This window comes from Arvicola amphibius, chromosome 9 (genome assembly GCF_903992535.2).
Source record: "Arvicola amphibius chromosome 9, mArvAmp1.2, whole genome shotgun sequence".
NCBI classification, from domain to species: Eukaryota; Metazoa; Chordata; class Mammalia; order Rodentia; family Cricetidae; genus Arvicola; species Arvicola amphibius.
Genome location: NC_052055.2, coordinates 38,692,099 through 38,761,598, shown reverse-complemented (window position 1 = coordinate 38,761,598; position 69,500 = coordinate 38,692,099). Strand labels below are relative to the sequence as shown.

At 50.5% G+C, this 69,500-nt stretch overlaps 4 protein-coding genes across 4 annotated transcripts; 3 read left to right on the top strand and 1 right to left on the bottom strand.

The window, feature by feature from the left end:
* Window positions 1-27,089: 27,089 nt before the first annotated feature.
* On the top strand, window positions 27,090-29,029 carry LOC121677306 (histone H1.0). Its single transcript, XM_042055726.1, is given in 7 exon segments — window positions 27,090-27,164; window positions 28,405-28,585; window positions 28,588-28,652; window positions 28,654-28,710; window positions 28,712-28,802; window positions 28,805-28,907; window positions 28,909-29,029. Coding segments are annotated over 7 exon segments (693 nt in total).
* Window positions 29,030-30,557: 1,528 nt separating this feature from the next.
* Gcat (glycine C-acetyltransferase) lies at window positions 30,558-35,897 on the top strand. Its single transcript, XM_038342563.2, has 9 exons — window positions 30,558-30,802; window positions 32,475-32,605; window positions 33,120-33,221; window positions 33,447-33,593; window positions 33,999-34,153; window positions 34,242-34,324; window positions 34,473-34,644; window positions 34,963-35,084; window positions 35,576-35,897. The coding sequence occupies exons 1-9, from the start codon at window positions 30,616-30,618 to the stop codon at window positions 35,725-35,727; spliced, it is 1,251 nt and encodes a 416-aa protein (XP_038198491.1). The 5' UTR covers window positions 30,558-30,615; the 3' UTR covers window positions 35,728-35,897.
* A 4,994-nt stretch (window positions 35,898-40,891) lies between these two features.
* Galr3 (galanin receptor 3) lies at window positions 40,892-42,603 on the top strand. Its single transcript, XM_038342564.1, has 2 exons — window positions 40,892-41,250; window positions 41,856-42,603. Exons 1-2 carry the CDS (start codon window positions 40,892-40,894, stop codon window positions 42,601-42,603), a joined length of 1,107 nt encoding a protein of 368 aa, XP_038198492.1.
* Window positions 42,604-50,963: 8,360 nt separating this feature from the next.
* Window positions 50,964-63,444, bottom strand: Ankrd54 (ankyrin repeat domain 54). The gene is made up of 8 exons (XM_038343899.1): window positions 63,044-63,444; window positions 60,963-61,010; window positions 54,645-54,743; window positions 53,431-53,502; window positions 52,812-52,859; window positions 52,607-52,731; window positions 52,322-52,429; window positions 50,964-51,979 (listed from the first exon to the last, which is right to left on the bottom strand). Exons 1-8 carry the CDS (start codon window positions 63,366-63,368, stop codon window positions 51,905-51,907), a joined length of 900 nt encoding a protein of 299 aa, XP_038199827.1. The 5' UTR covers window positions 63,369-63,444; the 3' UTR covers window positions 50,964-51,904.
* Between the last annotated feature and the right edge of the window lie 6,056 nt (window positions 63,445-69,500).

The window sequence follows — 69,500 nt, the reverse complement described above, 5'->3', positions numbered from 1 at the left end:
ACCCTGGGCATCTTGCAAAGGCCCAAGCAGGGCCAGGGTGAGTTGCCCAGAGGGAAAAGGCCGGGAGCAGCCCTCTCTTCCTGCCCTACCTCCACTAACTACTTCTGCCCTGGCCAGGTCCACACCCTGGCCTCTGGACTGGGGAACCAGTGGACAGAGAGAGGAGCCTGTAGCTGTCTCCATAGCTCCACTCCTCTGAGGGGCGCTGGGTGTGGCCTACTAGCGCTACCCATGAAGACGTATCTCTCCTGTTCCATGAGTCACCCTAACTTAATAAAATCTTCCAGCAACTCTGGCTTTGTGGATGGCTGGGCAGGGTAGGAAGTAACAACCAGGTTCTGAATGGCTTCTGTATTCCACCTTACCTGAAGCAGGGGTCTGTGGGTTTCTGAGGATGGAGCTGAGTCCAGTTCATCCCCTGGGCCTTGGACATTTGAGTGGTTTGAGGGGCACTAAGCCAACAGCGGTAGGGGGACCAGTCTCTGCCCTGACAACAGAAACTGCTCTCTAACCCGGTTCGCTGATGGATCACCAACAGCTCATCTCAGGCTTACTTATCAGCTCATTGAGAAGCTGTGGAGCTGCAGAAAGAGAGCAGGTGCCGAGACTGTGCTGACCCACCCACCGTAACCTCCTCTCCCGAGGCTGTTTGCTGCTCCAGAAAATGGGTGTTTTCTATTATTCCCTGTACTGGGCTGGGAGTTCTACCCAGAGGTCCTCCAGCCCTGGACAGAGGTGGAGTGGGAACAGTGAATGTGACCCTCATGGTAGTCTATACCCACGGTCACTTTTCCAAGATCCGGAGGAACCACGTTGGGTTGAGTCCAGAGCCTGGGATCCCCATAGGAGACACTGGCTTGACCTGATACTGGCTCAAGAACAACTTCAGGATCAGTTTTCCCCAATGGAAAAATTCAAGAAGGATATTCCAAGCAGAACCATCAGCAGGAAGAATTGCTCTTTGAACATCCTGGTGTGTTTTGAAAAAGAAACAGCCCCCAGGGACTCTCATAGAGCGATAATTCTCAACCTGTGGGCCACAAACCCTTCTGGGTGGAGTTCGTCAAACAGCCCTCAACAGGGGTTGCACATTAGACATCCTGCATATCAAATATTTACTTATGATTCATAACAGCAGCAAAATTACAGTTACAAATAAAACAGTAGCAATAAAAATAACTTTGTGGTTGGGGTCACTACGTGAGGAGCTATAGTAAAGGGTCACCAGCATTAGAAAGATTGAGAACCATTGTCAAAGAGTATCTCTGTGTCTGTCTATATCCTTCCTTGTGATTTGGTTCAAGAAGAATCCACGGATGGCGGCAGATTCCACCGAGATGCAAGGGGGGGTCCTTGAGGTGTGATTTCTGCACGGGCTTCCTTTATTTCTATTCTCATTCTCTCTGCAGAGACCCTCGCTCCCATGTTTTCGTAGAGATGATGGCCGTCTGTGGCTGCAGAGCTCCAATCCACACACAGGGTTGAGAGCCCAAGCCCTTCTCTGCATCATCCTCACTGGCCTCCCTTGAAAGCCCTTGCTGCTGTGGTTAGGGGGGTTTTTTTTTCATAAGGTCACTAGCCTCCAACCATAGTCATGGCAAACAAAGTCTTTACTCCCCAGTCCCTAGGAATAGCTCAGAAGGACCCAACAGCACCAAGTGTTAGGTAGCCAAGACTGGGACACCAAGGATTGTCACGCTCTGCTAACAGGAGCATACTTGCACACCGTGGCAGCTTTGGGGCAGTTTATTCCGGGATAAACTCTCTTCTCCCCTCCAATTCAGTGCTTCCCTCCCTGTATAGGCACCTGGAACATCAAGGGCCAGCCCCCTGCACCACTAGACAGTGGTGTTCAAGGTCGTTCAAACCTCAGCTGCCCCTCCATGGTAGCGTTAAGTGGCTGGGAATGTGGCTTAGGTGGTAGAGTGCCATCCCAGCAAGGATGAAGCCCTGGGTTCAGTCCATAGCTCTGTGTAAGCCAGGGTGGTGGTGGTACACATCTATTAATACCGGCACTTGGGTTATGGAGGCAGGAAAATCAGAATTTCAAAGTCACCCTCAGCTATATCGCAAGCTCCAGGACAGCCTGGACTACATGTGACCCAATTTCCCATCCCCCCAAAAGAACAATTGTGGTCTATTTGTACATGATGATATAGTGTGGCAATAAACCATAACTGCTACATACAAAAATCATGGGTGAATCTTCCAGACTTAATGGTTAAGCAGAAGCCGTGAAGATCACATGCAACAAGAGTTCATTGGGGAAGAAGAGACACTGCCCAGCAGTAGGCACAGGGATCTGTGGGGTGGCAGGTGTGTTCTGACTCAGTCTGGGTAGTGTGTGACAGGATATATACCCACATAAGAGGTACCACATTGACACTTAGGTCTGTGATCTTACAATATACAAATTTTAGTAAGCTTTTAAAATATTTTTTAATTTACGTGTATGAGTGTTTTGTCTGCATGTATGTCTGTGCACCAAGTGGTGCCTGGTCCTCACAGAGGAGGGAATCGGATGCCCTGGAACTGGAGTAACAGACAGTGGATGCTGGCATTCAAACCTAGGGAGAGCAAGCTGATGCGCTGAGGCAATGTCTCCAGCCTAGTAAACTGGCTTTAAAGGAACAAACCATGGTTTTCCCAGCAGGTATCAGGTTAGCCAACATCACGTGGGAGAAGAGCTCAGCCCCCTCCGTCTTTGGACATTTGGCCTGAAGCACAGATGTCTGGCTGTTCGGATCTGGTTATGGGCCACTAAGCAGGCATCAAGTCCATTGCTATAGAACAACCTGGACCAGCCTCACTGACTCATACTGCTCCTGAAGTCATCTCAGCTTCTGGGCTTAGTTTCTTTCATCTGTTTAAATGGGGCAATATGCTCATCCCAGGAGGGTGTGGGTGTTTAAACTACTAACCTTCAGGTATCTGTGCTTTGTAACTTGACAGCTGAGAATGGCAATGTTCTGATCACTCTCCCAGCCTTTGGGCAGTCTCTTGTGCCCTTCCTCAGCTACATCAGGTGGTTAGAGTGCAGGCCACCCGAGGTTCCCCGTGGGTGGTCCATCACAGCCTCTCCCGTCATAGGTGCTCCACCTTAGCAGGATGCCTTGCTTTCACTGTGGCTCTCCCTCTACTTCCTGAATGCACAGTGGTCTCGGGACAGCGGACTACTCTGGGATGGCTGACTCCTTTAGAAAGGGGCTGTGGAATCCATGCTGCTTATGAGCAGCGTTTGGAAATGCTATGACATCACTTCTTGTCGGTCAAAAACAAATCAGGGCCAGCCACAGGCTCAAGCGTAGTAGCAGGGCCTGATCAGCAGACGGTGGCTCTTCAGGCCAGCTTCTCTTCCCAGCCTCCCTGTTCCTGAGATGGGATCCTCTATAGGGTCCTCTCGGGGTCTGCCCTCAGCTCCTCTGTTTGTGTTTGACCTTGGCCACTTGTCGTTGGCTTCTCAGCTACTGACCAGTCTCCAGCCCGTTTCCAGAAACTCAGATGGTGAACCTCCATCCCAAGGTTGACACGGAGTGGATCTTCCATCTAATCTGTGCCTTCTTAGCTCCTCCTTGTCCTGGGAACAGCTTCTGGATGAGGCCTGAGGAACCAGCCACTCATCCTGGGACTGCCTTGGCTATGTAAGGAGGTTGGAAGTTGGAGGCAGGCAGCACTTCCAAGAAGACACAATCAGCCAGACCCAGATGGGGAGATCAGGGGGAGCTTCCTGGAGGAAGAGGTGCTGGAGCTGAGCAGGCATTAGCCAGGCCAGGGGTTGGAAATGTGGTTGGGTCTGCCTCTGAGTCTAGAGAGATTCTCATTTCAGGAATTGCTGCTGCTATACAGCCTGAGCTCAGTCTGCAGAGGGGAGGGGCAGCAGACTGCAGCGGGGAGAGTGGGGCCCGTTGTCCTGAAGGGACTATAGGACTTGGGGGAGCTTCTGGGGTGCAAAACTTCCTTGCTCGGACAGAGCCGGAACACTGTTAAGCTACTTAAGATCCTAGCCAAGGAGGCGGGGGCAGAGAGAGGTGCCAGGTACAGTAGATCCCAGGGGCAGTCAAGGGCACAGGGAAGTGGGACACACGGGCGCCCCTGCCGTGGGGAACAGGTGGCCAGCAGTGCTGGGACCAAAGGCCACAGAGGATGCTGGACTTCCCAGGGGCCTGTGAGGTGGGGAAGGAGGGTTGTTGATAACTTAGTAGTACTACTCTGATCCCGCCTGTCCTCAGTGTCCCCCGGTTCCCCACACTCTCATTGATTCCTGGATGGTTCTTGCCAAGCCCCACCCCCTCCTTGTGTGGACACTTCCTATTACCAGAGGCTAGGCTTCCCTCTCCGTGTTTCACGGGAGCACTCCAGTCCTCTCCCCTACCAAGGAGACTCCGTGACCCCACTCTTGGCTCTGGGGACCTGCAGGGGAAGGAAGAATGTGCACTTGGGTTGGCAGAAATGAAGTGTGGTGTTTTGTTTTTTGTTTTTTGTTTTTTTTTGTTTTTTTTCAAGACAGAGTTTCTCTGTGTAATACCCTTAGCTGTCCTGGGAACTAGCTCTGTAGACAAAGCTGGCCTCAAAGTCACAAAATGAAGATGTTCTAAAGAGACGCTTGTGGCTCCTAATTTGACTCTCAGACTGTTGAAACCACAGACCCCAGAGAAATGGGGACTTCCCCAGGAATCTCATGCTAGGAGGAGGAAGGCACAACAGGGGGGATTTTCAACTCTAACGTCTTGCCAGAGCTGCTTACAGAAGGAAGGTCAGGACAGTTTATGGGTGGAGGGGACCACCCTAGAGCCCGCTTACAGAAGGGAGGGTAGACAGCTAGGGGGCAACCCCAAGAACTGCCTAAATATAAAATCCTTGGCCCTCTATATCAACTTATCTCACTTCAGTACCCAGAAAACTGGGTCTGCTCCTCTTTCCCATCAAGGCCACATTAAACAAATCTTTTTCTGTTTTCACTAATCATTAGCTCTTTTAATTGTCTTATGAAGATGGGTGTCTGATGAACCCAGCCTAGGGCACAGACTGTGACCGCCGCCAAAGTTCAGTAGCAATATTCCCTCAGGAGGCAGGTTCCCACTCCTCCGGGCATATTACTACCCTTCAGTCTCTCCCCTCACCCAGCACAGAGGCTGTGGGAGGTCTGAGAAACAAGTTGTTTCTCCATCTTGTTCCCAGCTCTGCAACCCTGGGCAAGTTATATACAGCTTCTCTGAACCTGTTTCCTCAACTGTACGATAGTGGCCATCTTGCTAAGTGTTGCGAAGGCGAAGACAGCTAATGACAGGCAGGACCTGCTGAGGAGGAGTGCCTGGTGCCTCATAAAACACAAGGCAAGCAATGAGTTGTTCTGACTGAGGTGGCTAGCTGGCTCATCACACCAGTAGTCAAGCCCCAGGTCAGCTTTAAAGCCAAGCCGCCTCGGAGACTCCAGACCCGCCCTTCCATCCGGGCAGATCCCCATGAATCACTCTTCAGGGATTCCTGGGGCTCCACTAACGTTGGTGCCAACCAATCTGCACGAAGGCACATTAGGCACAAAGCCAAATGGTCCCTAGTTGTGATGACTGAACTTGGGTGGCTTCGAGTTTACAGTGCTGACGTGGCTCACGCTCCAGTGGGTAAAAGCTGTGAATTCAGATCTCTGTCCGGGCAGGATGACTGTGACTGGCCTCTCTGCTAGGAAAGCACAATCCTCAGTCAGCCTCCGGTCATGAGGGCGCCCTGACAGGGAAGTGGGGCGAGTTTGTTTATGTACCGGCGGCGGCGCATACATGCCATTGTTGCGTGGCGTTGCGTGGTGTGCGTGTAGATTAGAGGACAAGTTTATGGGAGTTGGTTCTCTCCTCCTGCTGTGGGTTCCTGGAACTGTCAGGGCTTGTGTGGGCAAGGTGCTTCCCAGCACCACTGGATTTTCAAAGCAATGATTTCCGTGCTGTTTCTTCTCACAAAGCCCTGCCCTGCCCTCCATCATACTTTGGCTGACTCGTGGCACAGGAGCCCCTTGCCTGCCTTCACTCCCTGCCAGCCTGGACCCCAACAGGTAGACGCATGCAGCTCCTCAACTCACCGGGGCCCCAGCCAGTGCCCTGCCTGCCCCAACTGCTCTCCCCCCCCCCCCTTCCCTCTCCTCCCTACTCCATGCCTGTTCCAATGGTAGATCCTGTCCGTGCAACCTCTAGGCTCAAGCTCACTACCACCTGCCATCTATAGGAAGCCCCCCCCCCAAGCTAGAGGGGCCCAGAGTTAGACACCTGCCTGTGAAGTGGGAGTCCCACAGAAGAGGATCCCTTCCACCTTGACTAAAGGTCAGAGAGTTCAGGCCTATTGCTCCTTCAGGTCATTGACAAGAGGTTTTGACTTAAGGTGTGGCTACTAACAGGATATCTTGATCTAGGGTGTGGTTACTTAGTGTTTTGGTATTAAAAAGGTAATCACTTTATTGTTCTTTGTACTGTGGTTTAAAAAAAAAGCCTTTTGCAGCCAGGCGGTGGGTGGCGCGTGCCTTTAATCCCAGCACTTGGGAGGCAGAGGCAGGCAGATCTCTGTGAGTTTGAGGCTCGCCTGGTCTGCAAGAGCTAGTTCCAGGACAGGTACCAAAACTACACAGAAAGAAACCTGTTTCAAAAGACAAAAAAAAAGTCTTTTGCTTTCTTCCCTTCTTTTGGATTGGGGTATTTAAAGATCATAAGAAATAAGCTGGGGTGGTGGTGGCACGTGCCTTTAATCCCAGCACTCAGGAGGCAGAGGCAGGCGGATCTCTGTGAGTTCGAGGCCAGCCTGGTCTACGTAGAGCTATGTAGTTCCAGGAAAGGCTCCAAAGCTACAGGGAGACCCTGTCTCAAAAAACGAAAACAAAGAAAGAAAAAAAGAAAAAAAAAGAAAGAAAGAAAGAAAAGAAAAAAGAAAGAAAGAAAAAGAAAGAAAGAAAGAAAGAAGAAAGAAAGAAAGAAAGAAAGAAAGGCAGATTCAGTGTTCACTGACTTGCCCTCCCAATTCTATTCTGTGTCTTTTCCTTTCATATCTCTGTTTCTTCTGCCTGAAATTTCTAATCCACACGCGCCCTACCCTGGAACATGTGAACCGTCGAGGCTGGAACCCGACACTCCGGTCCCCACTGTCCCTCCGCGTGGCATGTTCCTTCCGTGTACTCCTCCCAGGCAGCCAGCTCCATTCACTTTGCTAATTAACCAGCACCTGAGGTCTCAGCTGGGCATTTGTTGATTGACTGACAGATCGACTGGAAATGAATGATCGAGCCAAGCACCCTGTAAGCAGATCACAGGCATAGCCTCAGCCTCATGCCAAGCAGCAGGAGACTGTTTCTCCCCATACCCCGACCCCAACCCCGGGAATCCCAGAAGCTAACCTGAAGGGCTGCAGGCTAATCGCAGTTTTCTGGACATAAAAGGGCCTAGCTGTAACTGTGACTCATTTCAGCTGTCCTGGCTTCCCATGTGGGCCTAACAAGGGCTGGTGAGTTCAGAGGGCCCTGGGAGGGAGGGGTTTCACTTTGATGGCATCCACCCCAAGCAAACTTCATAGGCAGCAATCTCTCCTAAACGCTCGCCATACGCCTTCCGTGCCTCAGCTTTCTCATTTTACAGAGGAGGAGCCGTGATCAGAGAACAGTCGTGACTCACCCGAGGACAATGAGGGGCATAGCAACTCCACACCTCAGCCGCCACGGCTCCCAGATCCTGTCCTGCTTGGACGATTCCTGGAGCTGGCCATGGACAGAAGCAGGCCCTGTAAGAAGCAATTCGCAGCCATCGGACACTCTGACCCCTAGCAAGCCTGTGAGTGAGGGGCACACTCGGCCCGTTTTGCAGGAGAGGGGCCAGGGCTCACCTGGTCACAGGGCCTGTCTGTCTCACAGTCCAGGTGATCTCCAGGACTGACAAGGGTTTTTCATTGGAAACCAGGACCCTCGGGTCCCCCCAACTTGGGAGGAGCGCATGGGGGGAGGTTTGGGGTACTTCTTGCTTCCCAAGGTGCATTTCCTCTCAAAGGGCTAGGAAGGTTGGGGTCCTCTAGAAGAGCATGAGGGGGCACCAGGTGCCACGTAACTGCTGGCCCTGGCAGGGTGGTGTCACCACATACATCATGGCAACACCAGCCATTATGTGCATGTGTGTGTGTGAGTGTGAGCGCACATTCACGTGCGCCTATCACATATTTCTCAGATTTTTAAATATTTATTTGTAAGAGAAGGGTGGGTTGTGGCATATAGGCCTGTTCTATGTCCCCCTTAAAGTTGCTCCAGCATAAGGATGGCACAGCTGTGAGACATGTCCTGTACCCTGCCCTCACCCCGCAGGGGTGAAAGGAGAGATGATAACAAGATAAAAACTGGAGAGCTGATGGTGGCACCCACTTACCCAGAAGAACCAGGGCAGGCTGCCTGGCAACAGTGACACCCAGTCTCTTCACAGACAAAACCAGAGATGAAGAGAGGGAGGTTGCCTACAAGAAGGGGTAACAAGACAAGTCACGAGTGAGGTGCTGGGAGACCCTTGCTGGACACACCCCTGCCCACATCCCAGGAACAGGGTGGTAGCGACATCCTGCTTATACCTGCCCCGTCCTATGCTCACCTGCTCATGTGTGACCATGACCATACCTCCAGGGGGACTTTGGCTGCCTCATGACCCCAGGTAAAAAGCCCCACCTCTCTGGGATTGGCTCTGCAGGGTACAGCATGCCATCTGTACAGGGGTGTGGCATACCTGAGACAGTACCTCTAAAGTACTGAGGGTGGCAGCATAGAGTCTGGCTGCCTGTCAGGTAAACACAGTCCCTGTCCAAGAGTCAGAAATGCCATCAGTGAAGACCATTAAAGAAAAAAAAAAGCTCCTCTTCTGTCTCAGGTCTCAGGTCATCCAGGATGTGCTGATCTGCCCATAAGCTCTAGACTCCTTATTGGATACATATTACCAACATATATATATATAATATATATAATATATATATATTATATATATAGTTTTGTTTTTTTCACGACAGGGTTCTCTCTGTGTTTCTTTGGCTGTCCTGGAACTCACTCTGTAGACCAGGCTGGTCTCGAACTCACAGAGCTCTGCCTGCCCCCTGCCTCCCGCGTGCTGGGATTAAAGGTGTGCACCACCACACCCGGTGTATATTTCTATTTTAAAACCCAAATACACTTAGACCTCATGAAAACTGTATCTATAAGGTACCATTAATATCCATAATGATTAATTCATAATAATTAATTATCCATAATAATTAATTAGCCAGCACAGAAAGCTGGCTACTAGTCTCCTAGCTCAAATATCGGGGCTGAGATTTGAATGGAAACGGCGTGACTTTGGCACAGGAAGTTCATTCCTACATTCAGACTATATACAGGAGAGCAGGTGGACCCAGAGAGATTGAGTCAACTGCCTCAGACCTCACAGCAAATACGGAGTGCCTTCCACAGCCCTGTGTTACATCCCCAGGTTCACTCTGATGCCTTCAAGGCCAGCAGGGAAAGTGCCCTGGATGCTCGCAAAGAAGCTCAAGCGAACTGTGTTCATCCCTCTCCTCCTGGGAGCAGCTCTGCTCTGCGCCTCACCCCCACATTCCCCACCCCCTCAACCAGCACCAAGTACCCATGGGTCAGTGACAGGGATGTGACACCAGCTGCATTGGGGGCACAAGTGGGCAAGGCTTTGGACAGCTAGCAGCCAGGCCCTCACCACTCCCGAGCTGTGGCACGATACTAATAGTTTATTATTTACTTTTTCGATTTATTTTTCTTTCTTTCTTATTTTTTTAAAATATTTATTACTTATTGTGTACACAACATTCTGTCTGCATATATGCCTGCAGGTCAGAAGAGGGCGCCAGAAGAGGGCACCAGACCTCATTACAGATGGTTGTGAGCTACCATGTGGTTGCTGGGAATTGAACTCAGGACCTTTGGAAGAGCAGGCAATGTTCTTAGCATGCTGAGCCATCTCTCCAGACCCTCTTTTTCTTTCAAGATTCATAGTTTCTCCCCTCTTTTTCTTTTCAAGATACATAGTTTCTCTGTGTAGTCCTGGCTGTCCAGAACTTACTCTGTAGACCAATCTTGCCTAGAACTCAGAGATCCGCCTGCCTCTGCCTCCTAGGTGCTGGGATTAAAGGTGTGTGCCACCACCATCCAGCTACGTTTTCAATTTTAAAAATTATTTGTGTGTGTGTGTGTGTGTGTGTGTGTGCGCGCGCGCGCATGCTCACACACCTGAATGTCTTTAAGCTCACCACCTGCATGCATTGCCTTTGGAGGCCTGAAGAGGGAATCAGATGTCCCAGAACTGAAGTTAACAGGCAGTTGTGAGCTGCATGAAGTGGGTGTTGGGGACCAAACTCCGGGTGGCAAGAGCAGCGAATGCTCCTAATTGCTGAGCCATGTCTCTGGCACCTAGATTTCAGAATTCTAACACAAATAGCCCAGAATCCTTCAAGTCCACTATTCTGTTCTTCTGAATTCTTTTACTCTGGCAGCCTCTGTTTCATTCCCAAAGCTGGGTCTAGGAAGACCATGGTTCCTCCCTAACAGCCAGAGGAGAGTAAAATGTTAGGGGGCGGGTGTCACAACACTGCTCTCAGACAGACGGGATCTGAGTGCTTTGGCTTTGGCAGCTTTTCCTGGAAGCTATGTTTTGCTTTGTGGTTTGCTGAGGTCTGGCTATCCCCTCTACCCCAGGAACCCCCTCCTCATCTCCCCCAATGGGCAGGCTGCTTTTGCTCACTCAAGGGCACCAAGGCAAGCTCAAAGAAAGTTAGTGCCCGTGCCAAATGTTACAGCTTTCTGAAAGGGGAAGAAAAGTCTTTGCAGCCCACAACCCAGCCCTGGGTACCTAGCAGGAAGGCCTGTAACCAATGGCAGATACAGGGCAAGAGCAGGAGCATCAGGGCTTCCAGGGCTCCTGTGGGTGCCTGAGCACCCAGAGCTGGAAAAGAGAGACATACAGAGAGCTCAGGAGGATGAAAGAGCCTGGAGCTGGGTAGGGGAACCTCAGGCAAAGTCACAGGCAGTACCATGGTCCTTGTCACAAGCTAGATTCATCCGGGAAGAGGATCTTCAGTTGAGAAATCTTGATTAACAGCTGATTCGGGAGAGCCCAGCCCACTGTTCATGCTGTCAGTTCATGGGCAGGTGGGTCTGGGTTATATAAGCAAGCAAGCTGGCAAGTCACGGAGAACAAAGCATAAGCAGGCTTCCTCTATGGCCTCTGCTTCAGCCTCTAGCTACAGGTTCCTGCTTTGAGTTTCTGTTTTGACTTCCCTGCTGTGGAGTATTAGTTGAGGATGTGTTATATTAATTTATGCTGTGGAGCATTTGTTAATGATGCACAGATTTGTTTAACTCTGTGAAGCTGTGTACTTTGACTGGCCTAAAACACCTGATTGGTCTAATAAAGAGCTGAACAACCAATAGTTAGGCAGGAGAGAGAGAGATAGGCGGGGCTATTTCTAAATTCCCTTTGCTGGCTGGCAGGCAGACAGAATAAATAAGAGAAGAGAGAGCGGCACAAGAGGAGAGAGGACACCAGGGGTTAGCCACTTACCTACATAGCGAGTCACAGAGTAAGAAGTAAAGAAAGACATATAGAATAAAGATAAAAGCCCACAGGCAGCCAGGCGGTGGTGGTGCACACCTTTAATCCCAGCACTCAAGAGGCAGAGGCAGGCAGATCTCTGAGATCGAGGCCAGCCTGGTCTACAAGAGCTGGTTCCAGGAAAGGCTCTAGAAACTACAGGGAAACCCTGTCTCGAAAAACCAAAAAGAAAAAGAAAAAAGAAAAAAGAAAAAGAAAAGCTGGCTAGAAACAAGCCAAACTAAGAAAGAATAAGTCTCAGTGTATTTATGTGGGAGCTGGATGGCAGACCCCCAAAGAGAAAAGAGTAAGATTAAAAACAACCACAACAAAACAACTACATTCCCTTCATGATGGAATATAAACTGTAAGCTGAAATAAACCTTTCCCTCCCCGAGCTGTGTTTTTTTCATGGTGTTTTATCACAGAAACAGAAACCAACATAGGACAGATGCCAACAGAACAAAACAAGCCAGGCAGTGGCGGTGCACGCCTCTAATCCCAGTATTTAGGAGACAGAAATAGGCATTGTAGGCCAGCCTGGACTACAGAGTGAGTTCCAGGATAGCCAGGGCTACACAGAGAAACATTGTTTCAAAAACAAACAAACAAAAAAAAAAGGCAAATGCTAGTTAATTGCCAATACCTTCCAGGGCCAGGGTGGATTGACTGCCTCTTCAAACCCAGGGCTGGATTAGGGCTAAACAGAAGAGGCTAATATGTTTGCCATAAGGATGGATAAAGAATTATGCTGGAGAGGATGTGGGGGAAAAGGGAACACTTCTGCATTGCTGGTGGGAGTGCAAGCTGGTACAGCCCCTTTGGATATCAGTATGGTGATTTCTCAGAAAATTCGGAAACAACCTTCCTCAAGACCTAGCAATAACACTTTTGGGGTACATATCCAAAGGATGTTCAATTGTGCCACAAGGACATGTGCTCAACTATGTTCATAGCAGCTTTGTTTGTCATAGCCAGAACCTCGGAACAACCTAAATGCCCCTCGACCAAAGAATGGATAAGGAAAACGTGGTACATTTATACCATGGAGTACTACACAGCAGAAAAAAATAATGACATCTTGAAATTAGCAGGCAAATGGAGGGAGCAGGGAAAAATGTAGAGCTCAATAAAAATCAATAAAAATAAATACTAAAAAAAGAGTGGATTAAGAACTCCAAGAGAATGGTCTGCAGAAGTTCCCAGTCCAGAGGTTCAGGAGGTGTTGCTCTCAGGATAGGGGAGAGCAGGAGCAGGGATAGTGGCATTTAGGGCTGGACTTGGGATAGCCTTTTTGAGCTGGTAAGGACCCAGTGGTCCTGTTGTGGGCTCGAGTGAGCCTGGCCATCAGATTTACTCTAGCATTGAACACTTTTCTCTAACTGACCCTGTAAAGTCTCAGAACTATGAAGAGCTGCATGAGTAGATGGCATAATATCTATCTGGCACCTGGATTCACCAGCCTCCAGAGTTCTGCCATCTACCCCTTTCTCTGTGTCTCTGTGGACACACCTATGTCTACATGTGCCACTGGCCCTCAGAATCCTTGGGGAACAGAACATCCCTCAAGGAATCACCATTCAAGAATGCGAACCCCCATACGCGATGGTTGTTGATTTGCACAATTAACTGTGCACAGCCTTCAGAACACCTTCAGTCATCTCTGTATGGACTCTAGCCATTCGCTGTGATTACCATGTAAATACTGTATGCGCAGCTGCTACACTGTCTCAGACCCAACCTGGAAAGGCCTGGGCTTGTCCAGCACAGGTAAAACCTGGGGATGGACCCCAGGACCTTGCTAATGCTGGGGGCTCCACCACTAAGCCACACCCCCAGCCCTTTCACTTTTTTTGTTTAACTATGTATTTATTGATGGTGTGTGTGTGTGTGTGTGTGTGTGTGTGTGTGTGTGTGTGTACGAGAATGCAGGCACAGATATTCCAGGGCATCAGTTGGAGGTCAGAAGGCAACTTTTAGGAGTTGGTTTTCTTTTCTTCCACCAAGGGTTCTGAGGATCAAAGACAGGCTGTAGATTTGCATATCAAGCATTTTCATCTCATCAACGACGCCCCCTCTTCCCCCCCCACAGTCTTTTTTCTGAAAGAATTTTTTTCTGAATATTTGAGTGGCAGGTGATCGAATCTATGTACTCAGCCATGGACATCTCTGAATTCATTATGCATGTCATATGCATGGTTGCAGACACCATGACTGTCTTAGATGCATCTATCTCTAATGCTGTGACAAAACATCCTGGCCAAGGCAATTTAAAAAAAATATTTATTTATTATGTATACAATATTCTGTCTGTGTGTATGCCTGCAGGCCAGAAGAGGGCACCAGGCCCCATTACAGATGGTTGTGAGCCACCATGTGGTTGCTGGGAATTGAACTCAGGACCTTTGGAAGAGCAGGCAATGCTCTTAACTGCTGAGCCATCTCTCCAGCCCCCCAAGGCAATTTTTTAAAAATTTATTTATTATTATGTATACAACATTCTGCCTCAATGTATGCCCGCACGCCAGAGGCCCACACGCCAGAGGAGGGCGCCAGATCTCAGTACAGATGGTTGTGAGCCACCATGTGGTTGGTGGGAATTGAACTCAGGACCTCCGGAAGAGCAGTCAGTGCTTTTAACCTCTGAGCCATCTCTCCAGCCCCCAAGGCAATTTTTAAAGAAACCGTTTGCCGGGAGGTGTGGCGCACACCTTTAATCCCAGCACTCAGGAGGCAGAGGTAGGTGAATCTCTGTGAGTTCGAGGCCAGCCTGGTCTACAGAGCTAGTTCCAGGACAGCTAGGGCTGTTAACACAGAGAAACCCTTGTCTTGAAAACACAATAAAAGAGAAAAAGAAAAAGAAACCAGTCCATTTGGAGTTCACAGTTCCAGAGGATTAGAGTCCTCAACCATCATGGCAGGGAGCTTGGCAACAAGTGGGCAGGCAGGATGCTCTGGAGCAGATTCACCTCGTGATTCACAAGCACGAGGCAGAGACATTGGAATGTGGCATGGGCTTTTGAAACCTCAAGCCCGCCCCCAGTGGCACACCCCTCCAATAAGGCCACACCTCTTTGTTTATTTATTCTATTTTTATTGTTTTGGTTTTACCTCTGCCTCCAGAGTTCTGGGATCAAAGTCGTGTACCACCATCACCCAGCTGCAATTTTTTGTTTTCTAAACCCAAGCGTCAATCTAGAGGCCCGTGTTACACTGGTTGTCTTTTATCTCTTTCAGTCTGGTCGCTCTGCCTGATCTCGCGTGGTCCTTCTTGACATCCAAGCAGATACAGGGTCCTTGCCTAGCATCCTGTGAAATGTGCTTCATATCCTGGTGTTCTGCTCATCATCAGTGCAGCTTGAACAAGGCCCCTCATTCCTAGCCGCAAACTGACATCTGAATGTGTAGACTGAGCATCTCCTGGTGGGATGAGGGGGGTGCTTGTCTCTTGGTCGCTGAGTCAGACTATGGCTTCTGAAAAGTTTAGTTGAGCCTGGCAGCCATGGCGCGCCTTTAATCCCAGCACTCGGGAGGCAGAGGCAGGCGGATCTATGTGAGTTTGAGGCCAGCCTGTTTCACATAGCTAGTTCCAGTCAGGGCTACAAAGTGGGACTATCTCAGAAAGAGAAAAGGGGAGGGAGGGACGGAGAGAGGGAGGTGCTAGAACATGGTCAGAAGAATGACCCATGGCAAACAATGCCTTGGGAGACTGTAGAGGGGCTCCAGGAAAAAAAGGCAGAGGGTCTTTTACCTCAGGTGCATTTGGTTCCCCGGATTTTTCTTGGGTGTGATTTTATGCCTCCTGTGTTAACCATTCACATTCAATTCATAAGACATGTTTGTTCTTGTTGGATGTCTATAGAACATAGCTATAGAACCCCGTCTGGTCAGTGGACCCTGAATCTGGATATGGCCTTCTGCCTTGCTTTCGTGCTTTCCCAGATATAATCTATAGTACGTGCCAGACAATTGTGTTTAAATTGGTTTGTCCTGAGAAAGTTCTGGGGAAGGGCAGCTTTGTTAATACTCAGCATGTGCTTCCTGACGTTTATTTACATGTTTTTCTGGCCATGTATTTCTGATCATGTTTTTCTGAACTCAAACAACCTTCCTTGGATCACTGCTTTCTTTGTTATATTTGTGTATAAAGTACCCTGAAACTGAGTGAGGCTGTCTACAGCATCAGGCTGTAGTGCCCCATTCTTTCAGGGCCTCAGATTTGGGTCCAGCAAGATCTGCATAGGTTGGCAGAAAGTTGGGCAGGAGGGTGAGAGGCAGAGAGAGGGGTGGGGAGAGAGAGAGAGAGAGAGAGGAGAGACGGGAGAGAGAGAGAGGAAGAGAGAGGAGAGAGAGAGAGAGAGAGAGAGAGAGAGAGAGATTGCTGCTCTTTCTTTGCTTTCTAAGATGAAACAAGCTACCGACACCAACCAGGCTAAGGCAGATCTGCTGATGTGTCTTTTCCTGCCGCGCTGGTTGGTTCCTGTCAGCTTCACACAAACCAGAGTCACCTGGGGGGAGGGAGCCTCCACTGAGAAAAATGCCTCCACCTGCTTGGCCTCTGGGCTTGTAGGGCTTGTAGGGCATGTCTGTGGGGCATTTTCTTGATTAATGATTGATGTGGGTGGCAATGCCACCCCTGGGCAGGTGGTCCTGGGTCATATAAAAGAAACCGGCTGAGCAAGCCAGGGGAAGCAGGCCAGCAAGCAGCATCCTCAATGGCCTCGCCATCAGCTCCTGTCTGGAGTTCCTACCTTAACTAGCTTCCCTCAGAAGTGGACCACAAGGAAATAAACCCTTTCCTCCCCAAGTCAGTTTTTGGCCATGGTGTTTTTATCACAGCAATGGAGGGACAGTCTGTACTGAGGAAATAACATTTTTTTAAACTGATATGTGTTTGTTCTCTGTCTCTCTCCACCTGTTTCTTTGTGTCAGGGTCTCTCCTTGAATCATGGAGCTTGCATTTTCTCTGCTAGGCTGGAAGCCAGCAAGCCCCAGCTATCTTCCTGTCTCCACCTCTGGCAGGGCTGAGATTACAGGGGTTGTGGAGCTCCCCGACTTGCTACATAGGGGCTGGGATCTAAAACCCAGTCTTCACGATAGTGGAACGAGCCCTTGCTGCTGAACCATCTCTCCAGCTACTAATATTTTTTTTAGGGGTTTCTTGCAGCCTTTGATATACTGTAGACAGCTGTCAACCGGACGGTGATGGCACACACCTTTAATCCCAGCACTCGGAAAGCAGCGGCAGGCGGATCTCTGTGAGTTTGATCTCTGTGAGTTTGAGGTCAGCCTGGTCTACAAGAGCTAGTTCCAGGACAGGCTTCAAAACTATAAAGAAACCCTGTCTAGAAAACACACGCACGCACACGCACACACACATACACACACAAAGACAGCTGTCACTCATCATACTTATTTCAGGATTATTATTTTTTCTAATTTTGCTTTTCGATCACATTCATGATTTGGATATTAAGGTTCTTCTCTTTGCTGGGTGCATGTGCAGGCATGCGCACACATACATGTGATGGCGGCAGTGGTTTAGGCTGGAACCCAGAAACTTGCCTTCCACTGGTTCACCTCACCAGCCTTTATTCTTTTCTCTCTCTCAAAAGTAGCCCAGGAGAGGAAGTGCTGGGAAATGCTGTCTTCTGGAGCTGACACGCCATTGCCCTCATGAACTCCCCACAGCTGTGGGCTTGGTAACAAGATGGGGGCTATCACATTCCGGCATAGCTAGGGGAGGGGTTCATGAGGCCCTGCCCTTAGGTGAGCAGCTCTTGGTAATTAATAGGCACTAGGGAGGGGAAGTCATTTTTCTTCAATGGTGTAGCCACTGGTAAGTTGCCGTATGCTCCAAAATAACCCCACCCAAGTGCATGTCAGCCACCCTGACTCAGTTTGATGGATCACACACAGGAGACATCATATACGTACGTGTATGGGGTTGACAAAGAATGAATTAAAATATACAATAAAGGGGGAAAGTAATACATGTTGGCTATTTATGATTACAACAATATGGAAGTATATGAAGTGAAAAATAAAAGCCAGTTATGAACCAGTCCCATTTCTCAGGAAATATCACTAATAACACAGAGTGCCCACACCTTCATGGCTCCAAAGCAGCATTCGGTGTGGCTACAGCCTTGGGGTTGGTGGGTTTCTTGTTTGTTTGCTTGCTTGTCTGTTTGGTTCAAATTTCTCAGACTTGCATGGAACTCACGGTACTCCCGCCCCAGGCCTCCCTATCCCACCTGTGTGCTCCTGCATTAGTAAAAAGACTAGCACCTGACTCTTGAGGTCTTTTACAGAAGAGTCTTGGAATCCTGCTGGTCCAAAGGAGGCAGGGTTACATCACGAGGACCAGGGGTCTCTGGTAGACCCCAGGGTCATAACCTTCCTACTTCCTACCTGGGCTACTGGAAAGGGAAATGAATGCAGTTTGTGGGTCCAGTGTGGCTCCTAGCCCAAGACACATTCGTCATCTGCATCATGCCCCAGTGACTGGCCTCAGGCTCTCAGGATATAGGTCACCATTTCACACCTTGCCCACAGAGTGATGCATCTCTCCTTTGAAGTCTAGGTGTCATCTCTGCCGGCTGACCTGGGAGAGGACTATCCTGATGAACCAGACAACAGCACTCCCTTACACAGGACAAGGGGCCTGGAACTCTTTCCTGCTGGGGCTCCTTAGTCATCTACAAATTTGTGCCCCTCCTCCCTGGTTATGGGAGGAGCAGTTCGGAGAGTTGGTGAAGCATGGGACTCTGTCTGCTACCTCGGTCCCCATCTGGCCATAGGAGAAATAATTGTAAAGGACTGGGAGTGCTGGGATATGGTGACTGCTCTATCAAACAGTGTGAACTATATCACTGTATGACTTTCTTACTGTAGAAAATTAGGTGTCTTAGCCTGTACCTGAGGCTGTATTCGCATCTGCATAGCAACCTCCTTTCCTTCCTGGGCAGAGCTTGGATCCTGGTGAGGAAGGCTTGGGAGATGGAAGGATGCTCCCTGAAGGGTCAGGCCTCAGCCTTTGTCTCGGTGATGCTTTCCAAGGCTACCCAAAGAAATGAATTCTGGCTTAGTCCAATTAGATCAGTTAAAACGGAGCCACAGAATTGTTGCCTGCATTGTCATGACTTTGAGAGTGTGTGTTTGTCTTTCTGGCCATTGGCTCTCCATCCACATGGAATGACAACTGATTTCCTAACTGGGGAGGAGAGGGTGAAGGATTAGTTTCCCCAGAGTGAGTGAGGCTAAAGAGGACAAGGGTCCAGAAATTGCCACCACCAGTGGGATTGGCACGGGAATGTTTGCCAAAGTAAGGGTCTGGAGTCAGACCCCCAACCATCACATCTCTAACCGACCTATCTTGACTCTTGCTCCTGAAAGCAGAGAGTCCTCCCCATTCCTTCCTCACCCTCCCACCACCTCAACCAGCCTGATTGTGGATTTGTCCTAAAAAAAAAAAAAATATGCCTCCCGGCTGCCTCACTCTAGAGCAATGCAGAAACGTAAGGTCATCTGTGGCTCCATAGAGATTTTGAGGCTAGTCTGGAGTACATACAACCCTATTTTTGTTGTTTTGTTTCAAGACAGGGTCTCTCTCTGTAGCCTGGCTGTCCTGGAACCCTGTAGACCAGGCTGGCCTTGAACTCACGGAGATTTGACCTCCTGCACACCATACCCAGCTTTTTTTTTCTCTCATAGGACCCTGTCTTAACCTCATGTACACATATATAAATGTATCACTCTCTACACCAGGATGTTAGCAGTCTGAAGTGGGCTAAGATTACTGGGCCAGTTGGGACCTGTCCCTTCTAGAGGTGCCAGGGGAGAAGCCTCTCTGCTTGTTACCTTGCTCAGCTCCCTCAGCTGCCTGCCTCCAATGCCCACGTATGCGAAGGGTCTTTCCTGAGATAAACCTCTCTCTGGTCTCTTGTTTGAGGATCCTGTGAGGACACTGAGCCTATCTGGGTGACACAGGGTTAAGGGGCTTGCCTTCATCTGTAACTTTGTTTCCCCCAAGGAAAGAAATAGGTACAGGGCATGTGTGGGGTCCAATCTACCATCAGTAGCATGAGAACAAATGTAGCCTTTTCATATGCCAGGCTAGCCAGCTTCTCCTGCCTCTGCTTCCAGTCTCATCATAGGCATGCTGGGGTTTCAGACTATTTCATTCAGCTTTATGTGGGTTTTGGGGATTCGAACTCAGGTCCTCATGCTTGCATGTAAGAGCTTGATGCACTAAGTCATTTACTGAGTCCTCTATTTTCTCTTTCTTTATCTCTTCCCTAATCTCTTCTTTCTTGATTGGGGGCTGGAGAGAATACTCACTCACTGCTCTTGCAAAGGACCCAAGCCTATAATTCCAGTTCAGCAAAGAAACAAGAGAACATTAATGAGCTGGGTGTGGTGGCACCTTTGGTCCCAGAAACTTGGGAGACAAAGGCAGGCGGATCTCTGAGTTCAAGGGACAGCCTGGTCTACAAAGTCAGTTCCAGGACAGCCAGAGCTACACAGAGGAAACCCTGTATCAAAACAAACAAACAAAACAAAACAAAACAAAAGAACATTAATGATAAGAACATTTGCCTAAAGAAGCTCCACTAAGAAATACACCAGGGGTCTGGAGAGATGGTTCAGCAATTAAGAACACTAACTACTGAACCCAGGCTCAATTCCCAGCACCCACACGGCAGCTCACAGCTGTCTGTAACTTCAGTTCCAGGGACCTGACACACTTACACAGACATACAGGCAAGCAAAGCACTAATGTGCACAAAATAAAAATAAATTATTTTTTAAAAGAAATACATCACAAAAAGAGGGTTTTGTGCTTGAAGTCCTGAGTTGAAGCCCTAGCACTGCATAAACCAGACATGAAAGTGCACACCTTGTAATCCCAGGATGCAGAGGTTGAGGGGCAGAAGGTCAAGGTCATCTTTGGCTACACTGAAAGCTCAAGGCTGGGGGCTCAGTGGTTAGGTGCACTGGCTGCTCTTCTAAAGGTCCTGAGTTCAATTCCCAAAACAAGGTGGCTCACAACCATCCGTAATGAGATCTAGTGCCCTCTTCTGGCCTGCGGAATACATGTAGGAGGAACACTGTATAAATAAATCTGAAAAGAAGAAAGAAAGAAAGAAAGAAAGAAAGAAAGAAAGGAAGGAAGGAAGGAAGGAAGGAAGGAAGGAAGGAAGGAAGGAAGGAAGGAAGTAGTTCAAGGCCAATTTGAGTCTCAAAATTCAAGAGTCCCCATCTCACCACGTATTGGTGGCACACACCTTTAATCTCAGCACACAGGAGGCAGAGGCAGGTGGATCTCTGTGAGTTCGAGGCCAGCCTGGGCTACAGAGGGAGTTCCAGGACAGACAGAAATACATAGTAAGACACTATTTATAATGAAGAAGAAGAAGAAGAAGAAGAAGATGATGATGATGATGATGATGATGATGATGATGATGATGATGATGATGAAAAAAGAGAAAAGGCTCCAGCACATGTGGCCCCCAGGTGAGCAGGGCTGCTGCAGCCTGGCTTTCCAGGCTCAGGCTAGGAGGTGTTATATGCGTCTGCTGGGTCTTGCTAAAAGCGCTCTGTGGCAGTGCTCAGAGCTAACAGAACAGGGCTATGGGAGAGTGTGACAGATGCCAGGGAAGGCTGTGTGGCTGGTTTGAGGACATAAAAAGAGGATGTGGGTGGAAAGGTGAGCTGGCCAGGGCATATGGGGCTTTAAGTCATGGTGAAGGGCTTGAATTTGTTCACGTGCAGTAAAAACAAGGTGCAGGGAGAATTTAAAATAGAATCGTTATCCTTCATAAAAAATACAATTATTTTAAGGTAAAAATATAAAATCATGGCATACAAAATTATGGCATACTCTGTCCCAGAGAAATAGATCACGTTTGTACAGTTCTAAAACTAACGTGAAGCTGGACAGCTGTGTTCTGTCCCTAGAGTTGACGTAAGAGACATGGCAGGGGGGAATATGAAAAAGAGAAAGAAGCATGCCTGACTCCTTGTTGCCCAGGATTGGGTGCAGGAAGATGAGAGCCCTTGCAGGGCTAGGCACGGTGGACCTCCTTTAATCCCTGCACTCGGGAGGCAAAAACAGTGGATTTCTGTGAGTTCGAGGCCGACTTGGTCCTACAACATCAAAGTCCGGGACCAGCCAAGGCTACATAGAGAGGACCCATCTTTCGACTGCATCCTCCAACCCCTGCCAAAAGTGCCTGCCAGGCAAACCCCAGGACCTGGTTTCAAGTCCCCAGAACTCATTGTGGGAGAAGAGAACCAACTCCAAAAAAATGCTTCTTACAGCTACCCTCTGACTTCTGCACACACCCGCCTTGGCACAAAAGACCTCCATACTGAAACATTAGCAGGGCCTCTCCATCAATGCTTTCCTGCCTGTAGCTCACCACCAGGGATGTAAATAGCTTTTGTTGTTTTTCCCTTCTGGTTTAACCATGTGCCATGAACTAATTCCTATGCAATATTACTTTTACTTCCTTACTTTTGGGTCAAACAAGAAAAAATCTGACCACAGCTTTCTTTTCTGGTGTTTGTTTTGTTTGTTTGTTTGTTATGGATTTCTAAGATAGGGTTTTCATCCGTGTTACAGATGGTAGTGGAACCAATTAAGTGGGGTGCTGGGAGTCAAACCCAGATTCTCTGGAAGAATAGCTAGTGCTCTTTTATTATTTTTCTTTTTCTTTTCTTTTTCTTGGTTTTTTCGAGAGAACAGGGGTTTTATTTAATGTAGCTCTGACGTCCTGGAGCTCACTCTATAGACCCAGGCTGGCCTCGAACTCACCAGATAGATCCACTTGCCTCTGCCACCTGAGTGCTGGTATTAAAGGGTGGCACACCACCACCGCCCCCATCACAGTGTTGGTGCTCTTAAACCCCTTGAGCCATCTCTCCAGATCCTGTGGGCATCATTTTAAACAGATCTGTCTTTAGGAAGAAAAGCTTCTACATTTTCTTCCTTGTGGTGATATAGATTCTGCCCACTAGAAGACACACAAATCCATGTGTTTATTGGAGAAAATTTGATGAGTGATCTCTTACTTCAGAACAATGGTGATTGTTTAATAACTTAGATTTGCAATAGGAGCAAGGATACCAGCACCGATGTCCAGGACCTCCCTGAGTGTTACATCTGCCACTTCCTTCTGCACTTGTTCTTAATCAGGAGGCAGATGGGCAAGACAGATAAACAGATGCCTTGCCAGCCTGGCCTGGGAGTCCAGCTGTGTGACTCTGAGCAGTTACTTCACCTCTCTGATTCAGGCATTGCCAAATGCTCTTTAGGGATGCAAAATCAACCCCAGTAAAGACACCGCAAGGCACAGGCTAGCTGAAGTGATGGATGGGCCAGGCTGAGACAATGACAAGGCTCTCCCCCCACCCCCGCGCGGCTATTTAATAATTTATTTATGTGCATTGGTGTCAGATCCCCTGGAACTAGAGTTACAGACAGTTGTAAACTGCTATGTGGGTGCAGGGAATTAAACCTGGGTCCTCTGGAAGAGCAGCCAGTGCTCTTAACCACTGAGCCATCTCCCCAGCCCAGACAAGGCTTTTCCAATGAGGTGGCCTCAGGCTAGGAGGCAAGGGGCAGCATCTATGCTTGCTTCCTGTCCCCATCCTATGTACCTTTTACGGATCGGATTCCTCTGTTTATTGGACAGTACCATGGTGGCCAGGGTCCCCCTAGGTGTCCTTGCTTGTGGGCCCACCAACTTCCCTAGGAGAAGCTTTTAGGCTGCACATTTGCTGCAGATTTATATGCAAGATCTAGCCATTTCAGGTCCTCCTGAGGAGGTGCCTTACATTGGGGGGGTCTAAAGGGATTCCTCCTTTAGGAGCTACCCTGGCATGTCCACCTTCTCCATAGTCCACATCCTAGATATGTGTAACCACTGGGGAAAGCTGCCAAGGGTTTCCCCTCCCTCCCCTCAGGAACTACACCACTTCTGGCCCTCTCACAGACTCTGTGCTTCCCGCCCCCCACCCCGGCTTCCATGCACCACTGCTGCAGCTCCCTTGTGTACCCGGGTTACCCTCTTCTGCTGGATCTCCTCAGGTCTCCTGCCCTTTCAGGTCCCCTACTCTCTACAGTCTCCCGTTTTCCCATCGCCAAGGTTCTGCCCGAGGTGTCCCATGAGGCTGGAGCTGCTCCAGTGGTCCTGTGTAAACCTTACTCTGGCCCTCCAGAACCCGGCTCCTTTCTTCCTCTGACCTGACGTCCCCTCCAGCCCTCCTGCCCCCACGTCAAGGCCCCACTTTTCATCTAGGAAGACAAATATGCAAATATTTGAGACTGAACTTTGACCCCACAGAGGTTCAAAGACTCTGGGGACCCTCGGTCACAACTTTCATCTCCTGGAGGGTAGCAGCCATACAACAGGGTGGACTATGTCCTTGCTACCCTAGTTGGTGGCATCTGATATGACTGGCCTCTTTGCCTCTGTGACACTCTCCTTTCTCATTGGCCACCACCCCTCCCTATGATCCTCCCACTCACCTTGGCCCTTCCTGGGTTTCTTTCCCGGTAGCTGGTTGTCAGCTCCTACCTTCTCACCCACTGATCTCCACACGCTGTCCATCTGGATGCCCGCCACCGCTCCCTGTCTTGCTTCGGTCCTCTGCAGGCTTGGAGTTGTCTTTGGGGTGAGGTCAACTTCTCTCCAGGGGAGGTTTCCACCTCACTGAGTGAAAAGCCAAAGTCCCTAGTTGCACACACTGGGTGCTCCTCCCTCCTCAGCCAACCTCCTTCCTATACCATTTTAAATCACCTCTTCCCTGTGCCCTTGTTCCCGCCACTCTGCACATTCCTGCCACATGTCCTTTGCACCAGCTGGTTCTTCTGCCACGAAGAGTCTTTCTCTTGTAAAAAAAGAATGACTTCCTTTTCCTTGCCTCCTTCAAATATTTGCCTAGAATGGGTGGGCTGATTTTTTTTTTAAATCACAGCTGAACGGTGGTGGCACACTCTATTAATGCAAGCAACTTGAAAGGCAGAGGTAGGTGGATCTCTGCAAGTTCAAAGCCAGCCTTTTCTAACAAAGCGAGTTCCAGGACAAATAAGGACTGTTACACAGAGGAAACCCTGTCTTGAAAAAAATAAATAAAAATTTAAAAAAAAATCACACTTGCTGGGCGTTGTGGTGAACGCCAGGGTCCCCCTGAGAAACCTCTATTTGTGTTCTATAACCACTGCTTCTTCAACGTATACATTTATCCTTTTCTTCTTTGGGAGGACAGGATGTATTGGTGAGCCCAGAGCTGAATTCAGGACTCTTCCACAACCCTCCGGCTCCCTCCAATACTCCCCTGTGCTGGGGATTAACAGGAGTGGGGCACCACAATGCCCACCCAGCAAATTTAATCCTTTACCGTTCATTTTCCTTTCCTTATGTGTTCTTTTTTCACACTACAGTTTTCGGGCCTCAACAACAGGCAGGCTTCTCTTTTCTGCCTTCATGGCTTTATTCCCCCAGTGCCTGACTAACATACTTCGCAACGTTGGGACAATCTGGAGTCTCAGCGTGAAGGCCAAGGGGTCTTACCGGGAGGTGGAAAAGAAAAGGACAGAGACTGCAAGAGTCCACCGATCACTTCCAGGGCTCCTATGTGGGTAAACTATGGTAAGATGTTTATAGTCCAAGGGCTCAGTAAAGGCCCCCTCCCCGTGAGAACGTCCATTCCCACCCTAATTCGATGGGACAGGTTTTTTACAAGCAGGGTTTTCATTTTCTCTGTCATACAAACCCCCTTTTTATTGGCCCGCGGAGAGCAGCTGCCCAGATAGCAGGGAGAACTCCACGCAGAAAACTACATTTCCCAGGAAGATTGCCCCAACAGCGCTGCAGGCTCTGGGGGTTTTTAAAGGGCCTCTCGCAAATCCAGGGCGGGGTCAGGGAAGAGGGTGGGGTGGGTAGGAGCGACCGCCCGATAGAAGCCGGCACCAGGACAGCCACCCTGCAGGAGATTGTGTGTGGTCAGGAGTGGGAGTCACCCAGCCTCCTGGTCCTGAAGTGTCTGGGGTGTGAGGCCAAGGCAATGCAGCCTGGGGGCAGCCCCTCTCATCTTGACACCCTCGGCATCTCCCAGGAAAATCCCCTTTCTTCCTTAACTCCCCCAAACGGTGGGGAGGTGGAGTTGTGTAATCTTGTGTCTCAGCGGGAGGTGCCCCACCCAGTGCCAACATTCTGGGGATGGGGGGGGGCGGGTAAAGATGTTAGAGTTGGCAAGACTAAATAAAGAATCTGGGGTCTGTGGGAGCTAGCTGAACCTCACAATACAATGCCTCTCACCCCTCCTTCCGAGGCCAAAGGCCTCTGGGTAAATGTGAGTATGGGTCACCCTCCCAGGAGGGATCAAGGAACTGGGGAGCCACCTTACAAGCATAATGGGCTACGAGAATAAAAAACTTCAACACCGTGTCACCCGATTCTTTCGACTTGAATTCTAGGGCATGCATAGTGAGGGAGTGGGGGTGGGGGGAGAGCGGCACAGTATCTCAGAGGTAGGTGCATTTGGGTACCTTCAGAGAGATCTTAGTGGAAACGCAGAGAACTGGTTTTCAAAATAACCCAAACAAACCTATCAGAATATGTTTTCAAATTAAGAAACTTCAGGGTCACTGACATCATCATAATTGAACACCTTGACCTTTTGAACTAACCTGGCCTTTGACAGCAGTCGCTTCACCTAGAAAGCCGTGGTGAAGGCACCCCTCTTGGTTCCTCCCCTCCCCTCCTCCAATCATTGGATTGAGCTATGGAAGGGGAGGGCTCAACCAACTTGCCCTAGTGTCAGGGACTCCAAGCCCAGAGAGCGCTCTCCCCACACCCTGCCCCCAAGTTCAAAGCCCCAGGTCTTAGCAGAGGTTCCTTCATCAGCTAACAATAAAATCACCCAGTCCCAGGGTTACTATATAATTGAACAAGCTAACACGGCCTTTTTGCTAATAAAACCACCGAGGTCCAGGGAACGAGCCCAAATAGGCCAAGACCACCAGAACCCTACTCTAGAGCCCGTTGTGCCAAGAGGACCTGGGCATTTTGAGTGGGAGGTAGGCTGCAGACAGTAAAGATCCTGGGCTCTCTGGGAGTCTCTTCCGCAGATCTCTGAGCCTCTAAGGTCCCTTCGGAGCCTAGGGACTCCCAATAGCCCCCAGGGTTGCACTACAGACGCTGGCTCCCCTTGCTCCCCTTCATGGATTTTGTTGCCAAGCAGGACGGGAAAGATGGACACATTGATATAACAAAGGCATGGCAACTTCCCAGCACAAATGGCGGTGGTCCCGACCACGGCTCCCTGGTCGACTGCATACCTCCCTGAACATGTTCACAGCCAGAGAAACGAGGACTCCCTCTTCGCCCCATTTTTCCAAATCTCTCTAAAGCATCCAAGAGCCTCTGCTCATCCCAGGGCCCCCAAGAAGAGTCTCTGGTTAGCACCTAGGGAACAGCGCTAATGGTGTGGACTGCACCCCATCAGGCACACCCTACTTTCAAGAGGCCAGTGGGAGAGGGGAGCTTCACCCCCAGGGTGGGCCTTGTGGTTCTGTTTTTGCACACCCCAAAACTCCCAAGCTAGGAAAGCATGTAAATGAACACTTAAGTTTGGATATTTGGAAGATTGTGGGGGTTCTTTGAGGAGAGCAGGGCCACCCCGGAAGTCAGTCCCCCATTTTCCCAGGGGTCCCAGGAAGCTTTGGGGGTTGGCTCAGGCAGGAATTTCATATGCAGAGATCTGGGGGCGCGTCGAGGAGAGAAGGCGACTCAAGAGGGGGAAGGGAACAAAGTTTGAAATTGCCCATCCAACTTTTCCAGGGAAAGTTCCTTGAGGGCCCCGGAGACAGAGAGCGGTTGTTAGGGGTGCTGCTGGGGGCCTGTGGCCGGGGTGACCCCCAAGAAGTGACCGGACCCCGAGAGACGACCCCTCCCCCCCCTTGTCCCGACTCGGCCCGGCTGGGAGTCGCACCAGCTTGGGGCCGCGTGTAGTTAGTTGGGCCACTTCTGCGCCGCTCCGCTAGGTTGGGGGACCCCGCAGCCCGCCCGGAGTGGGAGCCCTAGTAGTCCCAGGGGGGAGCTTTCCTACGGGGGCGAGTCTCAAACCCCCGGGGCTCCCGGGTCCCGCAGAGCCAGCCCCCCCGCAAAGGGGAAATGTGCCGGCGCCCCAACGCTCCTCGGCGCAGTTTTTGAGGCTCGTGGAAGGCGCGGGGGACCGCGGCCGGGGGCGCCGGGGTCCCCAGCGGGGAAGCCTAGGGAGCCGGGCCAGGGGACCCCGAGAGACAGCGGGCAGCGGGAAGGCCTGGACCGCCAGGAAAGGTCGGGTTTGCCTCAGCGGAAGGAAAGAGAACACAGATGGCGGCGGCGCGGCGCCCATTACCTTGGGCCGGGAGCAAGGCAAGCCAGCAGCCCAGTTCCCCTTCACCGCGGTCACAGCCCGCCTGACCGCTAAATACCCGGATGCGCCGCAGGATCCCCCCAACCCCTGACGGCGCCAGACGCCGCCGGCTGGAAAAGAAAGGGAGGCCGAGGTAGGCCGGATGGAGGGCAGAGAGTCAGCGCCAGGCGCCGGACGAGCCGACAAGAGCGGTTGGGCTGGGCCGCGCAGAGCAGCCTGCGAGCCCGCCCTGCGGACCCGCCGCACGCTCCGGGGAGGACAGGAGCCCGCGCGGTCCCCGGCAGCCCGCACTGTCGGGGTGGCCTGCTAGTCGAGCGGGAGTGCCGATCCACGAGTCCGGGTTGTGCCAGGCCTCCGGCGAGGGCTGACCCTTCGGAAGGCCTCCTTCAACAGCGGGAGCAGGGCCGGGCCACCATTGACCGAGACTCCACGTCCACCCCTGCGGCGGAAGCCCAAGCGGGCCAAGGCCTCCAAGAAGTCCACGGACCACCCCAAGTATTCAGACATGATCGTGGCTGCCATCCAGGCAGAGAAGAATCGCGGCGGTTCCTCGCGCCAGTCCATCAAAAGTATATTAAGAGCCACTACAAGGTGGGTGAGAACGCCGACTCCCAGATCAAGTTGTCCCATCAGGCGCCTGGTGACCACCGGTGTCCTCAAGCAAACCAAAGGGGTGGGTGCCTCGGGGGTCCTTCAGGCTGGCCAAGGGCGATGAGCCCAAGAGGTCGGTGGCTTTCAAGAAGACCAAGAAGGAAGTCAAGAAAGTGGCCACTCCAAAGAGGCAGCCAAGCCCAAGAAGGCTGCCTCCAAAGCCCCGAGCAAGAAACCCAAAGCCACCCCAGCCAAGGAAAGCCAAGAAGAAGCGGCTGCCACGCCAAGAAAGCCAAAAGCCCAAGGTTGTCAAAGCCAAGCCAGTCAAGACATCCAAACCCAAGAGGCCAAACCTGTGAAGCCCAAAGCCCAAGTCCAGTGCCAAGAGGGCCAGCAGAAGAAATGACGATTGAAGGCTTTGCTTGTGGACACCCTTCCTCTTTTCTGTAAATACATTTCTCTCTCGATGTCGTCTGCAACCCATTGCCCATTCCATTCTGACTCTTTACAAAAAGGACAGAGTTTGGATTCCTCAGACAGACATTGTGGAATGTTTCCTGTTCTTTAACCCATTGTTGCAAGGATAGCCACAAGACCTCATCTTTGTAATGATGAAGATTGTACTTTTTTTTTCTGACTTGATATTAGCCTTCTTACGGGGTTAGGGATTTGGGGGGGGGTGTTGGGTGGTTTGTTTACTGTGAAGGAAAATGGAACTGGCAAAGTTCTGGCTAGATGAGGGGACCCAGGAACAAAAGTTTGTCTTTTCAAGGCTTTCTTAAGTTGCTTATCCATCCCTCGTGAGAGCTTCAAAACCTCTGGTGGGGAGCAGAGGGTGACACCCCACCTAGCTGGCCAGGGAGAGACGGAGGAAAAACTCCAGTGGTGAGCAGTTGGGGACCTTGTCACTTATGCCCTAGTGCCTCACCATTGTCTAGGAGGGGAAAGGGCTCCAATTGACAGCTGGCCAGAGAAACCATAGCGTCCAACTATCAGGATCTAGCCATTGGGGAAGGAGGGCTCTTTTCAACGGTCTCTTGTTAAATGGGAGTGGACTTGGGAGGGGTGGGGAGTCAGCCAAGTGCCTCAGTGTGCCTATGGAAACTTGGGTTTTTTCCACACGGTTGATGGGCTGTGTCTTTTTGTTGTTGTTCCTTCCTGTATAAGATGTGGCTTTGCTTGGTGCCGCTTCAGTCCTACCAGCTGCCACTTAAAACCCCTCCAATCTCTTGTGCTTTTTGAGTCTTTTCTAAGTAGCCAAGGAGGGCGAGAGGCAGGGAGAGGACTGTTAAGACATAATATAGTTGATTTGAATTTGCTAGGTAGCTTTAGAGAGGCTTGTGTGCATGTGTGTATATGTATATATCCATATCTAAGACTAGTACTTAGTCTCACTTCGGGAGCTGGGAGAAAAAACCTGTACAGTTGTCTCTTATTTCAATAAAATAGGAAATTCGTGGACTTGCGCCCCCTCCCCCTTTTTAAACAAGTGTTATCAGTGCCGGGAAAGATTTGCTGCGGTTGTAATTTTAAACTTTAATAAAACTGGAAAAGGAAAAAAATCTGAGTAGTGCGTTTTTCCTCAACTGGAGGAGAGTGAGGAGCGATTGGATGGGCAATGTGGGGAAAGCTGGCGCCACGTTAGCGCCAGAAAAAAGCGAAGCTTTGGAGGGAGACGGGAATACTCAGCTGCAAGGGCAGGACGCCGGCCGGCTCGACACGGTGGCTGGTCCTCAGGAGAGGTGGGTGTGTAGACAGGATCTGGGGCGGGGAGGCCCTGAAGTTGCTTCCCCAGCGCGGACCTCCCGGGTCTCGACTTACAAATCAATCCACTTTCGCAGCCTGCCGACGGTGTCAGGCCCCGCCTGTGGGCGGGACCTCCACCAACCTCGGAAAGTAAGCCCCCGTTACTCTGATTGGCTGTCGGGGCCCTGCCCACGCCACGTGACGGGGAGAGCTAGGCAGTCGGCTGGCAGGCTCATTTCATCCCGTGGGCGCGATGTGGGTCAGCAGCGTTTGGCGCACGACGTTGTCACCCGGTCGCCGCGCACAATCAGCGCTGGCGCAGCTGCGCGGTATCTTGGAGGGCGAGCTAGAAGAGATCCGCGGGGCTGGCACCTGGAAGAGTGAGCGGGTGATTACGTCCAGCCAGGGACCGAGCATTCGTGTGGACGGTATCTCCGGAGGTAACGTCCCCTCCTGGGAGTCATCGTGTCTGGCCAAAGCCCTTCCAGGGCTTGCATGTGAATGGAGGCCCTCGGGTGGGTGTGGGGGACGCACGTGCAGGCGTAGCTGCTGGTCTTCTTCTAGTCTGTCTCAGGCACACTATGGCTTCCTAGTGTTAACTCCACATGTTTAAACCTGTTCGACGGAGGGAGGTGATTTACCTGTCAGCACCTTTTGGGCGCCGAAGGCTGTGCTGCCAAGAGACCCAACCCTGTGAGAAAGAGAGAGCCATATCCAGCTGCATTGGCCTCCTACACCCAGTTTCCAGGAAGAGTGGACGAAAACCCTCATTCTTTCATTGATCCAAGTTGTAAAGGTTACCAGTTGCTATACCTTTTTTCCTGATGACATCTGCATGAGAGACCAATTCTCCCCGCTCACCTTGGTTTTTTGAGATAGGGTTTCTCTGTGGAGTCCTGACTGTGCTGGAACTCACTCTGTAGACCAGGCTGGCCTCGAACTCACAGAGATCTGACAGCCTCTACCTCCGGAGTGCTGGAATTAAAGACAGGGACACCACCTTTGGGCTAGAGAGACCAATTGTCATTGAAAGAAATCATGCCTTTGATCCCAGCACTCGGGAGGCAAAGGCTGGTGGATCTCTGTGAGTTCAAGGCCAGCCTGGTCTACAGAGCGAGTGCTCCTGGACATCCTAGGCTACACAGAGAAACCCTGTCTCAAAAAACAAAAACAGGAGGAGGAGGAGGAGGAGGAGGAGGAGGAGGAGAAGAAGAAGAAGAAGAAGAAGAAGATTGATTTCCCCTAGAAGAAGAAGAAGCAGCAGCTGCATGCAACTAGATTTCCCCAGACCCTCCATTGGCCAGCTCAAGTGTCACAGGATATTGGGGTGAAGGCCCACTTCCACCAGAGAGGCTAAAGTTTAAGCAAGCTAGGAGATCAGGTCTGCCAAAATACCTGTGTCTTCCACCTGTCTTCTCCTAAAGAGGACTGTAGAAAGAACTTCCCATCCCCTAACAAAACCTTCAGCCGTCATGTGATTTCAGAGAGATAAGCAACAGGCTGAGTGCTTGCCCAGCTCCCCTAAGGCTGTGAGTTCATGTCCCAGCACTCACCACACTCAAAAGCTGGGGCATTTAGAGAACCAAGTTCTTAGATTCTTTGTCTGGGTCCCAGGTCATGAGCTGTCCCTTCCTCAGGCCTCAATTTCCTTGGGCCAACTATATGAACTTTTTAAGGTTGATAGCCGAGGTCTCTGAGATACTCCTCTGGAAATGCAACTCTGTGGGCAATGGGTGGCTGAGCACTGGAGTTAGAGGCCCTCGGCCTCTTTCACAGTTAAGAAAAGCAAAACCAAAATGGTGATGGTTTGGGCTTCAGAACCTGTGAGGAAGGTCTGGGATCCTCTCAGATGGAACGTTATTCATGGCGAGGTTTTCAACTTCTCATCCTTCAAGGCGGAGAGGGACAAACCTCTCCTGAGCCTCCTGCCTTGTGATAGTAGATTCGAAGCCTCTGACCTCTCCCCAGAATGGGTCATCTGTGCAGCTGTTGCCTCTCAAGGGCAAATCTAAGCTGACTTCTCTCTGGGCCCTGTCCCAGGACCTGACACCATGGTCCTTGCAGGCCCTTCCTTGCTTTTCTGAGCCCTGTTGTTGATCTTCTCCACCCCAGGAATCCTCAACTTCTGTGCCAATAACTACTTGGGCCTGAGCAGCCACCCCGAGGTGATCCAGGCAGGCGTGCAGGCTCTGGGAGAGTTTGGAGCTGGCCTCAGTTCTACTCGCTTCATCTGTGGGACCCAGGTACGCAGCAGGTGCTGCGTAGTACAGAGATCAACCTGCCTCTGCCTCCCGAGTGCTGGGATTAACTGCGTGCACCACCACTGCCTGACTCACACTCAGTTTTAATGCATTTATTTTCTAATAAAACTCATGAGTCTTACCATACAGTTCCCAAATCTAAGAAGTTGAGCCCCAAATAAGCATAGGCTTGCCTAATGTGATCTACTTCTCTGCTGCAGAGAAAAAGACAGTCTGATGTGAAGACATATCTTCTGTCCCTAGCATCACTCAGAATCCACAAACACTAGACAGACAGATACCAACAAAGGTCCGCTCAGGAATCGAGACCTGCCAGGCCTTATCCTCTATGGCGGGAGCAGCTGCTCCAGTCCAAGCTCCAGAAGTCACCTGTGCGAAGAGTGTGGCTGGGGCTGCAGGCCTTCTGCCTGGGTCTGTGGGGCTCTAAGCCTCTGTCCTTTAGGACTTGTCCTACAAAGCCCACAGGTACTAACCATCACCTGCCTGTATCCTTTAGAGCATCCACAAGAATCTAGAAGCTAAGCTAGCCCTTTTCCACCGGCGTGAGAATGCCATCCTCTATCCCAGCTGTTTTGATGCCAATGCTGGCCTGTTTGAGGTGCGTAGAGGCTGTGGATGACTTGGAGGTGGGCAGCTGGGATTGTGTGGCAGAGTGACTGCCACAGAGCAACCTGTGTTCACTGGAAGGTGGGGGAGGGGGCCTGATACCAACCTGACGTTTTCAACTGGCCCTAGGCACCCAGGTAGAAGTAGAGTTTTGCCTTGGGGAAGTTAAGAGGGAAGGGGAACTCCTGGATGGCCATATAGGAACTCCTCCCCATAGGCTCTGCTGACCCCCGAGGATGCAGTCCTGTCAGATGAGCTGAACCATGCCTCCATCATTGATGGCATCCGGCTGTGCAAGGCCCACAAGTACCGCTACCACCACCTGGACATGGCTGACCTAGAAGCTAAGCTGAAGGAGGCTCAGGTGGGGTGAGGCCCTGGGGCTCCAGAGAAAGGTCTATATTCCCCTCCTCAAGGAAACTCGGCTTGGAGGGGACCCCTCTTCACAAATAGCTTGAAGGGCTGAGGGAGCCGTTTGAACTTCCTCATCCCTTGGGCCCAAGACTGTATTCTATAGCTCCACATGGCCTGAGATCAGGAAGCACTTTTGAGCAGCAGGTGTGTGGATGTGTGACTAGGACCTGTCCCACACCAGCTTGCCCTCTTGAGGTCTGAGTCAGGACGGGGAGGCCCAAGCCCTTTCTCAGTGCCAGAGCTAAGGCGGCTGAGCTTGGAGGAGATTGACAAAGCTCAGGATATAGCCCCAAGGCAGTAGAAGAGCAGGTGGTTTGGTCCTGCTAAGTATCACCTGCTCTTGTCTGTCCCACAGAAGCACCGGCTGCGCCTGGTGGCCACAGATGGAGCCTTCTCCATGGATGGTGACATGGCTCCTCTACGGGAGATCTGCCGCCTTGCTGCTCAATATGGTGCCCTGGTCTTTGTGGATGAATGCCATGCCACTGGCTTTCTCGGGCCCACCGGACGGTGGGGACATTTGAGGCTTGAGTGGGAGCTTCTGACGGTGGATGGGAGGTCAGGAGGCCAGTGACAACAGTGGTTGCTTCCTTTGCAGGGGCACAGATGAGCTGCTAGGAGTGATGGACCAAGTCACCATCATCAACTCCACTCTGGGGAAGGCGCTAGGTGGAGCATCAGGTGCCTATGGAAGCCTGTCTGTGGGTTCTCCTTCCCTACACGCAGGGCCTGCCTTGTATGGGGTAGAGAAGGAGGGGGAGAGCAACTGGAGGGGAGGGCAGTTCCTGGCCCCTGACCAGCTCCTCTCCACATTATTTTCTGTCTTCAGGGGGCTATACCACAGGGCCCGAGCCTCTGATATCCCTGCTACGTCAGCGTTCTCGGCCCTACCTCTTCTCCAACAGCCTGCCCCCTGCTGTTGTTGGCTGTGCTTCTAAGGCCCTGGACCTGCTCATGGAGAACAGTGCCATCGTCCAGTCGATAGCTGCCAAGACCCGGCGGTATGGTGCCCGCAGGGGTGGAGCAAGATGGGGGGAGAGATGGTAGTCAACACACCTTCCTCTTGCCCACCTTCCTCTTTTCCTTCCCACCCACCTCTGTCACAGCATCCTCCGTGGACCCCCGTACCCTTCTTTTCACCCTACTTTCCCACCTCCTTTTATCCTTCCTGCCTTTGTCTGCCCCTGCCTGTGCCTCCTCTGCTCTTTGGGTCTGTACTTCTGTCTTTATTCCTTCCTCTCATAGGTGGTCTAGATCCTGGGCCTCTTCTTCTGGCTCCATGGCCTTCAGCTACCTGTGACACTCAGCTGTGTCCCCAGGTTCCGCAGTAAGATGGAAGCTGCCGGCTTCACTATCTCAGGAGTCGATCATCCCATCTGTCCTGTGATGCTGGGTGATGCTCGGTTGTCTTCTCAAATGGCAGACGACATGTTAAAGAGAGGTAAGAAGAGGGCTGGGCAGTGGTGGCGCACGCCTTTAATCCCAGCACTTGGGAAGCAGAGGCAGGCAGATCTATGTGAGTTCGAGGCCAGCCTGGTGTACAGAGCGAGTTCTAGGACAGGCACTGTACCTACACAGAGAAACTCTGTCTCAAAAAACCAAAAGAAAAAGAAAGAAAAAGAAAGAAAGAAAGAAAGAAAGAAAGAAAGAAAGAAAGAAAGAAAAGAGAACTGAGGGCAGAGTGTCCTCAGAGACGAGAACACCTATAGACTGCAGAGTTTCCCGAGACCCAAGTCTCACTCCTCGCTGCCCACACCACCTCTTGGATCAACTATCTGTCCAAACTTAACAAACCCCAGGCCACAAGGTAGCCCCATGTCTGTGAGCTTGGCAGCTCCCTTATTCTCTGTGGGCAGACCTGGGGACAGTAAGCCCTTATATGTCACGGCCCCAAAGCCTGTCTGCCACTCTGTGCCTGTGCTCTCTTCTCAGGCATCTTTGTCATCGGATTCAGCTACCCTGTGGTCCCCAAGGGCAAGGCTCGGATCCGGGTACAGATCTCTGCAGTACACAGTGAGGAGGACATTGACCGCTGTGTGGAAGCCTTCGTGGAGGTGGGGCGGCTGCATGGAGCTCTGCCCTAAGCACTGGGTAGGGACCGGCAGAGCCAGAGTCCCTCTGCTGCTGCAGGGACACAGAGATCTTCTGGTCAGTCCAGACTAGAGGCTCTGACCCAACCCAGACATCTAGAGTCCGATTGAAAATGGGCCTGTACTTGTAGTTGGGGAGACAACAATGTGAAAATTGGCTATGACACTTTGGTCTGCTTATTCTTTCTTGAGTAGGCCCAGTCCCTATGGCTAACTGATGAAGCAGGCAGGGACTGAATCTCTGAGGGCAGCCCCCAAACTGAGTTGAATTCCTGTGTCTGGGAGGTATTATTTGGTGCAGTCGGATTCTGTGTTGCTGTGGAAGGCAGCTGAGAACCACCCTGGGAATGCTTCCTCAATCTAACCATGGCAGCTTGTCTCCTGTGTCCATCCAAAGGACAAAACACAACTGCTGGATTAGAATAGTTCTTGGACCTGTGTTTCAGAGAGGGCAGAGGATTCAGGTCCCAAAGAGAAGGAAGCGGGTAGCTACTGTAGGACATCTAACTTTGTTTTCTGGAGCTCTTTGTCCCTAATTCCACGGCCTTAACCAGTCAGCATGGCCCAGTTTTTCCGAGAGCTGCAATTCCATTGGAAGTCACCTTTCTGACTCCGGTTCCAAAGCTTCGGTCTGACGGCCAGCACCAGAGGGCGCCGCGAACTCAGGCTCCAGCCGCTGCCTGCTCCGCCTCCTTGAGTTGGGGGCCTCCTTGAGTTGGGGGCCTTGGAGCAGCAGGCTGTTGGGCAGCCCTCAGGCAAGGCCACAAGTACTGTTTGCTGTTCCCAAGGCCGTGTTCTTTATCTCCCGCTGCCGCCACCACCACCTGCTCCAGTACTGTAGGCGTCAGTCCCCTCCTTCCCACGTCGCTGACCTGGTTTTGCTTCGGCCACTGAGGGAGGGGAGGGGAGGTATCTGCTCTCTGCTTCAGCCTTACAGGTTTCTGAGAGCACGGCAGGCTTAGTGTGATGGTATGGCCTTGGGAACGGCCTTAATTTGCTTGAAGTAGAACTGGGGACAAAAGGCGTTTGCTTTTACTAAACACATTAGAAACAAGGCCTCTTACCTCCAGCTCACCTGTACCAGGACATCTTGGAGCGATGTCAAACCTAACATTGCAGAATCTTTTTTTTTTTTTTTTTTTTGGCTTTTTGAGACAGGGTTTCCCAGTAGCTATGGAGCCAGTTCTGGAACTCTCTGTAGACCAAGCTGGCCTCAAACTCACAGAGATCCACCTGCAAAGTGCTGGGATTAAAGGCGAGCACCATCATTGCCTGGCCCTTGCAGATTCTTAAAGTTGGGGTTCTGGGAATCCTCGTTTGCAACCTGGTAGTGTTGGGTCAGGGCATCACGCAGTGATGGGGGACAGACCACCAAAGTCTATTAAACCAGAAGCAAACTTTATTCCAGGAAAAGAAAAAACAATCACCATGGGGCACACAAAGCGTATCAGCTACAGCTGTGACCGCAGCCAGAGATCGGGCTTCTGCCGCTGTGGCCATGGAGGCTGGTTTGGGACCTTTCTCTTATAGTAAAACCAAGCACCAGGTGTGGATCAAAGAGCTTTTACAACCTTGAGGTCAGGCTTAACATCAGAATACATTTTAAGTTTTACAACTTTTGGTTATAGGACATTAGAATGTTAACCCAGGATGTTTGTGAAAGCCTGCAGCTGACACAGCTGTCTTTTTTGTCCCTGCAAGAATGCAAGGCAGACAGTAGAGTCACATAGGGGGAAAGTTAAAAATTAAGGGAATACAAGCAGAGGGTCCCATAAAGGCAAAAGTTAGAAGCTAACCTTTGTCCCCAGTACCTGCCTAGCTGGGAAACTGGGAGGCAGGTGACAATCGCTGAAAGTCTTTCCCTGTACACAGCGGCTGCCAGGATGTCAGCTCTTAAGGCAGAAAGTGTTTGTTAAAGGTTAACAGTGGCTGCCAGCTTTATTATTTTTTCCCTCAAAATGTGCTTGAGCTTACAACTTGATATTTCTATATTCCTGTACCAGATCCTTTATATTTTATTCCTGGACTCATTAGTGCTGACAGGGTTGCAGCTTGGCAGGAGGCAGCTGCAGCTCCATCATAGGTAGGAATACCAGCAGACTGCCACTGGCATGCTGGAGGGAATGTAGATGGCCCAGCACCAGCTGGGGAGCCAACTGCAGTGTTAGGCCAGCAGCTTGCTGTGTGTTCTGTGCAGGCTGACAGGCCATGCGTAGGGCCGAGAGCAGCCACGAGGTGATGTGTGTGGCCTATCCAGTCAGAGCCAGAACACTAGGCCCAGGTCCACCCACACACCGAAGTGAGGCTGCAGGAAGTGTGACCCACCAGCCAATGGCACAGCACTAGAGCCACCTCCTGTAGCGCCCAGGCACTATTGCTGGCATCATTTTCCAGCAGGCAGTTCCTGTAGCAGCTGCACCAACCTCCTGGGCCAGCTGGCCATGGTGTTAGTCCATCCTATCAACCAGCATGGGGCTCGGAGCCAGCCCGCTGTCCTGATTGAGGTTTGATTCCCTCACCTTGCAGCTACTCTGCCATTCAGAGTTCATTGGAGGTGCCCAGTACACGCAGCAGCCTCTTAGGGCGCATGTGTTTCAGAATGGGCACATAGTGTGACATTCTGTACGGCATTGGTTGGCTAGAGAACCAGCTGCAGGTCGGCTAGAAGTCCTCATCTTGCTGAGTCCAGGGCTCCAGAGCCCACTCCTAGGCCACACTGTCCTTGTCCTCTGCATCTAGCAAGCAAGATGGAGGCTGGCAGGAGCAAGGGGAGGAGGAGGTGGTGCAAGGACACCCTGGGGCTCCAGCCATGACGGTCTGTCTACCCTGCTCTACAGCCAGGCTCTCGGTGACCTCCTCCCTCCTCTCCTCTCCTATCAGCTCAGCCCTGCTCCTTCTCAGAGCCCTTTACCCGACCTCAGCAGAGGAGGGGGCTGGAGGCCAGGCCAGAGGGCACTTCCGGGTCACGGGATTCATCTGGGTCTTGGACTCAGGTATGGACACGTGGGTCCACACCTGTGGAAGTCGGACTGCATTGCCATCTATATCATTGTCCTCCGAGTGCCCCATGCAGGGATCCTGAGGTCCTGCTTTCGGACCATCAGCTCCAATGGTTCTGCAACTCAGGTTTGCAGCTTCCAGGACAGATTCCTAACAGGCCGATTCAGTGAGTCTCTGCACGTGGGGTTTGTGACAATGAGAGGAATGGACCCACAGGAATGGGCCCCAGATCTTCCAGCCCTGCTCTGTGGGGGACACACACTCCTCCCAGATGTCCCCTCCACCTCCAGGTTCTAGGGCTCTTCTCCCTTCCTAGCAGGCTATCTTCAGCCCTCGATACACTTGTCCGAGATCCAATCCCTCCGTTGCCAAGTCTAGTGCCCCTCCCTCCCCAAGTGGCAGCTGCTCTACTCCTGGAAGCATTTGGCCATAGAACACTCCTCCAAGGACTCAAGCCAGACGTTCACTAACATCTTCTAACCTCTGCTTCCTGTCAAGGCAAGAGGCTGTCAAAGGGACTTAAGAGTAGGCATCTCCTCTGTTCTTTTAATCTCAGCTGTATCAAAGTCAGGTTCTACTTCTAGAACCTTCTCTAGCTTCTCCATGGTTTTTTTCAGGCTAAACCAAGACTTAAAGTGGATGAAGCCCCTGAAACCAGCTGGGGAAGAAATGGGTCTCTGGGGATCCACAGAACACGAAACACGGGCTCCTACCTGAAATCCGCAGCAAAGACACTTTGGTTCTGGTTTCCCAGCCTTGGAAACTCCATCTAAAACTAGAAATCCTTTCAAAGCTTAGCTCAGAGTTCAACCAGGAGCCAGGGAAGCTGGGCAATAGGGGGAGGAGTCACAGGCAGGGCCACAGGAGTTGGGAGGGGCCAGGAATGGGCTGGGCCTTGGACATGGAGGGGTTAACCACCAAGCCAATCTCATAGAGCGAGATCAATGGGTTACTGCCCGTGAGAGAGAGTGAGGTAGCAACAACGCAGACAGGCAGAGAAGAGCCAGGCAGAAGAGCATGCCACCCTGGGGAAATCCAGTCTGAAGAGGAGGTTGGTCAGTAACAAGTGCCCACATCCAACTCAGCAGACTGCTGAGGGCAGAGGAGAGGAGAGGAAGGACCTTGAAGACGAAGGAAAATAGGGAACAGAGGCGTACCTGCGGGGAGGCACCACGGACAGCGGCTGAGGCCCCCCCCCCCCCAGCCTTGCCGTTCACCAGGAAGCATGCAGGGGTCCAGTGCTTAGGGCCGAGGTGGGTATTGCTCATCCCGGGCTTGGATGCCTGCTGCATGCTGGGTGCTATGCGGGGGGAGGGCAGCTTTCTTCCCTCCTCCCTTCCTCCTGACCCCCCTGCTCCTAATTCATCCCACCGCTCCAGTGGTCCTGGAGTGCAAGCAGATCCACAGGTTGTGGGCTGTGGGGTGGGGCAGGGATGAAAATAGGCAGTGAGCACATAGCCACGTGCACGGGGCATTGTGAGTGGTTGGGGCACCACCTGTTACAGTCTTTCAGATGAGCACCCCAGCGTAGGAGTAAGGACCACAGCAGCCCCAGGTCTGTCACTTAGGGTGCGATATTAACCGCTCATGTCACCTCTCTAGGACTCAGTTTCCCTAGGCAAAGCAGAGACGGTGACTTTAACGGTCATCCTAGGTTTGCCACGGTGGTGCTTTCATGAGAATGGACTCTCCAATGACTCACCAGTGCAGCCTGTGGCCACAAAAACGCCCCTAAAAACAAGGGTCTCTCCTGAACTTCAGACCAGGTTGAAATGGAAAATATACCAACGTCCAGAGTGTGTGCTGCCCCTCCCCCCGCTGCAACGTCTTCATCCTTTTCTGCCTGTGTCTTCACGTGCCTAAGTCCAGAGTAACCCAAATGGCCTCCCAGGCTCTGGGTTACAGAGGTGTTCCCTAGGAAACCAAGGAGTAGAGCTTCTGTGAGCACGTGCGCACACACACCAATGTCACTGTGGCAGATTCTTGCTCACACAGTGATCTTTTTAGCTTGGCTCTACCCTCTCCCATCTCTCGTGAACTTCTAGCCCAAGACACTTGGTCACATCCCGGCTGGAGGAACCAGGCCCCTGGGTCAAGTGCCTGGAGCCCTGGCCTCCTGTCTAAGGATCCATTTTTCTCTTCCCCATCTGATAGGAAGATGGCTGACATCCAGAACATTTCGCTGGACAGCCCAGGGAGCGTGGGAGCTGTGGCAGTGCCTGTGGTCTTTGCCCTCATCTTCCTTTTGGGCATGGTGGGCAATGGGCTGGTGTTGGCTGTGCTGCTGCAGCCTGGCCCAAGTGCCTGGCAGGAGCCTGGAAGTACCACAGACCTCTTCATCCTCAACTTGGCGGTGGCCGACCTCTGCTTCATCCTGTGCTGTGTGCCCTTCCAGGCGGCCATCTACACGCTGGATGCCTGGCTCTTCGGGGCCTTTGTGTGCAAGACGGTGCACCTGCTCATCTACCTCACCATGTACGCCAGCAGCTTCACTCTGGCGGCCGTCTCGGTAGACAGGTGAGCTGTACCAGGGCAGACTGGAGACGGACTAGGGATCAGAGGTTGGTGGGCATAAAGGGAAGCCTCAGTGGTGCCCGCCCTTTCCACCTCTGCTGCGAACTTCCAGAGGACATTTCTGTGCGCCGAGTGTCAGCACAGGCCTGGTATAAGGGTAAAATACACAGCAACAAAAGAAACCCCTGGGGTCAGTTGTGCTAGTGCACACCTTTACTCTGGAGGCAGAGGTAGGAGGATCTCTCTGAGTTTGAGGCCAGCCTGATCTACAAAACGAGTTCCAGGACAATCAGGGATACACAGAGAAACCCTGTCTCGAAAACACACACACACACACACACACACACACATACACAGGGAGGGAGGAAGGGAGGAAAAGAGAGAGATAAAACAAGAAACTCCAAGTGCATTCTTCAGACGTTAAGGCCCACACTGCACTCACATCTGCTTCTTTGTCTCGAAAACTCCCTAACCAATGACCTTGGGTGAATCTTTGGGTCCCTGCTAATTGCCAGGCAGTGGGAGTGGGGTGGGGAAATTAAAGCAGGTGCGGGGCGGCCGGGCGCAGGAGGTCCCGCCCCCCTAACCGCGCGCCCTCTGGCCCGCAGGTACCTGGCCGTGCGTCACCCGCTGCGCTCCCGGGCCCTGCGCACACCCCGCAACGCGCGCGCCGCCGTGGGGCTGGTGTGGCTGCTGGCGGCGCTCTTCTCGGCGCCCTACCTCAGCTACTACGGCACGGTGCGCTACGGCGCGCTCGAGCTCTGCGTGCCCGCCTGGGAGGACGCGCGGCGGCGCGCGCTCGACGTGGCCACCTTCGCCGCGGGCTACCTGCTGCCGGTGGCCGTGGTGAGCCTGGCCTACGGGCGCACGTTGTGCTTCCTGTGGGCGGCCGTGGGTCCCGCGGGCGCGGCGGCGGCCGAGGCGCGCAGACGGGCGACGGGCCGCGCGGGGCGAGCCATGCTGGCGGTAGCGGCGCTCTACGCGCTGTGCTGGGGCCCGCACCACGCGCTCATTCTCTGCTTCTGGTACGGCCGCTTCGCCTTCAGCCCGGCCACCTACGCCTGCCGCCTGGCCTCCCACTGCCTCGCGTACGCCAACTCCTGCCTCAACCCGCTGGTCTACTCTCTCGCCTCGCGCCACTTCCGCGCGCGCTTCCGCCGCCTCTGGCCCTGCGGCCGCCGCCGCCACCTCCACCACCGCGCCCATCGCGCTCTCCGTCGTGTCCAGCCAGCGTCTTCGGGGCCCGCAGGTTACCCCGGCGATGCCAGGCCTCGCGGTTGGAATATGGAACCCAGAAGGGATGCCCTGCGCTCTGGAGAGACTGGACTAGCCCTGCCCGCCCGGGGAGCGCAATAAACCCTGCCAGCCTGGACTCTGCCGGCTGTCTGTCCTCTTCCCTGGGTGGCACAGTGTCACCAAGGAGCGTCTAGAGGGCCTGGCTCCACCGCAGAGCAGAGGCAGAGTTGCAGCTCCTGTCCAAAGGACACCTGGGTGGTTAAATTTGGTCCACCCAACCAGACACAGTGTTCCAAAGCCAGTCTGGCAGGAGAATAGCCCATTCACCCAGCCTGCACCTTCCAGGCCCTGTTTTCTTCTACTACCTCTGACTGCCCCTTTTTGCTCCCAAGCCATAACCTAGGTGTTTTGTTTTGTTTTGTTTTATTAGAGAGAGAGAGAGAAAGAGAGAGAGAGAGAGAGAGAGAGAGAGAGAGAGAGAGAGAGAGAGAGAGAGAGAGAGAGAGAGAGAGAGAGAGACTGATTCAAGTCCTCTAGGCTGGCCTGAACTGCCTACTGTAGCCAAGGATGACCTTCAACTCTTCCTCCTGCTTCTCTGACCCAAGTGCTGGGCTGACAGGCACCCGATTCCTGGCTTGTTCAGGCAGGGACTAACAAGTCTTATCTTGGCTACTCTGTAACCTCACAGAATGCTATATTTAATTATCAAGACAGCTTTGTAAGGTAGGGTAGATATAATTAACCTTATTTACAGGCATTAGAAATCAAGGATCAGAGAGGTCACATAGGGAGAGGCTAGATCCAAATCCATGGCTGCCTAATACTTGTTACTCAATGGCCTTTCTTTGCTTCCTTAAGGCTTCCATTTGTTTTTTTGTTTGTTTATTTGTTCTTTCGAGACAGGGTTTCTCTGTGTAGTTTTGGAGCCTGCCCTGGCACTCTCTGTGTAGACTAGGCTGGCCTCAAACTCACAGAGATCCACCTGCCCTGCCTCCCAAGTGCTGGGGTTAAAGGCGTGTGCCACCGCCGCCCAGCTGACCATTGCTTTATTTTTGTCTTTTGTTTTTGAAGCCTATGTAAATGGTAGGCGAGTGCTGTACCTCTGACCTATATTCCCAGCCTGGGTTTGCTCTTGTTTTACTTCTAGCGTGCAGCTCTTCTGCTCCACGCGTCTGATTCTGTGTTCTAGAAGCTTCAGAGCTCCCAGGCACTTACTTTCAGAATTCTGCTTGGCTACTGAGGCGTGGGCTTCCTGGTAGTCAGGCAGTCTTGGGGGTGAGTTCCCAGCCCAGACACCTTGCTTTATTCCCTTAGCTTCTTGGTGTTTCTGACTCAGAAGAGACACTGAACCTCGCTTGGGCCTCAGCTGGCCTCTTAAGGGCTCTGGTTGTCCTCCCCCTCCCTATCACCACAGCTGAAGAAGCCTAAGGCTGTGGAAAAGCCTAATTAACCAATAAATCAGTTTTGTAGGATCTCGTGCTGCCTGCTTCTACCCTCCCTTTTCACATGTCAATAATGTTGATTAACTTTGGGCCCTAACACACCGCCTGTCTGCTGCACAGAGCACCCTGGGAAGGGCTCTCCCTGTCAGGAGGCAACTGCCTGGCAGTCATAACTGCCTACCACCTGCTGCTGACACAGAAGTCAGAGGAGCAGGAGGAAGCTGAAACCAGCTAGAGAAGTGGCTGCTCCAGGACCCAGTCAGGGCCTAACACCGGGCCTCCTGTTTTCTCCCGTGATTCTTCCAAGAATCCAGATTCAGCGAGGAAGTGCCCTGAAGGCAGGGAATGTGTTGTTGACTCTGCATAGCACCCATGGTGGCTGTCACCACTTCTGTGCCTCACCCGACACTGGTGGGCAAGGGGTAGTGCTCCATTGTCAGAGGACAGCAAGGGGTAGTGGTTCATTGGACGCAGGGAGGCAGATGACATGACGGGACAAACATGGGTGGCAGATAGTGTTCTCACCTAAGTAAGTGTGGAAATGGAATGGAATATGGAACCCAAACACTGAAATATCATTCCATATATAAATAGAAATATAAGCCACGGAAGACAGGCCTTGAAAGTAGGCAATGAGACATATATTGGAATCAGCAAATTCATAAGAACAGAACACAGCTTGCTGTTTGCTTAGGTCTGGGGGTGGTGGGGAGAAGGGAATGAGAATTCTCATAGGTGCTGAGTTTCTTCCGGGCTTGATGAAAAGGTTCTAAAATTAGAGCACTAGGGCTGTCTGCAGCTCAGCTGGTGGGCCGCTTGCTTGATGAGCAGGAAGCTCTGGGTTCAACCAAGCTTTGAGTTCAATCCCCAGAAGGTGGTAGCCTACACGCGACTATAATCTCAGCACTTGGGAAATGGATGCAGGAGAATCAGAAGCTCATGATCAGTGGGACAGATGTGGAGGTGCGTGCCTTTAATCCTAGCCAAGGGGAGGCATGCACCTCCCCTTTGTGATTTTAAGGCTGACTTGGTCTATATAGTGAGTTACAGGCTAACTAGGGTGATGTAATAACCTGTCTCAAAAGAAAAACAAAAAAAGTTCAGCCTTACCTATGTAGCAAGTTCAAAGCAAGTAAGAGAGTCGTTCTTAAAAAAAAAAAAAAGGTGGGAGGGAGTGGGCAAAAAGATGACTCATCAGATAAAGGGGCCTGCTGTGCTGTCAGGCCTGACAACCTGAGTTTGAGTCCCCACACTGGAAGGAGAAAAGAGCGAATCCGCTCCTACAAGTTGTCCTGACTTCACACGTGTGTTGGCACATTTGAACATGGACACACTCCCTACACATACACTCATACAGATACATAACTTGTTACAGCAAAAATAAGTGGGATGTTCTGGTGTACAGCTTTAATTCCATCATTCAGGAGACAGAGGTAAGCAGATGAGCTAGTCTGGTCTACATAGCAAGTTCCAGGCCAGCCTGGGCTACACAGAGAGATCCTGCCTCAAAAGGCAAAAGTAAAATACAAGTAGATCATCATCATACTGGGCAACCACAGGACATGCCGACACCACTGACGTGTGCAGATTAAGTGGATGCAATTGACATGTAAACCATATTTCAATAAGGGTGCATTTGAAATATAAAACTAAAGTGGGTCTGGGACCCACACCAGACCCCGGGGACATTTTCAGGACACCTTGCATCTTTGGGTAGATACAGAAGGGTGGCTGAGAAGGCTGTCAGAGACAGTGCACATCTACAAAGTAAGACAACCCCCAGGCTGGCTTAGAGGAAGTGAGTCTACCACCCGGTAATTCTCTGTAGGTCCAGGCAGGTGACCCAACTAGAACCTCTGTGGACCAGAGAAGATGATGGTCTCTGGGCCCCTTCCCAGTGGCCTGAGACTCTGCTCAACTGGTAGAGGACCACTGAACAGCTAGACCCCTCGCTGGCTTGCTGAGACCTCCTGCTTTTGAAGCAGGACTCTGGCTCAGTGCAACCAGCCAGGGGCCTATGGGTGATCTAAGGGAAGGAAGCCCAGGAAGCTTGACACTGTGTGGCCAGGCAGTGGGTGGATACTTGTATGTAATACGGGAGGACACGGTACCAGGGGAGAAAAGGTGGACCTGAAATGACCCAGAGAGGAAAGTTCCGGCCACCTGGGCAATGCAAACAGGAATTCCAGAGAGAACTTCTGGGAACCGTTTGCACATGCCCATTGTGTGTGCATGGTGTGTAAGCCAGAGGTCCAAACTGGGTATCTTTCAAAAGTGATCTCTACCTTATTTTCTCTCACTGAATCTGAAGCTCCCCAATTGGGCCAGGAAAATCCCTGGCATTCTCTTGTCCCAGCTTCCTCGGCTCTAGGACTGCCTCGGTCTCCCGAGTACTAGGGTTACAGGCGTGCATCACCATGCCTGGCTCCTGAGGTGACTTGTAAAGGTGTGCTTTTTTTCTCGGAGGAAGGCAACCCACAAGAGGTAGGGACGAGGAGCCGAAAGCAAGCTTGCACTGCTCATGAGGGAGGGGTGGGTAAGCTCTGTGGAGACAGCAGGATATGCATCTCTCAGGCAGACCAGGTTGGGCAAATAACGGCTTCCAGGAAAGGAGAGGTGGAGAAGTAAGGCTCCCTCTGAGGCGGTACTCAGAAAGCGCCAGGGTTGCATGAGCAGGCTGGGAGCCCCGGGAGGAAAGCCCTCAAGGCCTAGACCAGAGCTGGAAATTGGTTTTTACACAGACATGACAGGAAGATTGATGGCCTGCTGCTAGGTTTAGCCTTGGCTTCCAGGACTCAGGGGTCTATTTCAGAGACTAATGAAGTACTCGGGAGAGCAGGTGGTTGCAATAATTTGGTTAGGAGAGAACCGTGTGTCCTGTGGAGCCCAAGTCAGGCAGTAGGGGCTGGAGTGGAGGCTGAGTGAAACCAGGATGTTGCCCTCAGAGCCCAGGAGAGGTCACCTGACCCAAGGCCCCAGCAACACTCAGGCCAAGGCTGGGGTAGCCTCAGTGGGAAGGCCTTCCTAGCTGGAGCAAGGTTTAGATTCTGCAGCCCTTGCCTTCTGGTTGGTGAGGTCTCACCATGTAGACCAGGCTGGCCTTGAACTCACAGAGACCCGCTTACTTCTGTCTCCTGAGGGCTGGGATGAGAGGTGTGCACCACCATGGTCAGATGGTACCAAGCACGCTTAAGGAGCGGTGTGTACTCGAGCACCTGCCAGGTGCAGCAGGAACGAGAGCTGGGGCTGGGGAGCCCAGAGAAGGGCCCATCAGTGTGTGGACTCCCAGAAAAGGCTTCCTGGAGATGCTGTGCCCAAGGTCAGTCATTAAATGGGATTCACTATGGCTCAAAAAGGGAGGCCTGAAAGACCATTTGCGGGGGCTCCTGATGGCAGGGGCTTCTGATGGCACGGGGTGCCCCCAGGAAGGGAGGCAAGGGCAGTGGAGACCTTGTGAAGAAGGCTCGAGGTTTCATCTGAACTGAGGATTGGATCCTCCTGAGGGTAATGAGGAGCCTCTGCTCTGGTTCTGAAACCAGAACGATTTGATGAGGTTTCAGGAGCTTTCTGTTGCTGCCAACATTGGCTTTTGTGTGGTGGAAGACCAAAGAGAGACAGGAGCAAGGGCACTGGTCAGGCTGCTGAAAATCCAGAGAGATGAAGACATTCAGGACAAAGACAGTGAGGGACTCGCTGTCGACCACGTGGGAAGAACAATTGTCAGGGTTGATGACGGTTGAAAAAGAAGAAAGAGGTACCTCAGAAGACACCCAGGCTTCTAGCAGTGGGGACACTAAGGGGACAGATTCAGGGGAGGTGATGACATATTAAACTGAGAGACCTAGATGGTGTGGGCTGCAGGGTTCTCAGGGAGGTGGAGCGCCAGCACACTTGCCACATTTTATTTAGTTCTTCCACTTGGCTCTGGAGCTTATGTCTCATCTGCTTTAGTTGGAAGATGAAGAGGGTGAGACCAGAAAGGTCAAGTAACTTGCCCTAGACCACAGAGCTCAGGTTTGTCTGATTTGGTTTCATGGAGTCGGTGAAGAGGTAATTCAGAGCTGATTGGGGGTGGGATGAACTAGAATGTGCACAGGAGAGGGCCTCTCTGTGCCACTCTGGTGACAGGGCTGCCTGACCCTGGCAAAGTGAAAGCTCCCCCCTCCTGCTTTGGGTTGGCAGAGACAGCATCTATCAATTTTGAGGTGTGGACCAGGGGAAATAAACACCAATTAACCGCCAGCTCTTCTATTAATGAACATCGCTTCCTGATGGCGGGCTCATTTGTGGACTGCTCGCTGCAAGATGATGTGAGGCCAGGAGGGCAGACTGAGCTTAAGAGGCTGCTTTAAGAGGCTTAGACTGATTGCGGGGACATCTGCCTGGCAACAAGCTAAGTGGCTCCTGTAGGGGACAGGCTGCGATTGGAAGAATGGTTCCAGGACAGGGTGGCTGGGGTTCCTGTGGGTGGAATGGGGCTCCCTCTGCATCTGTGGCTCTGGATGGGAGTGGGGCAGGAGCAGGCACTGGCCCAGGAAGCAGTGCAGCCCAGGGGAATGGGTTTGAATTCCAGCTGCTGTCCAGTTGTGAGGTATCTGGGTAGAACTGGGCCGTTTGACTTGGCCTCCCTCCAAGGGTACCTCCTGGGGGCCCTCTCTAGCTGACCTCTCACCCTTTGGGGTCCCCTCCCCAGATATTAGCCAGGACTACCTAGGCTCTGAACCAGCCCCGTCACCTCTGACCATAATCGTAGTATCAGGTGTCTCATCCACCAAGCATACTGTACTGTGAGCTTGGCAAGGAAAGTCTGATCTGCTTCTGAGAACGCTGACTGCTCACAGAAACAGGCATTCATAGCCAGACAATGATGGCACACACCTTTAATCCCAGCACTCAGGAGGCAGAGGCAGGTGGATCTCTGTTTGAGGCCAGCCTGGTCTACAGAGTGAGTTCCAGCCAGGGCTGCACAGGGAAACCCTGTCTCAAACAAACAAACAAACAAACAAACAAAAGCAACAAAACAAAAGAAAGAAAAGAAAGAAAGATAAACAGGCACTCACTCACTCAGATTTACTCAGTATGGCCCATCCGACCAACTGCATCTCAGGAACTCAGGAGTGCTACAGACATATATTGGGCTTTTGGAAGCCAGATGGGCATGTGGAATGCTAGGCGGGAGTCTGACACTTTACTGATTCCAAACAAATCAACTTCTGTCTAAGCCTCAGTTTCCCACATTGTAGAATAGGGGAATATATATATGTACACACACACACACACAAAGTAACATTCTACCAAAAACCCAACACCTGCTGACACGCAGAGGCATTCAACACATACCATCGTCCCCCTGTGTGAGGAAATGGAATGTGAGGGGCTCTGGTTTTGGGCATGGTAGAAATAACATGAGTTTGAGGTGGATCTGGCTGCCTGGGTGGGAGGCTCCGGCAAACCTGTTTGGGTCAGGTGTGGGCAGCAACAAGAACAGGCCCACCAGGAACATGTGAACATGCATAGTGTGAGCAGGTGCTCAGTAAGGGCTGTTCATGTTAGGAAGGAAGCAGTCAGGATGAGGTAAAACCAAGACCCCCTCCCCTGCCCCTCCGCTAATCCCCTGCCCCCCCCCCCGCTCTGACCACTGCTCCTTCTCATCAGTGGTGTCCAGTCAGCTGGCTCCAGAGCCAACCCTGGATTACTTCAGCTGAGTTCTTTCCTGCCGCTGCTCAGTCCATCGCCCAGGGCCCACTTGTGTTTCCTGACTCACTCCGGTGTCTGGACCGACTCTCTCTGGCTGGCTCTTCAGACTGACTCAGGGTTATAGGAAATATTCTGGCTGGAAATGGGGTGAGGCAGATAGTCTGGCCACCTGGCCAGTGTTTGACGACTGACCCAGAAGCCACCGTCCTGCATCAAGCCTTCCCTTCACTGTCTGCACAGCCAGAGAGGGAGCTAGCAACAGACACTCTGCTAGGGCCAAGGGTGCTCTTGGGACCTAGCTTGCAGTAATAGGGGTGCAGGATGCCTTCCTTGTTCCTGGAGGCCCAGGTTTCAAGAATCAATTAGTCCTACAGTGTCCTGCTGTCTTAGAGATTCTGGGTCACTTCAGGGCAATTTTGAAGTTCCAGAACATTCCACTGTTCAAATTCAAAGCAACAGCCTGGGGCAAGGTGTCCTTGGCACACCCAGTCAGCCCCAGAGGACCCTGGTGGCTTTTCATGCTTCTGCTTCCAGGATGTCAAAGATGGAGTTCCAATTTCGCTGAATGTCGATTTTCTTCAGGATGCCAGTGTGTACCCCACACAAACCTTACTCCGTTTGGAGGTTTCTGTACCTTCCCTAGCAGCCAGAGAGCTGGTCACCATGCCTTAGCTCTTTCCAGGTGGTGAAGGGTGAGGAGGCCCAAGGCCTGAGAGGGGCGGTTCTTGTCTTGGTCTCCAGCCTGCCCACAGCCCCAGTGAAGCACCAAGAAGAGAGCAAGATCAATTGTGCCCATGGGCCCCAAGAAGTGAAAGTCACTTAGAGAGCTGGTCACCCAGGCAGAGGAGAAAGTCTGTCCCATACAGAGTCCCTTGTTCCTCTGTCACTTAGCAGGGACAGCACTGCCCCTCTCATTTGGGGGCTGCAAAAACACTTTGTCCTCCTAATCCTGCCAAAGCAGGGAACTATGGGTTTCCTTCCCCACAGGGGGCTGGGGGTTGAAACCCCACCCAGTTCTTCCTCCAGGGTCTGAGGAATGGCTGAGTTTCTGTTCAGTACCAGGCTGGGATCTGAAGATGGGCTCTCTTCTGCCAGTAGCCAGGCCTTCCCACTTGGCAAAGAGAGAAAATGCTAGGCTAGACATGGACTAGAAGTCAGTGGCCAAATCTCTGTCTGGAGGGGACTGCTATATGAGGATTCTCCCCTATACCACGCCAGAGCCATCTCCTTCAGGATAGGTAGGGTACTGTTCCGCAGACCTAAGAGACCTCTGCAGTGAGTCCGAGTCCCTGCTACTTTGTCAGTTCCTGTTGTCACTACAAGAAGCCACCACTAAAAACACACAGCTTAAACAGCTGATTTATTCTCAGTTCTGGAGGCCAGAGACCAACACATGTCCCACTGAGCTCAAGTCCAGTGCCAGCAGAGCCAGTCCCTGCTGGAGGGTCAGAAGGCAATTGCTCGCTGTCCTTCTCCAGCTTCTTCCTCTACTTCTCACTCCACATGGCAGCAATAATCACCTCCTGCCTCCCTCCCACAAGGCTCCCTGGGGTGCTACCCTGCCCCCTAGATGATCCAGGATCCTCTCCTCTGAAGACCTCTAGTTCTATCTGTGCAGGCTCTTGCCACACCATCTGAGGCCTTGAGGCTCCTGGGATGAGATGAGGACCTGGGCACATAAACCACTATCTCCCTCTCACAACTTGGCTGCAAAACAGATCCCCATCCCTAGTGTTTCAGTGACTGGGAGGGAAGGAGTTGGAGATCTTTCTTTGGGCTAAAAAGGGTCCTTCTTAACCTTATGAAGGCCTAGGCATCAGCAATGCCCCTCTTCTGCTCAGAGACACCCATGCACTGCAGTGTGTCCTTGAAAGTCAGGTGCAGGGCTAAACTTAAGTGCTGGGGTGGGGAGCAGGGCCATCTTAGATACCCATAGCAGCCTGGGTAGCCTCAGAGAACCTACCCAAAGCCAGACGATAATAAGCCCATAGCTGGGAAGAAATGGGGCTCTGGAGCTTGCTGAGAACATAGGGAGGCCACAGGAGGAGTGACATCTGCTAGGACAGCACGTGTAGGCCTGGAATATGGCTACAGAGCTGGCAATGTGCAGCAGGAGCTGGGGCTGTGGTCCTGGCCCATAGAGATGATGCCGACTGTCTGGGAGCAGCTCTGCCCTCAGCATCTAAGGGCAAGGTGGAACTCTAGAGTCCCCTGGGCTTTCCCTGTACCGAGAGTGGAGGGCAGGCAGGAGGGTGGTGCAAAGCAAGGAAGAGCTGTCCTTGCTACCTCTTCTCCATGCCCTGCATCTGCAGGCTGAGGGAGGTGAAGCTGGCCAAGAGGTCTGTCACTTCATCCACCTGCAGAGAGAAACCCACACTGACCCGGGGATCACCACACAAAAAAGGCACTGCCTCTCTTCAGGGCATACAGATGCTTCCCCCATCCTGGAGTTCCAATGACTAGGATGGGGGCTAGAGACTTCTTTTTCTGTGCTGGGCTCAGCAGAGTCCTTGACCAGTGAAGGCCTAGGTGTCACCAACCTTCTCTATGACTATGGTTCATCCTGGGCATCAGGTAGTCTGGGACTAGCCCCCGAGAGCAGGAACATGAGCACACCGGCCACCATAGCTTCATGGAAGTGGACAGAAGCTGAGGTCCATGGTGGTGGTGACACCACAGGTCCTGTGGCAGTAGCTCACCTGCTCTTTGGTACTTGTCATCTGGAGGCGGGTACAGAGGTCATCCAGCCGTTCCCGCTGCTCATGGCGCCCCAGGCGCTCCAGGTACTCCCGCAGCATGTGGATGATCTGAAAGGAGAGAAAGGAGATGGGAGCTGAGCTGCTGGTAGAAGGCAGGCACAGGCCCAACTTTATGCCAACTAGCGTAACAGAGGGGAGATGTTGAGGAACAATATAATCAGGAAACCTAAGCCAGAGGTGAATGGTCTGCTAAGTGTGATACCCATCCAGGGAGGAATCGCTCACCTGCTTAACCTCCAGCCGGACGGCCTCCAGGCACTGGGAATGGCCCTCCTGTAGGATGTTCAGCTTCGACTTGGCCAGGTGTAGGGGCGTGCGGCCAGCTCTGTCCAGGGCGTCCACACGGGCCCCTGTGGGAACAGGGAGAAGGAAGCATGCTGGGCATGAGAACAAGAGAAGGCAGGAAGAGGTGGAGGAAGGCGCCACATACCTCCTCGGAGCAGCGTGGTGATGACAGGCACATGGTTGGTGCAAGCCGCTGTGGAAGAAAGAGTGACTTAAGAATCACAACTGGCTCTGAGTTCAAGGCCAGCATGGTCTACAAGAGCTAGTTCCAGGACAGGCTCTAGAAACTACAGGGAAACCCTGTCTCGAAAAACCAAAAAGAATCACAACTGGGGAGAGCAGGGAAGAGATCTGTGTCCCTGAGTGTGCCTGTGCCACATTACCTCCCGAGACAGTGTCACCAGGTCAGTATGCCCTATTGGACGGGACTCAGATTAAGTTCAATTTTCTCCCTGTACAGCTGGGGAAACTGAGGCCTGGAGATGGGACTATAATCGACAGTGTGAATCTACAGCAAGGCTGGGACAGCCAAAAGGCTCAAAACCCACTTCCTTGCAGAGGTGGCTGCAGCCAGTCCAGGGTGCACCAACAGCTCTGCCAACTGCGCGGCCTGATGTGAGCGGATGGTCTGTGGGACACAGACTGTGGGGAGCGCACCCTTGGGGGTCAGGCCCTGTCAGGATGCTAAGAGACACTTCTGGGAGCCTGCAGAGCCCTGGGAAGCCTACCTTACCCGCAGCTCCATCAACATTCTGAGGACTTACCCAGGTGCAATGGTGTGTTGCCCAGACCATCCTGTTGGTTGGGGTCAGCCCCATGGTCCAGGAGAAGTTGCACTGAAGATGGAAAAATCCAAGATACACTGTTAGAGGTTTCCACCAACTAAAGCTCACCCTGAAGCCAGCAGAGGCTTCCTTGGAGTGTGGAGTGCAGGATCTGGACATGGCTCCCCAGTGCTGTTGCATGCACTCGATCATTTATGTGATTCCCAGGGTTTATGTATAGGACCCCAAGGGTCCAGAACCAAGGTCTGTAGTCAGTCTCTTGGCCTCTTGGTCCTATCTGACTGAGAAAAGTACTGGGGAAGGCTCCTGAAAGTACTTCCTATTCCCCATATGGCAGCAGGCTGCACCGAGGGCAAGGTCACAGACGACACTGTGCTCCATGTGCAGACACCCCTCTTCAGCCATCCTGAGCCGCCTCATGTTGCCAGGGCTTGCCACCCATCCAGATGGAATCATTTAGGTTAAGAATGTTATATTGGAGAGCCAGGCTGAGTCTCACAAAGAACAAAATCTAAATCCAGAGGGACTGGCCATAGACGAAATGGGAACTGTAACAGTGTCCCATCTATGGAATGAAATAGGTGACCATCTCTGTGGGGAAGGCAAAGATTCTGTAAAGAGACTGGCAACCAGTGCACTATAGCTGGGCCTGGTGGCTTAGGTCTGTGATTCTAGCTATCCAGGGGTCGGAAGGCTGGAGGGCCTCAAGTTCTAGGCCTACCTGGTTTGTAGCATGAGCTCAAGGCCAGCCTGGACAACAAAATAAAAAGTAAGAAGAGGGCTGAGGATATAGCTTAGCGGTGGAGCCCTTGCCAACATGAGTGAAGCCCCTGGACCACAAAAGAAAAAAGCAAACAAAAAACCTGGCCCAGGTGTAGCAGTGTGTACACCTGTAATCCTAGCACTCAGGAAATGGAAGCAAGAAGATCAGTTTGTGGGTGTTCTCAGCAGCACCCTGCCCCGCCAACACTGGATTCATTAACAAGGACCCCTGCTTATTAAATGAATGACTGTTCACCAAGCCAGGCATGGTGGCATACATCTGTAATCCTAGCACTTGAGGGCTCCTGTCACAAGTCTTCCTTATCCCACACTCCCCCTCCCCCCAGCATGCAGACAGCAATTCCTCCCCCATTTCATTTAGAAGGATGTCACTGGCCTTGACCAATTCTTATTGTTTCCCCAAGACTCACCAATCTGGTCATTGCCATTGCAGGAGGCAAAATGGAGGGCCGTGCGGCCTTTGTCGTCAGCTGCGCAGGGGTCCGTGCCATCTTCCAGCAGCTGCTGCACTGACCACCAGGATAGGGGAGAGAGGGGAGGAAGCAGTAGTGTTAGCTATGCTACAGTCCCTAGGGATGGACAATGATGCTCAAGGGTCCCTCCAGATGAGCCATTCATAATTCACAGGAAAGTTGGCCCCTCCTAGATGCTGGCACCTCAGGGACTACTGGCCCCAAGTAGAATTCTGTTATCTTAATGGCCATGGATCTGTTTTAACCTATGTGTCTAGGGACTGGACAGAACATCAGAAGAGGCTCTTGATCTTTATGGTAGGAACTGCAGAGGCACAGTAATTCTGGCATAGGGAGTGGCCCCATCCCTCTGTCTCCACGTTTAGGTACATTTTCATTCCAACTGGACACAGCTGAGCAAGCTACTTGGTTCTCAAGAGGTCGCACTTTGAAAGGGACAGAGCACAAGCCCCAGGGACACATAAAATTCCAAGCTAAACTAAGCAAAAAAGGAGCACACAGCCATCGGCATGTGGTGGTGACAGGAGCTGGGATGGGAATAGGCATGGAGGCCTGGACGTGTATAGCAGTCACAGAAAATGAGCATCATCTCTGCGCTGCCGCCTGCAGAGCCGCTGTGATAGAAATAATGGATGTTATTCCTTCTCTGACAGAGCGGGGGCCCTGAAAAGGGGGAGACATTATGCACTAATGACCAAGAAGTGGGGAAAATTGTTGCCAGTCCTTTCAGCGTCAGTGACGTTTTGGTCTTTTTCCCAGAAGCCCCCTCAAGGATCTGGGTCCTTCCAGTCAAAGTCCAAACTGCTTCCTGTCCATGTAGCTCGCCCCAGCTGAGTCAGCCTCTCCTCTCCCACATTTCTCCCACTTCCTGTCCATTCTGTTCTTTAACAACAGGGGACTGTCCATTCTAGAACAAAGCTCACTGTACAGTGTACTTGGAATTCTGGCCAGGCATCGGCCTGACAATAGCCATGCAAGGTGTCACATCCACATCACAGACCAGGACACTTTGGCCCTGTGAGATGTGCGGTTCATAGGCCACAGTGACCCAGGTGAAAAGAGGCAAAGTGGGCTGCAAACTGGCATCTCTGCTCCAGCTCAGCACATCCCTGCTGCGTTTTGCATTCCTGCCTGCATTTATTTTGTTTGGTTTGGTTTGTCCTTTGGTTTGTTGAGTCAGGGTTTCACTGTATGTAGCCCTGGCTGTCCTGGAGCTCACTCTGTAGCCCAGGCTGGCCTCAAACTGACCAAGATCCACCTGCCTCTGCCTCCCGAGTGCTGGGATGAAAGGTGTGCGCCACTCAGCTCCGTCTGGTTTTGAACTGGTGTCACTTTATCGTCTTCCTCCTCAACTATATTTCGGGTTTATAGCTCTGTGTAAGGCATAGTGCCCCGTAACTGCTGCCCCATTACTGTTGCTGACTGGCTGACTGGCTGGGTGTCATGTCACACTCTTGTAACCATAGCACTCTCGAAGCAGAGACAGGAGAATCACAAGTTCAAGGCCAAAGTGAAAGACATTAGCCCCAACCCTATTCTCTGCTACAAGCCACAACATTATACAGTAATTGCTCAGCCATCTTTTCACCAGTGACTTATCAGAGCCAGGGGCCCTGGTAAAGGTTAAGCCATAATTCAAGGAAATTTCAGTGTTATTGCTTTGGGAACAAAGGGGCTGTTTTTTTTTGCTGTAGCTTTTCAATGTAGCTAACTCCCCTTCTGTTACGTATGTAGGAACTAATTCCCACAGTTCAGAACTGTCTCCTGTACCTTTGGGGCTTACTAATCACACTCCCTTAGCTACATGGGAAAGCAGTTTCCCACTGCCAGACCTTCGTTCCTCTCTCCTGGGTAAATGCAGAGAGCTGCCTTCCTGCAGTTATCTTTATCAGCAGGCTTTTGGTCAGTGTTCAAGGTCCAGGCAAGAGCATCCCATTTACGATGTTCACAGCTATCCAAGGACACAGAATTACTACTTGCCCAAGCTGCTGATTCATAGCTGCTTAGATAGGTAGCAGAATCCGCATGCCCTGGTTTTACCCCACTCAAAAGATTCCTAACTTCTTACGCTCACCTTCACTTCATTTTACTGATGATTTTAGTTCAGGAAATTTGTGTTTTACTCTCAAGGACAGCAGAAGAGATAATTAACAGCAACCTAAAGAAAGACCCACAACTCCCCCTGATCAGAACAGCTAATAACAGCATACCCTGGAACTGATAATTTAGAGGCCTGGGTCTCCTCTTTGTTTCTACCACCTAGAGCAATAAATGTAAACTCCAGACCTAGACATGGTGAATGTGCTAATCAGATCAGGAGCTATTAGCCTCCCCGCCAACCCCCAGACTGTTTACATATGTTGCCTGGTTACTCAGTATCCTGTATGCATGCTGGGAGATAAGCTGCGCACTGATTTAAAATACACTCTGTGCCCCAGTCATAATTTTATAAAATAAAAATTTAATAAACCTTTTATTAAAGTAACTGAAATTAAAGTAAAATAAACTGATCTTTTACTTATCACCTAAAATATAGCATTCCCTCTGGAATTCCATGATGATGTAATTCCTTTCTTAACTTTCTTCATTAAGGAGTTCACTGGACATGTACTAGCCACACCCACCTTTGAACTGACAGCCACAGCTCTGTGTACGTGTGTGTGTGTGTGTGTGTGTGTGTGTGCGCGCGCGCGTGTGCGCATGTGGGTGAAAACTCTTTTACAGGGAAAAAGCATTCCAGTCCTGGAACCTGCTAGGGCTGGGGAACTGCTGGTTATAAGGGCATATTTTACTGGGAACGTTTATAACAGGAGAATTAATTAAGAAGAGAAAAAGAGAAGAACAAAAAAACATAGATAGACAAATCCTGTTGTGGGTAGATTTTTTAACCCCCAGACTTTAGTCCCCTTTGCTTACTGTGGTGTCTTTGATTGGACCCTGAGAGGGGTCTCTTAAGAGCTGGACTCTAAGGAAAGATGGTTTTTAAAAAGCGGCCGGGTGGGCAGGAAGGCTCTAACCTGATGATCTGAGTTCAATCACTGAAACCACGTGGTGGAAGGAAGGAGCAGGTACACATACAGTGTGAGAGATCCTCTGTCTGTGTGTTGCTTGTACTGTTTAATGAATAAAGAAACTGCCTTGGCCTGATAGGGCAGAACTTAGGTAGGTAGAGAGGACTGGACTGAATGCTGGGAGGAAGAAGGGCAGAGTCAGAGAGCCGCCATGAAGCCATCGAAGACAGACATGCTGAATCTTTGCCTGTAAGCCACTGCCATGTGGTGGTGATATACAGATTAATAGAAATGGGTTAAATTAATATGTAAGAGTTAGTAGCCAATAAGAAATTAGAGCTAATGGGCCAAGCAGTGATTTAATGAATATAGTTTCTGTGTGGTTATTTTGGGGCTAAGCTAGCAGGGCAGTCAGGAACTGGGCAGCAGGATAAACAAGCAGGCCTTCCTCCTACACATATAAGTTGTACAATAACATCTACAAGAACACACATGCTCCCCAAAACAATAAACATTAAAAAATAATATCTATTATCTTTCATTGCAAAACTTTCTAAGTTGTTGCTCAAATATCCTCAAACATTAAATTTCATGGAAAACAGACCAAGGCAAGAAGTGGACAAATCTTCCAGGTTCTGGGCCTGCTGACTACTGCTGAGCCAAAGGCAAGGGAACCATCTGGAAGCAGGTCCCTGAGGTAACTGTCCCTATTCCATGACTGCTGTAAGGGGCTCCTGTAACCATGGCCCCTCAATGTCCACATCTTACCTGTTGCCACAACAGCCCACCACCAAATCAGAATGCTGCACCCTGGAGGGAGGCAGAATAATGGCCCTCAAATTTTGTGGATGTTACTTCCAAGGCAAAGGCAATTTCTGCAGATCTGCACAAGGCTAAAGACTCTAAGCTATGGAGACATTGCCGGATCACCCAGGCCCAGTGGAACTGAATGAGTCCTTAAAACCAGGGGACACTTTTCTACTTAAAAGGCTAGAGGCAAGATGAGGGCTCAGCCCACTGTTAAGGGCTTTGTGGATGACAAAGAGGCCTAAGAGAGATCTGGCAACTTAGAAGTTGCAAAGCAAAGAGAAACCGATTCTTCCCATGACCCTCCAGAAATGCAGACACCTGGAGTTTTGGCCTGGCCAGGAAAACTGGCGTGGTCATGTGACCTGCAGAACTGTCCATGCCACTCATGTTGCTGAGCACAGAACGTAGGTCGTTTGTGGAGGCCTTTCTGGTGGAGAATCCTGACTTGATCAGAGAAGTGCCTAGGTCACCATCAGTGTGAAACTCTGAGGGCATGCTCAGAGAAGATTCGGGAAGGAGGGAATTCTCACCCTGAGTGGGGCAGCACCATCCCACAGGTTGCAGGCCCAGAAGGGCAGGAAAGAGGAGAGAGCCTGAAAGCACAGGCATGCTCTCTGCTTCCTGCCACAGGGACACTGACCTCTTCTGCCATGCCCTCCAGCAACAACCAATGGAAACTTGCTTTGTTTTGCTTTTTAATTTATTCATCTTTTTGTGTTTTTGTGTATGTATGGTTTTTGATCATTGTATGTACAAGTACATGTGCCTATGTGTGTGAATGCAGGAACCAGAAGAGGGCATCAGGGATCCTCTGTCATTTGCCACCTTATTTTATGATACAAGGTCTCTTATTGAACCTGTAGATTCCTGCTGCAGTTCAGATGGCTGGCCACCAAGCTCCTAGGATCCACCTGTCTCCAACCCTGATGCTGGGGTTACAGGTACATGGAGCCATGCCCGACTTTTTTATATGGGTTCTGGGGGTTTGAACTCAGGTCCTCTTGCTTTTATGGCAAGTACTCTTACCCACTGAGCCATTCACTAGGCCAAACCTATTATTTTTATCTCCCTCTGTACCCCAGGCTTTTTTTAAGAACTTGCTGTGTAGACCAGACTGGCCTTAATAGTCATCCAACCACCTCTGCCTCCTAAATTCTAGGATTAGGGCATACTCCACTGCACTGAGGTCTGAATGGAATAAATGAGCTGAGCACTAAAAGATATGAATTCGGGGCTGGTGAGATGGCTCCGCAGTTAAGAGCATTGCCTGCTCTTCCAAAGGTCCTGAGTTCAATTCCCAGCAACCACATGGTGTCTCACAACCATCTGTAATGAGGTCTGGTGCCTTCTTCTGGCCTGTAGGCATACACACAGAATATTGTATACATAATAAATAAATATTTTAAAAATCTTTAAAAAAAAATCTGAATTCAGGAGCAAAAGTAATCTCCTTCCTTAGGTGCAAGTTTGCCACCGTGACAAAGTCTGACGATACAGCAGCCACAGTAACCCAACACGCCACTTCTCCTGACACATGGGAGGTATCGTTAGCAGATTAAATCAGTAGCAGCAGTGGTAGTAGCAGTAGCATTTGTCCTAGAAGCTGCCCTTGTACCTCGGATGTTCTACCTCAGTTAGGGAATGCTCCGAAACAGAACAGAAAGTCAGCTACAGTGTCCTGCAGGGATCCCACCCATGCTTGTGAGATGCCCTTTCAATAACAGGTCTGAGGACCAGTCACTGGACAGCCAGGGGTGCCAGATGATTACCCGGTAGTCAAGGGAGATTGTTCACTGATGCAGGATGCCCTTCAGTATGCTGTGAATATGTTTTATTACCATTGGTTAATAAAAAAGCTGATTTGGCCAGTAACCACGCAGAATAGAGTCAGGTGGAAACTCCAAGCAAAGATACAGGGACAAGGAAGGTGGAATCAGGGAGATGCCAGCAGCCACTGGAGAAGAAAGATGTGACGTAAAAAGCCACGAATCTCGTGGTAAAATGTAGAATAATAGAAAAGGGTTAATTTAAGTTGTAAGAGCCAGCTAATAATAAGCCTGAGATAAAAGGCCAAACAGTTTGTAACTAATATTAAGCCTCAGAGTGGTTATTCAGGAACTGGTGGGTAGGAGAGAAACCTGGAGGTCACTCCTGGGAGCCAAAAGTGGGCACTTGCTCTTTGCTGAGGGCTATGCTGAACCCCAGGGATTTAAAGAAAAAAACAAAACACTGGCACGGTCCCTAGCATCAGGAGCATACAGGGCACTGTGACACCAGGAGACGCTGGTGAGACAGTGAGGGAGTCCTACACCCTACTTCTGTTTTGTAGTGACTTCAGAGTCAGGAGTAAACAAAGTGAGCATGCCCCAAGGGAAGGAGGGTGAGCTGGCTTTTCCTTCCCCATCAGCCCACAGGTCCCACTGTGCACACTCACCTGTTTCTACATCATTGGCATTGGCCGAGTCCCTCAGCCTCTTCAGAGCTATAAAAACAGAAAAGACAGTTAAAAAAATGATAACAAAACAGAAGGCACATGGCTTCTGAGCTTTCCCTGATAGTCTACCCTTCAGTCATAGCAGTACAAAAAGGCAAAGGTGTCGGGACAGAAACCACCAGTCTGGGAACAAGGAGAAACTGGAACTGGGCCACAGTTGGAGGAAAGACCAATTTCTGTAGCAAACTGACTTCTGGAACCAGATCTAATTTCTGTCACTTGTGGTAGCTGGTGACCTTGAGCAAGAAAGTTACTTACCCCCTGGGCCCCAGCCCATAATCTATAAAACAAGGCTGAGCTGTTACAAAGTTGTTACAAAGAAAATTGAGATAATATTTTTAAAATAGGAAGAATGAGAGTGTTTGCTTAGTCCATTGTGAGCTAATCATACCCAAGCTTTAATTCTTCTTCTTCAAAGCCGTCATTCCTAAGTGACTTACCAAACATGGTAATTCCCAAGCAGAAACTTCTTTGCCCTCTTCGCACTGATACTGCCTCTACTTTAGAAAAGAACTAACAACCTCTGTTGTCTGAGAATGGTCCAAAAAATGAAAACTAGATATAACAATTGCATGCATCTATATGCACTTTTTTGTTACAGCACTTTGAAATTCTCTTTTAAACTTTTTTTGAGTCAGAGTTTCTCTGTGTAGCCCTGGCTGTCCTAGAACTCACTCTGTAGACCAGGCTGACCTCGAACTCACAGAGATCCGCCTGCCTCTGCCTCCCGAGTGCTGGGATTAAAGATGGACACCATTTCCCAGCCCTCTTTTGACTTTTAAGATACCAGGTCAAATGGTGCTAGTCTGAAGAGACCTTAAAACTTGCCATTCTTGGGGCTGGAGATGTGGCCCAGAGGTTAAGAGGACTGACTGCTCTTTCAGAGGTACTGAGTTCAATTTCCAGCAACCACATGATGGCTCACAACCATCTATAATGAGATCTGCTGTCCTTTTCAGGAGTGTAGGGATACATGCAGGCAGAACACTGTATACTGTATACATAATAAATCTTACAAAAAACTTTCCATTCTTAATCCTTCTGCACCCCATTTTCCTTTTCACCCACAAACTGTAGAAAACAATATAGCAGATATACCAGGACAGTCTGGCTGACCTGAGTTGGACTACAGAACAACCTTTTTCTATGTGACTTGAGATCAGCATGTCCAGATGGTAGTAACTGCACTTGGTATCGATAATATGTAGGATTTAGGGATGCTGAGATGGCTCAGTGGGAAAAGATGCTTGCTACAAAACCTGACCTACCCAGTGCAATCTCCAGGATTCACACTGTGGACCTGGAACTTGCTGCTTAAACCAGTCTAAATTGAACTCACAGAGATCTTCCTACCACCTCTACCTCTTCAGGATTACAGGTGTAAACTATCACACCTGGCCAGTTTTCCTGTTTACAGCAAATTCTGTACAAGTCACTTCTCATGGGTCACAGTCTATCTCTTGAAATGATTATAAAAGTTTGTAAATCAAATGAGTGTTTGGCCATCACAAACTTTATGAGCAGAACCTTACTTTTTTTTTTCCTTCTTTTTCAAGACAGGGTTTCTCTGTAGCTTTGAAGCCTGTCCTTGAACTAGCTCTTGTAGACCAGGCTGGCCTCAAACTCACAGGGATCTGCCTGCCTCTGCCTCCCGAGTGCAGGAATTAAAGGTGTGTGAACCTAACTCTTAATACCCCAGTAAAGCTAGTAGCATACCCATTCTACACATAGAAAACTGGGGCTACAAGGGTCTGTAGGTGTGTAAGGGCCACGTGTGGATCAGTCTGGTTCAGATCTGTGCATTCACACAAGTTGGTATGGCATAGCCACAGGCTCTTGGCTTCCTTCTCTAATAATAAAAAATATTCTCTACCATCTCACGTTATTGTCTACTAACAACCACCTTCGAGAGCAGAAAGATTTTTTTTTAGTGATGTCCAAGTGGCCGAAGACACGGTCCTCGTTAGCTCTAACTACTGCGATCACTCACGAGCGATCCCAGGATCCCTGGCCGAGCTCACCATGCACCTCCTTGCCCGTGGGCCCTAGCCGGCGGTGGGGCCTGGCAGCGCGTCTCAGCCGCCCGGCGGGGATCTTACAGCGCAGTTCATCGCGGGGCTCGGTGTCCTGCTGCCACAGGACCTGGAGGTAGCGCAGCGGGGACTGGGCCCTGCCGGCTGCCCGGCCCGGGAGGCCTGCACCGCCGCCCAGCGCAGCGCCTAGGTCCGCGAAGGAGAACAGGCCTCCGGCTTCCGCCAGCGGCTCCGGCGCCACCGCGCACTCGCCGTCGGAGCTCGAGCGGCCGGATCGGGACTCGTCATCCGCGCCCCCGCCGGTGGCTGCCATGGCAACAGCTAGGCGCGGGCCTGGCAGCGCCAGCCTCGTTCCGGACAGACCAACGGACCCGCTTCCCTCCAGAAGCCTCGCTGTCAGCGAGCGGGAGGGCGGGGCCTGCAACCACAGCAACAGGAGTGCGGGCAGGCCGGGCCGCGTAAAGCGTCGGACCAATCAGAGACTGCAGGGCATGTACAACCCAGCCAATCAGGCAAGGAAGGCAGATTATAATGAGAACACTGGTTTACGGTGGTCTGACTGGCGGACAGATTAGCCAATCACAAATTGGAATTGCTACGCACTAAGCGTGTGTTCCTACGGGAGCCAATAAAAAAGCTGAGTTTTGGGCACTCTCCCCCCCCCCCACTTCTTCCAGTTCTTCCTGTCGTAGGTCCGGAAAGACGACTGGCAAATGCTTTAGCCAATCACGGTAAAATGCTCTCCAGCCAATCGGAAAGGAAAATGAAGAAACCAACTAGTTGGATGTAGGTGTGTTTTGAATCAATGAACACACGAACAAAAAGAGGTTTTCCACAAAACGCACGATGATTTGAAAATATCAACTCTAAGCAGGCGGTAATATCTTCTAACATAATAGATTTCGCTCCCTTAGGGTTCACTTGCCCCCGAGGGGAATCATTGCTTTAAAAAAGATTTTTAAAAAAGATTTATTTATTTATTATGTATACAGTGTTCTGTCTGCCTATATTCCTGCAGCCAGAAGAGGCCATCAGATCTCATTATAGATGGTTGTGAACCACCATATGGTTGCTGGGTATTAAACTCAGGACCTCTGGAAGACTTGTGGGTTCTCTTAACCTCTGAGCCATCTCTCCAGCCCTTTAACACAATTTTAATTCAATGTAATTATACAAGAGTAACCCTTCAGTAGACAGATTAGTGCAGAACTATTATTTAGCCTTGAAGGTCCTAACACATGCCTGAACCTGACGCAAGAGGGCTGCAAACGCGCGCGCTCACACATACATACACACACATACACAACACACACACACACAGACACACCCCACAGAGGCACGCATACATTCACACAGAAACGTCATTTACATTTGGTCAATTCGTACATTAAGTAGAAAACAATTGAAAGACCAAGTAAAGAAATACCTGTATTATTGCCTTGTGGGACTCCCAAGGACTTGGATTCTAGTTCTGTTCTACCCCATGTTTGTAGTTTGGGTGCAACTTCTTGGAGCCAATCTTTGGAGCCAGTCTTTGGACCAGGAGTCTTTCTAGGAAGAGTATGAATACCAGCTCAGGCCAGATCCAACACGTTGCCTTTCCTTTCCATCTTTCTTTGCCCCAACCTGTTGGCCTTTACAGTATGTTAGAGAAATTTGAACTGATTATCAGCATTTAAACTTTGTCAGCTGGTGGTGCCAAAGTGATGGCTCAGCGGGTACGAGCACTGTCTGCTCTTGCAGAGAACCTGGATTCAATTCCCACCACCCACATGGCAGCTCACAACTGTCTATAATTCCAGTTCCAGGGGATCTGGCATCCTCACACACAGACATACTTGCAGAACACCAATACGCATATAAATAAATGAACCTAGCAAAAAATATTTTTAAAAATTTGACAGCTAAGCCAGCAAGATGAAGAATGTTTCTCAACCTGTGGGTCACACACAGCCCTCTCACAGAGGCAGCCTAAGACTATCGGCGTATCAGCCATTTACATTATGATTGATAACAGTAGCAAAATGACAGGAAGCAGCAATGAAAAGAATTTCCTGGTTGGGGTCCCACAGCATGAGGAGCTGTATTAAGGGTCGCAGCGCTAGGAAGGGTGAGAAGCATTGGCTCAGCAGCTGGAAACTCCTGTTGCAATAGCTCGACCACCTGGCTGTGATCCCAGATCTTGTGGTGGAAGTTCTCCCTCAGCCTCCACACTCACTCCATGACATGAACACACCAGCAGTCTGTCTATCTTCTTGCTCCCTTTCCCTCCCTCCTTCACCCCTGCTCTCACACCACAAATAATAATAAAAATTTAAAATGAGACTTCGCAACTTTTTTATTGGCATTCTCCTAAAAATGGGAAGCTATGTCAACTCATCACCTGATTTCCCCACTGTGTCTATTGTACATTGTTATTTCAGGCTTACTATGCAGCCTAGGATGACCTTGAACTTCACTTCTTGAAAAGTACTGGGACCCCAGCACCCAGCACCCTCATGTTTGGGTGTTTCTGGGTATCAAACCCAGAGCTTTGTGTATGGTAGGCAAGCACCCTGTCTACGGAGTTACACCCCAGTTCCTGCTCTCCTTTCCCTTCCCTACATAGTCTTGCCACCCTTGTTGCCTTCCAATGGAGGCTGAGGGGCAATTGACACTCCTGTCATATTTGTAGGAAATACCCCTCCTCCCTCAGTCAGAGTTTCTCTGTGTAGCTCTGACTGTCCTTGAATTTTCTCTGTAGACTAGGTTGGTCTTGAACTCAGAGATCCTCCTGCCCTATCCCCCAAGTGCTGAGATTAAAGGCTTGCGCCACCATGCAGAAAATCTATTCTTAAGATAAATTAGCAGGAAATCAAAATGTTGCTTTTTATTTTACTCAAAAGTGGAATGTTGAGGCAGGATACGATGTCATAAACCTTTAATCCCAGCGTTCAAGAGGCAGAAGAAGGTAGATCTTTGTGAGTTTGAGGGTAACCTGGGCTATATTGCGAACTGCAGACCAGCCAGAGCTAGAAAGTGAGACATTCGTGTTTGGTTTTTTGAGACAGGATTTCTGTCTCCTACATTATTTACGCCTCTTCTTTGGACTAGATCCCGAGGGCCAAGTCCAATGGAGACCGGCTTTAGCCATGAGCGCTCCACAGTCTCACTTCCTGCACTTTCCAGGTGTGGGTCTTTGTATTAGTTTCCATCCGCAGCAAGGAGCCTCTCTGACTCTGACTGAATGAGGCACTGATTCTGAGGTTTCTGTTGGACATCCTTAAATTTTTAATTTCTAGTTTTATTTCAGTTCGTGTTTTCTTTAGTGAGTCTATTTCTACTTTCATGTCGCAGCCATTTTCATTATTTCATTCAATAGTTTGTGCTTTCATTGTCTTCATTAAGGGATTTATTCTTCTCTCTCTCTTTTTTTTTTTTTCCGAGACAGGGTTTCCCTGTAGTTTCTAGAGCCTGTCCTGGATCTAGCTCTTGTAGACCAGGCTGGCCTCGAACTCAGAGATCTGCCTGCCTCTGCCTCCCGAGTGCTGGGATTAAAAGCGTGCACCACCACCGCCCGGCTAAGGGATTTATTCTTATCCTCTTTAAGGTCCTTGAACATATTTATACTTGCTGCTTTGAAGTTCTTATCTTGTGCTTCAATTATATTGCATTTTTTATTCTTTTCTTTTTTTTTCTTTTTGGTGAGTTTTTTTGTTTTGTTTTGTTTTTTTTTGTTTTTTTTTTTTGAGACAAGGTTTCTCTGTGTAACAGACCTAATCAGCCTGAAACTTACTCTGTAGACCAGGCTGGCCCCAAACTCAAGAGCTCTGTCTGCCTCTGCCTCCTGAGTGCTGGGATTAAAGGTTTGCACCACCACTACCTGGATTTTTTTTTTTTTTTTTTTTTTTTTTTTTTGCAAAACTCTGGGCTGGAGAGATGGTTTAGAAGGTAAGAGAACCTACCTGCTCCTCTTCCAGTTCCAGGGCCCTCTTCTGGCCACCAAGGGCACTGCATGTGGTGCACATACATACACACAGGCAAAACTTTTTTTTTTGTTGTTTTTGTTTTTTTGTTTTTCGAGACAGGGTTTCCCTGTAGTTTCTAGAGCCTGTCCTAGAACTAGCTCTTGTAGACCAGGCTGGCCTCGAACTCAGCGATCCGCCTGCCTCTGCCTCCCAAGTGCTGGGATTAAAGTCATGCTCCACCACCGCCCGGCCCAGGCAAAACTTTTATACATATGAGATAAGATAACTAAATCTAGAAAGAAAATAATGGAGCAAAACAAAACAAAACAATACCCAGACAAGTAATCAGACTGTATATTTGTGGCCAAGAACAATATATTCTTCAAAGTGCACAGTGAAAGGAAAGATAGAATTTAAGATGCAATAAGGAGACAGCCTGTCCCTTCATTGGCCTTTTTATTATATAGTGTGCCTCAATTTAGACTTTGCCCAATGAAGCCTATACAGGAGGACCCACAATGATGCTTCTAGCGCTCACTGGTAAAATGCAAGTGCAGGATGGGGTAGGTAGGGCTTCTGAGATACCACTCAGAGCAGTGAAACAAACGGGATAGAAAGGGAGCAACAAGCAAACCTCATGGCCGTGGAGAAAGGAGCTTCAAACACACCCGTCTGCAAAGCCTAGATAGGCCGGGATAGACTAATGACCCAAGCCAGAGAATTTCCTACCTCAAACCTCAGGCAAAAGATCAAAAGAAAAAAGCTGCTGAATCCCCTGTTCCAGGAGCCGGAGGCTGCTCTTTTCCTTCTCCTTTGAAGTCCTGCTCTTCCATTTACAAAGAAGCCTTGCAAAATCAAACTCCCCGTGATGAAAGATTGCATAGTCTGTGAAGGGCTTTCATCTGCTCACCAAAGTTGCTTTTCTAAGTTGAGTTAATGTACTCTCAAGCAAAGGACCTAGTCTCGACTCAAAGGCAATTGTACAAATACAGGTTGAAATGGAAACAAGGTAGCTATTACAGTATGAATGACACAGTGGGAGCCTAGACATGAGTGATGGGGACAAAGTGGTGAAACCTAGCTTACAGGAATATTTCTGGAAGCAGAGCCAGTAAGATTTACACATGTGCCAGGCAGTGGTGGTGCATGCCTTTAATCCTACCTTCAGGAAGCAGAGGCAGATGGATCTCTGTGAGTTCGAGGCTAGAGTGAGTTCCAGGATAGCCAGAATTACACAGAGAAACCTTGTCCCAAAAGGTAAAATAAAAAAAAAGAATGCATTGAATATGAGAGGGAAGGAAGGGTGGCTGTGGAGGTTTTGACATGAGCAACAGTGGAGGACATGATGTCCTTATGCCCACAGATAAGCACTGGGTAAGCCAGGAATGTTAAGCACAAGCTTATATCTTCAAGGGATAAGTACACCTGTTTTCCACCCAGAAGGCTGGGACTGGTTGTGGTTAATAACCTGGTGACCTTTGCAACCTGTAATGCCAGGCTTGAGTCCCCCAGAATGTTTATCCTGGACTCTCTCTCCCTAGACCTTTATCTTTAGCTTTGTTTTTCAGTCAATAGAACCTATCCTTAGGGACAATGTCACGTGAACTTTATATGGTAACCTCTATACTATCTTGATGAGAGACCACACCAGATCCTGGGCTCTTAAGTTATAGACTCCATCCTCATGGTAGAGGTCACACGTACTTTGGCAAAGAGTTTTGATGCAGTCACGCCTTAAGCTTTATTGTATAACTGGGATTGAGATAACTGTTACTAGGAAACTTTTTCCCTGCAAATTATATTGTACTTAAATATGTCTAAAATAAACTGCCCAGTGTTAGACTCTAGAAGTTGGAATTAGCAGTAGTGCTGAACCTGATTTCCTTTCTTGCCTCTTGCTGTTCATTTTCCTGTTGGCTGTAGCATTTGCAGGGACTGTCCCCATTCCCCCCCCCCACACACACAAGCAACTGAAAAACTAAAGTTGTCCTTAATTGAGAAGGGAAAACTGTGTTGACCTGAAAGTCAGGTCAGTTTGGAATTGTTGTTGTTGTTATTATGGTTTTTGTTTTGCTTTATTTGTTTTGTTTTTGAGAAAAGCTTTCTCTGTGTTGTCCAGAGCTGGAACTTGCTCTGTAGATCGGGCTGGCCTCAAACTCAGAGATCCATCTGCCTCTGCCTTCCAAGTGCAGGGCTTTAAAGGCGTGAGCCACTGCCTGGCTATCATCATCATTATTGATGCTGGTGATCAAACCAGAGCCTTACATGTACTATGAAGCCCTTACCAGTAAGCTACAGCCTGAGCCCAAGCATGCTAATTTTGAGGTGCCTTTGATATCCAATTACATAACCCTTGATCCCGCTTCTATAGTGGGGTCTGGGATGAAGACAGAAATGGAAGGTTAGTAGCATATAGGTGGCACTTAGGCCTGCTAGATCAGATAAGCTACTAGGGAGTTCAGGTAGACAGGTAGACAGAAAAGGGACTTAGGGACTAA

Coding starts and splice junctions, on each gene's coding strand:
- Gcat (XM_038342563.2), top strand. CDS start 30,616: ATGTGGGTCAGCAGCGTTTGGCGCACGACGTTGTCACCCGGTCGCCGC. Junction 32,606..33,119: donor GCTTCATCTGTGGGACCCAG/GTACGCAGCAGG, acceptor TGTATCCTTTAG/AGCATCCACAAGAATCTAGA. Junction 34,154..34,241: donor TTTCTCGGGCCCACCGGACG/GTGGGGACATTT, acceptor CTTCCTTTGCAG/GGGCACAGATGAGCTGCTAG.
- Galr3 (XM_038342564.1), top strand. CDS start 40,892: ATGGCTGACATCCAGAACATTTCGCTGGACAGCCCAGGGAGCGTGGGA. Junction 41,251..41,855: donor GCGGCCGTCTCGGTAGACAG/GTGAGCTGTACC, acceptor TCTGGCCCGCAG/GTACCTGGCCGTGCGTCACC.
- Ankrd54 (XM_038343899.1), bottom strand. CDS start 63,368: ATGGCAGCCACCGGCGGGGGCGCGGATGACGAGTCCCGATCCGGCCGC. Junction 52,860..53,430: donor CAACACACCATTGCACCTGG/GTAAGTCCTCAG, acceptor TTTCTTCCACAG/CGGCTTGCACCAACCATGTG. Junction 52,732..52,811: donor CACCACGCTGCTCCGAGGAG/GTATGTGGCGCC, acceptor CTGTTCCCACAG/GGGCCCGTGTGGACGCCCTG.